The sequence below is a fragment of the Colius striatus genome, chromosome 2, assembly GCF_028858725.1.
Source record: "Colius striatus isolate bColStr4 chromosome 2, bColStr4.1.hap1, whole genome shotgun sequence".
Classification (NCBI taxonomy): domain Eukaryota; kingdom Metazoa; phylum Chordata; class Aves; order Coliiformes; family Coliidae; genus Colius; species Colius striatus.
Window position 1 is genome coordinate 40,963,906 of NC_084760.1, and position 62,408 is coordinate 41,026,313.

General features: G+C 39.1%; 2 protein-coding genes across 4 annotated transcripts in view; both read right to left on the bottom strand.

Moving 5' to 3' along the window:
• Positions 1-3,252: 3,252 nt before the first annotated feature.
• OPN5 (opsin 5) lies at positions 3,253-29,987 on the bottom strand. 3 transcript variants are annotated; one of them, XM_061990242.1, is made up of 8 exons: positions 29,682-29,987; positions 28,913-28,959; positions 20,117-20,269; positions 12,580-12,699; positions 8,984-9,154; positions 7,158-7,492; positions 4,730-4,974; positions 3,253-3,457 (listed from the first exon to the last, which is right to left on the bottom strand). In XM_061990242.1, the coding sequence occupies exons 3-8, from the start codon at positions 20,253-20,255 to the stop codon at positions 3,394-3,396; spliced, it is 1,074 nt and encodes a 357-aa protein (XP_061846226.1). In that variant the 5' UTR covers positions 20,256-20,269; positions 28,913-28,959; positions 29,682-29,987; the 3' UTR covers positions 3,253-3,393. The 3 variants fall into 3 exon arrangements, with proteins under 3 accessions (XP_061846226.1, XP_061846228.1, XP_061846227.1); XM_061990244.1 differs by lacking the exon at positions 28,913-28,959 and having other exon boundaries at positions 29,682-29,760; positions 29,905-29,984; XM_061990243.1 differs by lacking the exon at positions 28,913-28,959.
• Positions 29,988-58,091: 28,104 nt separating this feature from the next.
• Positions 58,092-62,408, bottom strand: part of ADGRF4 (adhesion G protein-coupled receptor F4) — an 8,750-nt gene continuing 4,433 nt past the window's right edge. The window contains 3 exon segments of the mRNA XM_061989591.1: positions 58,092-58,141; positions 61,123-61,183; positions 61,287-61,344. Coding sequence (XP_061845575.1) covers positions 58,092-58,141; positions 61,123-61,183; positions 61,287-61,344 — 169 coding nt within the window.

The window sequence follows — 62,408 nt, forward strand, 5'->3', positions numbered from 1 at the left end:
TATTTTTAATAAACCACTTGTTGAGTTGGGTTTTTTTACGTTATTACTGAAGGCCTAGAAATAAATTCTTCTGCACCTGCGTTCAGCTGCATGAACTAGAGCTCTCTACTCTCTTTCAAAAGCTCAAACCCATGACTTTCATTTTTAGTGTTTTACTTTTTTCAACTTTTTCTGTCACTTAAGTTTGCATAATTCCCCTATTTCAAGTGTCTCTTCAAACATTGCAAATCTTGATAGTTCTACATTGTCAACATATTTCCAAGTGGGTAGAAGAGGGTTTATAGACAGACAATTATTTGTGGATGAAAATGACCAAATTAAAAGTCTCCATATCCCTATGTTTTGCATAATTTCACTCTCTGTAACCTTAAAATACAGAATAGTGGCTTACTCTGGGACATCCTTATTGTTTGGGTTAGCTAATTATCTAAATGGAGTCCTAACCCATGTCAGTTGTTTCCTTTGAGTCAGTGCGAGTGAATTCAGATAGTATTTTGCTTCTTGGCAGCTCAGTCTGAATGTGCACATAAGTTTCATAGAAGAGATTCTCATTTATAGCTATTATTCTTGATGGCACTATTTTCACTGAAAAACATTTGGTTTAATGTTAATACATGGAATTTTCTTAATATAACAAGGAGTCTAAAATATTGAAAATGTAATAATGAAATCTTCCTTCAGAGCTGTATTACTCATCACACTGAATAGGTTTTACTTTCCTGGTGTTTTGACTAAGCTCAGATCATAAAACAACAGGAGTTTGAACCTTGTAAAATATTTTGATTTCTTGAACAAAAAATGAGAGATTCGTTGTCTTTTGATGACTTAAGACAAGGGTCTGAGTTTTATATATCTCTGTTTCAGTGCACCCCAACACACAAAGAGAATAAAACTCTATCCCGAGCACCAATGGCAAAAAATTACCTTTTGAACCACAAGGCTACAGCCTTCAATTCAGTTCAAAGTTCACTTTGAAAATTTGAATCCAGAAGACCCCTTATTCCTCTACCACTGTGATACCAAACAGCATGAATTGTATGATCTGCGTTATACAGATGGACAAAGAAGGTGCTCCGGTTCTCTTTTATCACTTAATCAAATGAGATCTGTGAGCTCTTATGTTCAGATTCTAAATTTAAATCAAAGTATTGCATGCTTGAATGTTTATGCCTTGATTGATTCAGGAAAACATCTTACATTTGAACACATACTCAGTACAAACATGTCTCTAACTCCTGCTAGAATCAGATCCCCAGTGTTTTTTACAGAGCAAGATGTTATTCAGTAGTGATAAAACTATGCCTTCAAACAAATATAACATTGAATTAAAATAAAATATCCTTAAATAAATCATAATTAAATGCATCTATCATCATTCCAGAAGTTTATATGCCACTTGCCACCACAATCAAGACATAAACTTGCCTTGTACTGAAAGGTGTATAGAAACAAAAGAGCTCAGCTTCTTGGGAAAAAAATAATGCAGAACTAGCTAAAATGGCAACTCCTTGTAACTCTATGAGTTCTCTTAGTATTTAGTCAAACTTCTTTTGCTAAAACATTGTAGAGGACAAAATAACACTTTCTTCTACTCAGCTCAAGAAATTAATCAAAATTCAACTTCTGCCACATAATCTCAATATCATTTGAGAAAATAGCAACTGTTTGCTCTGCAGAATGGGGGTGCTGGGACGTGTCAACAAACATTAGATTACTTTAAACTCTTATATCATTGTATAAACCAAGATTAACATCACTACAGATTAGCTCCAAAAGAAGTTCACTTGTATGTCAGGAAACACATGTTAAAATTGTGAAATAACAGTGTGGTAAAATGCACCATTAAATGTTAAGCAGAAAAACAATTGAAACTCTTTCATAAATGCTTCCTTTCCTTAAAGGAACTATTCAGATGAGAACTTCAGCCTTTGTAACTTCCATCTTTTAACAAACAATCAACACAAATCTATGTGGGAGACTCTTTGATACGCAATTAAGTTATTTTTTTCACCATCATATTCCTCTCAAAGAAATGATATACATACATCAAAACCATTCTTTAAACATCAGAAATCTGCTTACATTGCTCTGCTAATTTTTGGAGTCTACTGATCCCTCTACCTTAAAGTAAATTTGAATAAGAAAAGGAAGAAAGTGGAAATAATTATGGCTCAGATCCAATGCAACAATTTTGTTTGCCTAACTCTGCAGGTTTTCTCAAGGCAAATTGTTTTTCTATTGAGTGTATTAGGAACTTACTAGCTTTGTTTTAGTAGAACTGTTGTTCTCCTAAATTAGTACTAATCCTCATCCCTTTAGGGCTTAGTATTTAAAAATTGGATACAACTGCACTTTTTTGTTACCTATCCTGTAACCTTTCTCATCAGTTCTCTAGTTTTGAGTCTGGTTTCAAGCTTAGGATTGAGGAAGGATTTGTTGTTTTATATTAAATAGTATTTTCTCCGAAATGATGGTGAAAAATAGACTGCAAGGTGAAAAAAAAAATCAGTTACCTTTCAAGAAGTCAAACCTGTCTTCTTGTTGCCATCTCATTTTGCTTTAATTTTGGCCAGAGAATGGTAAAAAGATTTGCAAACTATTGGTTTGCTCAGTTTGTCTTGTATGGGAGTGACTTCATTTAGGTTCTACTTTTTCATTACAAAGTTATTCATGATTCCAAATTGTTTAAATGAAACTAGAATTGGAGAAGGTGATCTTATTCCTCTCCTTCACAAATACTGACCATTTATGGTATATGTGTGTGGTACTTCCAATCTTCCCTTGACTAAAGCCAAAATATTTCTTGCTATTTAAGGACTGAAGTCAAAGTAGTTTTAAGACAGCATGTAGCCACATGCATTGGAGAGACATTCACAGGGTATAATCAGCGGACTAATGTTTCTCCAATGGATGATTCAGATCCCTGTTAACTGAAATTCCAAATCAGATTTGTCCTTTAAGGAATATTTTTTCTCATGCTCCAGTACTCTAGTGACTGTAGTAGGAATCTAAGGAGATTATCTTTAGTAAGTAAAACTGGCCTTTGTGAATACTTCTCTTTCCATAAGGGAAAATGTCACGTAAACTATCACTTCTATTACTTCTTTTAAAAAAAAATAAATTTAAAAAAAAATGTTTTTAAGGCTCTGAAGTGAATACAATGTTTTTATAAAAAAATTAACCTTCTCTTTTTGTTCTTCCTCTGAGTACTTAAAATATTTCCTCAACTCTAATCACACAGTTTTTGTCAGAATGGAAAGAACTACATTGTACATAGGACTAGAGAGCAAAATAAAACTGTCATTGTGTTTTAATTTATTTACAGAAAGAAGAACTTGACACAGTATGACAGTTTATCATCAGGTTTTCATTTGCTGTATGTGAAAGGAGCCTTTAGACTTCCAATTGGATTTCGTTCATCACCGTTGAGTCTCTGTGTGTAGATATGGTATATGTCCTATGGGAAGCAGAAAGCACAATAATCATTTTATTCATACCAAGCTGACAATTAACTTCCTAACTCTGGGAAGTAACTTTCCCAGACCATTTTGTTCACTGCACAGTCCTAGGAAAATCAACTTGCATTCACGGTGAGGGACTAAATGAAACCTCTTTCATCCTTTGAAGCAATAACATGGAGGTTAATACAAATCCAGCTGCAAATATTCACGGAAGGCTACTTCAGATTTGTCTCCCATTTGCTTAAAACTGCAGGAGGATTTCTGGCAAACTATAAATTCATCACCTCAAACACAAGTATATAAACTCTATATGTTGTGCAGGTGAGAAAAATTTGAGTGTAAGATTACAGAATAATTGGCTAACGGAAGCTGTGGAAAGAAATAATGACTCACTCTCTGAACAACACAATTTAAAAAATGCTGGAATTGGTAAGGGAATAATATGAATGATGAAATGTGCCTTAATGCCTCTAGTAAGTACATACTGAGGCAGGTTTGTTCTAGTATTTTGAAGTAAATTACTCACCGGAATTCTATGGATTCATAGTCACTTGTATGTGGCAAGGCATTTGTGGCCTTTGTATCAGTCTACACTGTCAGATTAACACCCATCATTATCTCATTGTTTTCCCACAGAAGTAAGACATTTGTCTGGAAGAAGACAGAACTAGAAGAATTTTTCCTCCAAGCACACAATTAGTGTTTCCAGGAACTCCACTGATGGTCAGCACAGACTTTTCCAGCAAGTTGTAAATAAATACAATCCTTTTTATGAGACCTTATTGGACCCTGATTTGTTTCTCTTGAGGTGGGGTCTTTTTAGTGGGAGAGGTACCTAGATTAAGGAACTATTGAGCTGAAAGCCATAGTACTAACAGGTTAATTATGTAAGAAGTTAACATAATTTTCTCCCATTTTCTTCACTGGCAATGGAGGTCCTCAACACTTTCTGGAAGTAACCCATATGATGACAAAAGAAAAGTAAGAGGAGGATAAGACTGATCCAAAAACCGCTAAAACCAATGGGACTTTTTTCTGACTGTATCAATGGACTTGCAGCTGGATCTGAGTAAGGACCATCTTGCTTCTCTTTTTATATTTAGAGTCACTTTACAAATTTTCATTGCAAGAAAGACCCTAAATGGTCAAAAAAAAAAAAAAGAAGAAATGAGCTTCAAAGAGCTGTGACTTTTGGTAGATCTTAATTTGGGGGGCTTTTTTGAACGCTGTGTACTTAAAGATGTCCTACTTCTCAAAGAGGAAATCACCTTGATTTCTTTGAAGAGCTTTTCTTCTGCAGTGTCTTCAGTTCTCCTGACCGGCAACAGGCAAACTTACAGTCAATAACCTGATAAATAATTGGGTTGTACATGGCTGCTGACTTTGCAAGCAAAGTTGGTACCACCGAAAACTGAATGGGAACTGAATCTGGCTGTCCAAAGGCTGACCACACGGAAACCACAGCGTAAGGGATCCAGGCAATGAGGAACCCTGCACAGATCAACATTGCCACCTTGTGAGAGAACAAGATAAAAAAGAGAAAGGGGTTAATCTAGCAGAGTTATACACTGACAGCACAGCACAGAGCTAGGCAGAATGCAAGGGAACATTCCACAGAATGGAAAATAAAAATGATAACTGGCTTCAGATAAATTTACAATATGAACAAAAGGTGTCAGGCATTTCTCATTACTTTATCTAGTGCCTGTTTTTCTTTCACCTGACACAGAGTAGTTAATGAATCTGTTATCACAGACCTGGAACAAAAAATACTATAAGATCTGGCTACACAGGAGAAAACTAAGTGAAATCTCAGAGAATAAACTGACTAAAAAAGTCCTTGTGAAACACACAGACTCTGTGTTTTAGGATAATATGTAACATAGAGCCGTGAAAGTTTTTTTTTAATTTCAGTAAGATATTTTAAATTAATAGAGGTTGAACTGGAAACAATTCCTTTAAGGTTTCTCTTTGGTTGATTATTTTCCTTTTTTTGTTTATTTGTGGAGCCTTTTACTTCTACAGTCTCTTCGATTGTTCCTTAGGTTGTCTAAAAGAAACCCAGTTTCTTGTCTATTTCAATGTAAAACAAGCATGCAATGGGAAAACAAAACCAAAATTTTTTAACCACAATCCCATTCTGGGTCCTTAGAAATCAGATTCCAAAGTTCATAAAAACAAAGTCTTTGAAGAGGTTTCCAGGAATGAATTTGGTCCCGATGGTGTATTGCAGTGAAGGACCCTAAGTGTCTCTATAGCTGAGTTTGATTAGGAGGATATATTCCAGAAAAACTGTTTGGGGACAAAATCTGTGATTTATATGCTTTACCTGAACCAATCTGTCTTCATTCAGTCATGGACTGATATAGTTTCAAATGACATCACATTATAGAACACCTCTAAGAATATATGCCATTATACTGTTGCCATCGATAGCACAAGGTTTTTGGATACTGTGGAGTCTATGGTTCCACATCTTGATAGTAATATTTTCAGGGAAATATTACTCTGCTATGCTTTTTTTTTAGTCACCTGTCATTGAAGAAAAAGTGCACGTGGGTCAAGGATCTGAAACACATCCTATTTGTTACAAGTTATGCTGTGTAGTTAAATGGGCTATGATGGAGACTCATTTCCCACATTTATATATAACCCAACTTTATGTTCTTCACTCTAGATCCAAGACAAGGAACAATTTCTACTCAGATCACATTGAAGTATTATATATTCCCTCCAATATGGCAAAAATGAATCTGCAATCTCAAACCAAAAGTGTTTATTGTTCTTCAAAGGCAAGATGCTGAATAACTACAGAATAGTACCATATTGAAGCATCCCTTTTTAAGGGCAAGTACAGCTTTTTCAGCTCTACTAGCAGCAGTGCCAATACAGGTAGCTAGCTGTGATTCTGCAGTATGTTTAGACATAATGTCAGTTATTGCTGTATATTGTATAACTTTCAGTTCAATTTCCCTCAAATTATAATAAAATCTGATCAGTCAAGCAAAAGATGCTGCCTGTCTCCCTCTTGGCATTGCTTATAGAGGCTGGTGAATCTTCTACAACTAATGAATCTGGTTTTTATTTTGAGAGATTTCCTGGCACAACAAACAGTATCATCAAGGATCATGCCTGTCATCATCATTAAATAGAAAACAGACTCATTCAGGAAAGGAAAATAGGATATGGTCTGAGATGTAAAACTAATTTTGTCACTTGAGTGCATTTTTATCATGGCTGAACCTAAATTATAGATTCTTTGCATTAAAACAATTGCAATGTCACAGGAGTAACTTTGGTTTATATCTTCATTAACAGAGGAACATACTCTGTCTGAAAGTTTTATTTCCCTGCTACAATAATCTACTTTTTATCTGTTTATCTGTTATGATTCCTGTGCACCTCAAATGTTTTAAAATGTTTCTGAAAGCAAAGAGTCCTTTGTGTAGGGTTGTACAGGAAGGCTGTGGCAGAGCTTCAGAATGAATCATGATCTCAACTACCCAAGTGCCCTAATCACAAAATCGTGTCTCAACTCCTGTCTTTTCCCATATTGACAGCAATGGAGGAGAAATCTAGAAGAACCATCTTCAGACTCTCATGCTATTGCTTAGCATGGGGGAATACATGGTTGAAATTCTCCAAGCATGCTTTTACAGCCCATCAAAGCAAACTGAGTTAAATCTTTCTACCTACCTTGGTCAGCTTCATTTCAAGAATGTGACTGTTCTGAATTCTGCTGTCATAGTGAGCAACTTCTTTGGTGGATGATTTGACTTTCAAAATGATTTTGACATAGGAAAACACAATCACCACAGTTGGGAACAGGAGGCAAAAGAAAAGAATACTCAGAATAAAAGCCTGTCCAGCCACTGAAGCCTGTGCCAGCCACCAGTCCAGAGTGCAGGAGGTCCCAAATGGCTCAGGGGCATAGCTCCCCACACCAGCAAAAGGCACTGTAGCCCAGAAAGTAGCATAGGCCCAGATTATTGCCAGGCAGATAAATGCATGATGTCTCTTAAGCCAAGTACCTGGAAAACAATTCAAGAGTTACCACTTCAGCCATATATGTATCTGACACAATTAAACATGTTGTTATACACAAGTAGCAGGAGTTTCCTTGGCTATTTGACAACAATTCTGTAGGGTTCATCTTGTCTCTTTCCAGGTGTTGGCAGTGAACTCTGAGCTAGCTAACCCAGCTCACACAGTACCTCATGAAGAGAAACGCACACTCATATACATCTCATATACGCACACTCATGAACGCCTTCATCTGACTATTTCTGATCCTTAATGATTTACAACCCAGCAGAGTCGATACAAAAGCAATCCAAACTAGCTCTGAGGCCTTATATAGAAAATGGCTGAGTTAACCTCTTAGACTGAACATGCTAAATATGTTTATTCTCTTCATCATTTTGTATGGACAACCATGATCGGATTTTTTTTTTTGAGAAAAAAAAAAGAGGGTGGGTTTTGAAGTGCTCTGCCTCTTAAATGAAGACGTCATCCTAAATAACAGAGTTCACAACGTGAATGCAGATGTCCATGAAATAGTAACTTCAGCTCACCGAGTCTGTGAGAAACTGTCTATGATATGGGTTGCCACCAAATTATTTTGACAAGACTTTTACAGAAAGAACTGAAATTCTGCTTAATGTGAATGGTACATTTAAAACTCAGCTAAGGAGACCTTCCCTGCACTCACATTTAAAGAAAAAGTAAGGAGAAAGACCTATGATAGACTTTAGCACAGCACCACAGCTTTAAATTGGTAATATGCTCAGCTATTGGACAGACCAGCTTGCTGACACCTCCTAGTTACAAACATTTCATATAACTTAGCGTTACAAGGTTGATGTCATATGTTATGATAATGAAATTTGTTTTTCCCCAAGTCACAAGGGCAAGATATTTCTTATATGTAAAATCACTTCCCTGTATTTTGTTAAGGAGTTCCAATGCAAGAAAAACATATTTTCTAAACTGTAACAACATGTTTTAACTGGAAAGAATGAAGTATATATAAAGATATATTTATGGATACAGTGATAATAGCTTTCCTTGCTGAATTCATTTCAACCTCTCAGGTTCCATATCCATATTAGAGAGATGGTGTCACAATATGACATTCAAATCTTTTGGAGGTTTTAAATAGCTCGACACTTATTTTAAAGGAATTTTGGCATCTAATAAGTAATATTTCTGTGTGTTGGTTCATAAGACTTTGCAATATGTTGCAATACCAACATTTAACAGGCCTTGATAGACACAAAAAAATTGCCTATGACATTATTAAAACTCATGTCTTAAGCAGACAGAAGAGAGACAACAGCAAAGGTGATAAGCCCAGCAATATAAGTTTATCTGAACTTACTTGGGTCATGCAATTATGTTTCTCTTATCTGTGTGTCTTATTTAACAAAAGCATTCCAAATAGCTTCAGTACGATTTCAGTCTAGAAAACTACATCACCATATAATTTTTCTATAGTCATTTAATCTAGTTTTCTTTCTCACCGTAAGACAAGTGGCAGATTTTTAGGTATCTATCCAGGCTGACAGCTGTCATGGTAATAAGGCTCCCACAGCCAAAGAAGAAACCAGCCCATCCATACCAGCGACAGCCAATCCATCCGAACACCCAGCGGTGAGAAAAGAAGGAAATGATACTAAAAGGTTTTCCTACAACTTCAAAAGGAGAAAAAAAATGACAGTTGACTGAGAAAATTCATCACTGAGAAAACTATTCTTCTGTAGAAAAGCAAGCCCTCCCTCCTCTTTGCCCAAAGCTAAAACCAGTAAAAATGTTCTGCAACATGGAGGGAAGGCTTCACGCACAATAAGTGTTATGACTTGCATGTCCTCCATCCACAAGACTAAGCCCGAGAGAGCTGTAGTTAGATCCCATAGCATCTATGCTGTAGTAGGATGAGCCAAGCCTGTAGAATGGCTGTAAACAGGTACTCTATTGCAAACCACATGAACTAGAGGTAATCCCACACTCTGGTACTGAGCATGTGTAAGCTCTTCCCATTATGAAAACTTCACAGTATGTGTTAAGTCCATATGAAAACACATGCCAATCTGTAAACAGTACAGGTGATGAGTGAGTCTGGGTTTACAAGAGTCACAGATCTAGTTAAGCTACATCTCTGTAATCAATGGAGTGTCTTCAAATCCAGGATGGCTTCTGTACACTTATCAAGGCCCAACAGTATGATGCATATTGTGGTAAAGTGTTAAGTTAGAAAGGAAGCAGCATGGACTTGAGCTGCAGAAATGGTTTCAGCTCTGTCCATACCACACCCTTCTTTGGTGACTTTTAGCAAGTCACATGGCCATAGATATTGAAAAGTTTTAAGCATCCCCAAACAGAAGGGAAATGCCTGAGTATTTTGGAAACTTTGTCCTGGTGGTACCTTAGCTCATTTCTCCATTTCTAAAAGTGGGTGGTACATTATGGAAGAAGTGAAGTTAGGTCATTTGTAGTTACATTTCACCTTAAAACAGAAAAACCTTATTACTATCAAGAAAATTAGAAAGTTTGGAAATTGTAATTTTCTAATGGGAAATCTCCACTTCCTCATTTCTTCCACTTTTCAAACTGGACAACAAAAAGAAAATATCAACTTAATGGAACCAGAAACTCAAAAATTTACAATCTAGGAATATCAACGTGTTTTCTAAATCCTTCCTTTCTACTCACCAGACTGACTTGAAATGCTCTAAGGCCCAAACAGTTCAACTGCAACATTCAAACAACATTAAATATTCAACTCCACCTTCCTGCGACTGTGTTTCCTCCTGCCTGGGAGTTTCCGGAGCACCTCAAAGAGTTGAAAGCACCTCAGTTGCCCTGGGCTAGTTTCCCTGGTTGATCCCCACTGTCTGTAATGTCACAGCAGCTCAATGAAGTGGTTTATAAAGAAGACACAAGTGGTCTTGCAAACTGTAATTCCCACAAGGTAATCTATTCATAGAAATCAGGACAAAAGTCTCTATTTTGTTGAAATGATCTGCAGAAAAATACTTTGGATGACTCTGTGAAAGATTCTATTTCAGATCAAAGTGATGCAAAATTAAACATTTTGTTTTCATTATTAAATTAAATTAAAACAGTTATTCCAAAACAAAATCTTGCTGAAAATGGCCTTTGCTCCATATCCTATGCCAAAAGCATCATGATTGAAAATCTGTCAAAATTAAATCTATTTTTAAAGGAAAAGTTTAGGAGATTCTTTTCCTTTAGCCTGAGTCTGTAAGGAAAATTCTGCCTGAGCTTAGAGGTTGTGCTCCGATCAATATATTACATGCTTTTCGCTGGACAGAATAAATGTAATTTAATTTTTCAAGAAAAGCTGACCACTGTTATTAAGGCTTCAAGAAAAACATGAATTATGGCAAGGTCTATGATATCTGCTAAGAGTCAGCAACTTTACTCATATAAGTCATTGCTAGCTCTAAAGGCCAACATATCTATTTGACCAAAATCTAATTTGTCTTCAGTGGCAAAAGACTCAGCACAAGGTATTAGAGCAAAATGAGCCTGATGCAGTTTTGAGCAAGTGGATGGTGCCACCTCGTGGAAATCTGCAGGAAGCAGATTAGGGCATGAAAACGAGATGTTTGGAAAAGTCCCATCCTCAATTGATCCAGCAGATAGAATATATTGCATTCCTCAAGTCAACATCTTCCATTAACAACAACAACAAGAGGGAGAAAAGGCACACATGGCTGTGAAAATCATAGTTATTTTTAATTGCAAAACTTAAAACACACTAAAAGATTGCCATCCCCACATAAGGCAAAGTGTCACTTTGGTGACAGACTTTAACAGAGAAACTGGCAACCCTCATGCAGACTCTTACAACACAAAGAGAGATGGGAGCATTACAGAACAAACAAAAACTGGGGATTTCTTCTTTACTTCTAAGTGCAGTGAGATGGAGATAGTGTCTGCACGGCAGATATGTCAAAGAAATAATTGAGATTTCTTTGTGTGGTAGCAGAGCAGAGATATTTGTACTAAAAACTTTCTTCTACTGAATTTGCAAGTGTTCTTCAGAAAACAATGTTTACTGATTTACCAAGAGGCATCAAAATTACTTGACATTGAGGGGTTGATCAGTTTCTTGGCCATGTGCAGTGACAGTACAATGAGCATCTGTCTGGGGAGGCTGAGAATCATCACTTTATGTTTTTCTGGGCTATTTTAGGCATTTGGATGAGGGCAAAAGCATTTGGCAGAGTCAAGGACAGGAAAAGGGTGTAGTGAAGCCAAGGACAGGGGTCCTCGTGTATGCAACACATAGGGAACAGATGACTTTGGGAGCATGGGAACATACTGTCATTTACGTTGCACTGGGAGTTCTCATGGTCACCTGGGTCACAGCAAGCCTTTATACCCATTGCACTGTCTGTCATACAAAATATTTTTTCTAAAGGGCATCCAGTCCTCCCCCTGTATTTGCATGTGGCCATAGGCAGCTGAATGAGGCTCATGTCAAGCTCCAAAAGAGTGACTTCCAAACGCTTTTGACTCTGCAACTTTGTGTAAACTTTTCCAAAGCTCCTTCCTCTCATGCCGGTGAAGCCAGGATTTGAGGTTGAAATAAAAATTCTCCCAGTTGGCTGATGCTACTCTTACTCTGCAGATTGCCACAAATGCTTATTTTCCTGACATGGAAGTAAAAGAGATGGTCAGTAGAGAGCAAATCATTAGGCTGATGGCCACTGGCATATGTATTTTTGAGGGACCTGAATCCCTCCTGTTGCACCCTACAGCAAGAAAATATAATTTTCATCAACTGTAATGCTGAGTCACTTTGTGATTATTGTGCCAGGATGCACATGGGAGCTGTCTTTGAAGGCCTGCCCAGAGCAGGAGTTCTGCCTGATTGATAAATTCAGCCTCTATACTTTTCATTTCTCTTGATCAAGCTGTTAAGGAAAGTTAGTTTCTATCCTTCTTCATTATTTATATGGAAATAATAGAGCAGAAAAATCAGTAGCAAAAGGCAGTTTGGGCACCCATGACTTCCAGAGGATTGTCTCTTGCTGCTGACAGAAAGAATGGTGGGATAGTAAAAATGAGTGAAAAGACATGAAATTACCTGAAATGCCCAGATCACACACCGCTAAATTAACAGTCATTATCTCAGCAGGTCTCAACTTCTTTTTTCGCTTTGAAGACATAAAAATAACATACCCATTTCCCAGAGTTGAAAGAATTCCTACAATAAAGAGGGAAAAGAAGGGGGAAAACCAATCAAATTACATTTCACCTTGAAATCAGAAATAGCCCATCTTCCTTGTGAAATTCTCTGATATTTTCAGCCTGAACCTGTGGTCCCAAGGCTAGACATTTTATTCTAAAATAAGATTATCTCATCCTCATTATGCAGCTCATAGAGACATCTACTGCAGATGTCTCACTCCCACAATAAATGCTATTTTCCTCTCTTCAGTGGGACACTGCCTTCACCACCTGAGTCTGCACAATTATCAACTGAATGCATGTAATAGAAACCTGAGAACTGCTCTGTTCTGATCAACCTCATCTTTCTCACAAACATTTATACAGCCACAAGAATGAAATTCAACTGCATGTAATCACACTGACCCTAGTCTCTGACCAACCTTAATTGTATTAAATACTATAATCAGAGGATACATTTCTAAAGAATATAAATTAAGATGCTACTATCACATCCTAAATTTTACAATAAAAATTAATTTCTGTCACAAGAAAGAAAAATGAGAAAATATAACTGATTTTAACTTCCAGATGGATTTCAGGAAGAGGGATCCTCTTCATGTGGCTGACACATTTTTCTGCCATATCACCACACAGGGATCGGCAGGGACCAACACTGCAAGCAGTTAATCAACCACGGAGCTAATTACACTGCTACCAAAAGTTACAGGCTTTCCAGTTCCCTTGTTTCTTCACTAAATCATGTTTGAAGGAGTTTGAGCCCAGAATGACCACTTTTCAGTAGAAACACAGGACAGACCACAATATCCCGTACAGGAAGAAAGTCACCCCCAAAGGTGAATACTCAGAGGGACCATGGAGGTCTCACAGCAGATCCGAGGAGACAAACAAGGAAGAGGAAGACACAGAAGAGAGTGAAGCACAAAGAGTGGCAAAAATACCAACCTCCTGAGTCGCATCAAAGGGATCTACAATGTTAATGAGGGAGAAGATGTTGCAGTGAAATTTAATGTGGGGAAAGAGAAGAGGTGAGGAAAGGTTTTTTCCTGAGGTATTTTAAGTTTGTTATTTGTTTCTCACTACCCAAATCAATAATTAAATGTTAAATTCCTCACAATGAGTCTGTTTTGCCCACAATGGTAACTGAGATTGATCTCCCTGTATTTATTGCCACTGTATTTTCTCTTCCTATCTCCCTCCAGTCCTGCTGCAGGAGCAGCAGTTCCCCTGAGTGCTTGGCTATCAGGTAAGACCAACTCTCCAAACTACTATAAAAAGTTGTAACTAACTCAACTTTCCTCATCAATGAAGCAGCAAAGTCGGTCTTTGTGATGCCTTCCTACACTTAGTTTTGGGGCTGAAAACTCAGCCCAGTAACACTCCAAATACTGTACCTTTGAAAATCACATAGTTTTCATCAGTCTTCTGAGAGGCCAGACCTCAGGAATAAAGGCTCAGGAATTCAATAGGTATTTAATTATTTTCTCTGGCCCATCAATGGAATGATCCCCTTCCATGTCTTCACAAAATCAAGAAACCTAACCTGGGAATACCTATAAGACAGAGAGAAAATGGTCCCCAGATGCTAAAACCAGACTATTTCTCAAGAGTGACTGTGGAACAGTAAGTTTACCAAACTAAGGAGAAATTTACTTTGAATTTACTTTGAATTTTTCAGTAATAAATGCAACATTCATCTAATTGGAAACATTTCTTTTAAAAGTGGAAACACTTTTATACTGACAGCATTGCTTTCTAAGTTATTTTTTAAAATAAACAAGACAGAAGCTGGCTTGTCATTGAATCTTAGGTTTTCTCAGCAAATTTGATTTATCCTTGGTAAATTAAATTTAAAGAACATCCTATTCTTATGGCTCTGAAAAGTGTATCTGAATTATAAGTAGATACAAGTATTAATATTAATTTTCTTCCTTGCAACTAAGTGAATGAAACTCAAAGTTGCTGAATACTTTTCTCTCTTAATGCAATTTTTCTCTCTAGTGATATTTAAGATATCTAGAGTGCCAGCATCCAGTTCAAAACACCTTTTGAAAATACCCGACAGTTTCTTGAATATTTTTCAACTTTTTCAACTCCGGAGAGATGTCTTCATCAGATAAGCTTCTGAAGCAACTACTAAATACTAAAAATGAAGTTTTCAGAGAGCTCCAGCCCACTGACCTCCTAGTCCTACAGCTGGAAGGGGTCCAGTGATAATTTAAATTGTCTTTTGTCTACACATGCATCTGACAATTTCTTATCCAAATTCAATACTCCCTGGTGGTAGAAACAATCTCCTTAGATAAGCCATCTAATACTTTATTTTTCCTAACTATTAAAAAGCTTTTCCTAACGAGTAGTCCTTTCTGGTGTAGACTCCCAGCTCTGGTAGATGTTGGCAGGCTTTGTGCTTGAGCACAATCTGGACTTAGAAATATGAGGAAAAAAAGTCTCTTCAGATATAAAATATAAAATATAAAATATAAAATATAAAATATAAAATGTAAAATATAAAATATAAAATATAGGGTTTTTTCCAGTGACAACAGTCCAGGGCACAACTGTACCTGGCACTGGAACACTGTTACATATATACACACAAAGAGCCAAGGATGCAACAACTGAAAAGGTGACACCCAGAGAAAGACACACAGTCGGATACACAATCTGCAGTGAAAGATGAAAGCGTATAAAAGTAGCAATCTGAACAAATAAGGCTCCTTCTCTACAGTCTGATAGCAGTGCTTAACTATAAGAGACTAAAAAAAAAAAAAGTTTAGAATTCTGTTTTCAATTAATCTGTTTCATAACAGGCTGAGGAAGTGTGTAACATCAGTTTGCAAATCAATAGCCACTTCCCACAGGCTTTCAAAGGAGCTGACAGCCAGCAGGTCTCTGCTCAGTAGTTAGTCATCCTACCCATCCATACAGTAAATCAATCCAGCCAATCCAGTGATAAAAAAGCTAGCAGGGGTAATGACAAAGTAAAAATAACTGAATTATTATAACCACATGCACTGTTGGATTATTTTTTTCCAGACAAACTAAAAAATACACATGGAAATGAAGTAGTTAGGACAAAAGATTATACATTTGCAGAGGATTTGTCCCACATCGATCAAGATACCTGATTTTCTTCAAAGGCAAAAAAAAATATTTTTCTATTTTCAAGCATCAATGCTGCAGTCCTACAAGCAGCCCGACCCTAAAAGATTTGCCAAGTTTCCTGATAGGATCCCAACCTTCTTCATTTATTGTGTTGCTTCTTCTGCGTTTTAGAATAAATTTTAAACTCCTTACACTCCTCAAACACAAAAGGACACCCAATGGCAATTCCCTTCTTCCTGGCTTCCCACCTTTCCACAGCTCTGTTATCAGGATGTCTATGCAGGACATCCTTACGAGAGGCCATCATTTCTTGGAAGGGATCTGCAAAGGAGTAGGGGATACAGTTCAGAAGGTAACAATGGACATCTTTACTCTGAACCACAAGCTACAAAAAAAACCCACAAGACATACCCTTGCTGCGTACAGAAGCTGAATGCTCCAGCACAGTTTTCCATCTCTTGCATATTCATAGAATCATTAAAATGGTAAGGTTGGAAGGGAACTTTAGAGATCATCTAGTATAATCCCCCTGCAGAAGCAGGTGCACCTAAATTATACAGTTCACAAAGTAAATCCATAATACTGCAGACTTATCCTCAGACACAATTATATTCAAGAAATATTTGAGCACACAGGTTTTGCTTAATCTTATGGATACCTGGGAGCTGCCAATTAAAGCAAATTTACAGCCTTAGCAAACCTGCTGTGTGGAATTTTATATGAGTGAATAGAACAGAGACAGCTTCTTTCTCCACTACCTTAAGATCCACTATTTATCACTGAAAATCTCTGCATGTCAGTGCTTCATATCCTAACAGAAGTGTGGATGCTTTGAATGGTCAGAAATCAGCTTAGTGGAAAAGGAAATTTAGGAAAGTAAAATAAAGACGTTCAGAGATTTACCTGGGAACCATAAAGATTAATTTCTTGCTAAGTTCTCATCTTTTTGTAAGCCCAAAATAGTATTAAAATGTTGCTATCCACCTAAACGTGAATGGGTAATTAAGCACAGATTTGTACATCAACAGGAACTAGTAGTGATACCCAAAGTGATACTAGTAGTTATACCCAAAGCACTAACATGAACCAGTCTTGTAAGATACAATTCAACTGAGAAGCATTAGCCCAAGTAAAGCTTTCTTCAGTTTATTTTTTTGTAAGAAAATGTCTTTAAAGGCCACTTTATATATTCACAAACACAGAAGATGTCCTGACATTGTTCCTTCCACCAATTTTGTTTAAATCCCTCTCTTAGTGAATGAGCTCTGAGGTGCAATTCTGCTTTCCTGGTATAAAAGCATAACACTCTCCTTCTTCACAAAAAACTCTATAAAAGTGTAGGAGGGGATTCTGTACTTTTCTTGGCCTCTGGCAAATTAAAGTCCATCACTATATCGTACAGAGTTTCTCAAACACTGCTGTTCTTCTCTAGAAAATATGAAACCAGATGTCATTGCTGAAACGGCTGAGGACACAGCTGACTCACAGCTAAGCAGTGACTGCTTAACATCATTGCAATGATTGCTAAAAGGAATTTAAATTATCTGTGCAGGCTACCAGTGGTATCTTATACTATAGATGTAATTCCAAAGAAGATGCAAATACAGCATTTACATGCTTCTGTGAAAACATATTTGGCTTTACTGGATGCTGCCACTGGAGCGTGTGATGACCATAAGGCTAAAGTAACTCACCAATTAAAAGTAAATGCAAAACAAACACATATTAAAAATAAGTTAAAGCCAGAGCAAAATGTAGCCTATGATGTCTAGAACTCCACATGCACACAGCAGAGCCAGAAACAGCTCCGTGTCATATCATGACAGCCTTGAACTTTCCTTAGGCCACTGGATGCAATGAGTCCACTATAGGCTGTTTGATGTCCATCCCACAACACCAGGAAGGTGGCAATCTCACTAGTAAGTCCCATATTGAAATGATTACTAGCCCTTTTCAAACTATTAGTTTCAGTCACCTCATACTGCTCGTGTAAGTCTGTGCCTTCATGGTTAGCTTTTGGTTCATCACTGGAAATTTGTGACTTCTGTTCCTTGCCTTGATTTGATTATATCTCCGTTTTTCTACGTCGTAGAATCATAGAATCACAGAATGTTAGGTGTTGTAAGGGACCTCTAAAGATCATCTACTCCAAGCTCCCTGCTCAAGCAGGTCCACCTAGATCAGGTCACACAGGAACGTGTCCAGGTAGGTTTTGAAAGCGTCCAGAGAAGGAGACACCACATCTCCTTGGGCAGCCTGTGCCAGGGCTCCCTCACCTCAACAGTAAAATAGTTTTTTGCCCGTGTATAAGTCAAACTTTTTGTGTTCCACTTTCATCCCATTACCTCTTGTCCTGTCACTGGAAACTACAGTTTTCCCATCTTCTTGACATACACTTTTTAAATACTTGTAAGTATTAATGAGGTCTCCCCTCAGTATCCTCTTTTCCAGGCTGAACAGTCCCAGATCCTCCAGCCTTTCCTCATAAGGAAGATGCTCCAGTCCTCTTATCATCTTGGTGGCACTACACTCCAGCAGTTCCCTGTCCCTCTTGAGCTGAGGAGCCCAAAAATGGACATAGGACTCCAGATGAAGTCTCACCAGGGCAGAGTAGAGGGAGAGCAGAACCTCCCTTGACCTGCTGGCCGCACTCTTCTTGGTGCGTTCCAGAATGCCATTGGTCTTGCTGGCTCATGTTTAGTTTATTTTTAACCAGGACTCCCAGGTCTCTCTCTGCAGAGCTGCTCTTCAGCAGTTTGACCCCCAGCCTGTACTGATGCATGGGGTTGTTCCTTCCCAGATGCAGGACTCTGCACTTGCCCTTGTTCTCTTTGCCCAATTCTCAGGCTGGGCTAGAACTCACTGAATGATTCATATTTGGCTCCAGTTTTTTGGAATTGGATAAATCTACACTAAACATAGACCATATAACAAGACAACAAAGTGTACACTGGAAGGTTTTGTTTCAGCTACTCAGACATATTTCCTGGGATTAAAGGTAAATTTGCTTAATTGAGTGAAAAAAGACTCAATGGGGGGTTGTTTTGGACAGTTCAGTGAAGATATCTGTCTGCACAGTAGCCAAGAAAACATCTGTGTGTGAAAAGACATGACACATGGAGAACTATACTTGAATACTGAGAACAGCAGTGAGACACAGCTTCATCTACTGCCTATGCTGCACTAGATTGCTTTTTTGATACTGACACAAGCAGAAGACAAATGAGAAATAAACATTATTCAAACCTTTGTGAGATCTCCACGGCAGAAAATATTAAATTAGATCAGTCATGGGAAAGACAGTAAGGGAGAGTTGAAAGGAGGAGTGTAAAATGGTGAATGAGAAACAAAGGTAGGACTGAAAGATTTTTGCGTTTTGTACTGAACTGATAGAACAAGAGAATGAGTCAAAACTGAAATAAATGTCAAGGAATAGGCTGCATGCCCTATATTCAGCCCAGTGGTCAGCTGTCTGACATCCAGAGCCCAGATTTGTGTAGCACATTAATACAACCTTGGCTCAGCTTTACTGAGAATATAGCTGTTGAGATGTGAGAAACTGCATGAACTAAAGCCATAAAACAGAAGGAAATCTAATGCATAGAAAAATTGTAAGTGTTGAGGCAAGTATTGACATGAAAAGATATAATCCTGACCATCTCCCTAAAACAGAGGAGGTAAATCAAAAGGAAAAAGGACAAGTTTATCCCTAGAAGCAATGGAGACCAGTATTTCCCAGCTGAAAGACAACTCCTTGGCATATGAATACTCAACACAGAAATCATTCCCAGCTATCATCTGTGTGCATTAACCAAAATATAATTTCATTTATTCTGCTTGCAAAGTCACTTTACAAGCAGTAAAAGACTCCGAAACAGAAGGGAGGGGAAGGTGTTAGGCAGCAAATATTGTTCAACATAATACATAACAGAGGACAGCTGATGCCAGGAACTGAGAAAGCTGCACAGGCACATGAAAGAGGCTTTAAAAACAGGCCATAAGACTCACATAGCATAAGGGCAAAAGCCAGTTCTGGTCAGGAACAATGAAATTACTACCTGTGAGTAGAAAAAAAATATGTCTTCACTTTTTGCTGGAAGGTGTACTGATAGTCATTTTTGGCTGCCTGGAGCAGCACTACCTATTGACACTGTTGACACTGTATTTCTAACACATACTCTCCTCTCTTTCCTAGATTTTGACCTGTAGGATGAAGAAATATGCAATTACACATCTAATGCGCATCAGCTTCTGCCTTCTTTGTGAGTCTCTGAAAAGATGCAGTGACATACTTGTACTTCAAAGATAAATTACAAAACCATTACCAATCACTGACAGATAAAACCCAGCTACAATGTCAGCTTCTTTGGAGAGCTTTGACGCAAAAGGATCTTCCTTCTGGAGATAGTGTGGGAAGTATTCTTCCTGGGAGGAAGTATTGTGATCTGATGCCATCCCATTCATGTCCTGTTCAGTGTCTGAAAAACAAAAGAACAGAGTTTGCAATACCTCATGTCTGCCAACAAAAAATATAAAGATAGTTCTGTTCATATGCAAGATGTACCCTCCTGACTGCATTTCTTCCACCTACCAGGGCATTTCAAGATCCAATTCAAAATTGCACGATTATTTTCCTTACTCTATACAAGATTGTTGGTATTCATGTGACATTCATCATAGGAATCCATCTGAGTGGTATCTAGGCACCACGGTACCGTGGCACTCAAGTCAGGCCTTCTGAAGCACCTTTCATGAGTGTATTAAGGAGCTTCATGTTTCCAGATGGGTGTAAAAGTGACCCAAAACTGAGAATATGGAAAAAACCAAACAGGGCAATTGCTTGTGTCTGAATTGTTTCTTTGCCTAATATATTTAATGCATACGGAATTTGTTGTCTTTATCTATATACACTGGCTTTATAATCCAAAGAATCTAGGAAGTATCAGTAAGACAATCCCAGCAAGTTTTTTCATGTCCTGAGGGACACAGTGTCTACATATGGCAGGTCTGCAAATTTACAGAAGTGAAAACTTACATCCAGAAACTCTCCTTAAAGGTGTTTAAGTGGTGGGTTCTAATGTAAATAACTTTACATTGTATGGGTATAAACAATAATTGGCTAGTACAGTTATGAAGAAGCACCAGGAATGTGAAATAACAGACATCTAGACAACTTACTGAATTTGCTTTCCCTTTTTTTGTGGAAATAGGCTACTGTGGTAGCACAGTAGCCTTCTCCACAGTCATGGAGAAGGAGCACTCCAAATGCACTGCTCCAATGGCAAAGCAATCATTTAGGTTTGAATTAGGTATGGCAGCCTCAACACAGTCAAGACCACCTTGTACAAAAGGATGGAAAAAGCATGAATCTGGGAAACAATTAGAATGATTATCCTCTCCATCCAATCACAGTCATAGATCTTGATTCAAATTCCACTCTGCCTTTAAAAGGATCCTGATGCATTTCTGTGCCCTGTCTTGCATGGTCCCACAACTATTCTCTGCTTTATTTGAACCATCTTGGTGGCTGAAGTTATGTAAATGGAAAAGAACATCTGGGACTTGTCAGCACAACTTGGATTTAATATAAATCACTATCAAAGTGCCAAAGGGCATGTTTCTTTCTTGGGTCACACTAAAATATCCCACTCAATTGGTTCACAAGAACAATATTGTTCAACTTACAAGTATAGAACAAAAAGAAAAGCTTTAAAGAGGAAATTTCAACTTCTATGTACATTAAGCCCAGGCAGAAGCACAGTCATTGGGATTTTTAATCTGCCTTAGAAGCAAAAGAGCAGGTTTCATAAGCAAATCATAGCCATGAGGCAGGAAGATGTTGTTTACCTGCTTGCAAATGTTAATGTTATGAGAGACTAGTCCTATCTGATTAGTGAAAAAGAAGCCCTTTACTTTGGCTTTAAGTGGAGAGAAGACATTTCATGAAAATTTGCCACAAAACAAAACCAGGATATTAACAACTAATTTTCAAAAAGATGTAAAAATTTCCCTCGTTGTTTTAAATCATGCCCATCAAATTAAGGAAAAGCTTCAGATACAAGAAGATAAAGAGCTTTGCTTGATTTACACAGAAAGTGTTAGAGTGACATATAATGCAGGATTTTAATACTGGATTATGACTTTAAAATATTTTCATCATCCTGATTAGATAGGAATCAATTGAGCTTCCTCAAATTAAGCTCTATGTAAGAATCAAATCTCACTTTATAGTGTGAAAAACAGAAAGGGATATAATTTTAAGGAGACAGAGTAATTATTCCTTTTATAATTCCAACCCAAGAGAAGCCATAATCCTGATCAGGAATTGCAGAAACTGAGCTGCAGAGATTCTCTGTGAAAGTTACTGTGAGAATTGAAGGAATGAAATATTACATTCAAAGTCATGGAACACATCTAAGTGTTGTAGTTATTTGTAGAATAAACAAATAACCACCTCATAGAAAAAAATACTAGAGCTCATTCTAAAAGAATAAACGCAGCTACAGTGATAACATTATCAATTCTATTAACTAAGAACACTTTCTGTCCTCTCATGATACATTAAAAACAATAAAACTACGAATAATTTTATCTGAGTCAGTAAAAGACAAAAGCTGGTAGGAAACATTAGTGCCAGAGAATATTATTATCTTTTTAAAAGGGAAAAAAGGGAATGATCTTTTTCTTTCATTTGTCCAATGACATTTATTTCTTAAAGTTTCCAGAGTAAAGTTAGTCAGTCTGTCTGCTGGATTCCAATTCATACTGTCAAGTGTCATTTTTATTCTAAACTTGCCCTTTATGTTTTGAGGAGCTCATCTCACAAGCATGGGCTATGTAAGGCATGGGCAAAGATCCCCAGTGGGCATTGCCTTGTCTTCCTACACCCACCCTGGCTGCTACACTAATAACACAGACTACAAGTCCAACACACAAACAATCCTTCACCCTTTAGATACCTGCTTGTCAGTACTCATTTTTCTCTAGTTTGAGAATGATTGTCAAAACTCATTTCTGTGACACACATCCTTGGCCAAGTATTTCCCAATAGTCCAATAAGCTGCTGTATTTAGAAATGTAAGTAACAGTGGCCAGTAAACTTATCTCAAAACAAACACAGAGCACCCTCCTTTTCATTTTTTTTACCTCCTAATGTAGTAAAAGAGATTTCCCTAAGAAAGAACATCTTGATTTAATCTCAGTTTAGGACTAACATCTGAAGAACGGGAATCTATCTTTTGTCCTTAGTAGACTTACTTAACTAAGGCCTGTTGGTTATTCTAGGGAATATTCTCTCAAACCCATTGAAAGGGAATCATCAATTTGAATTCACTAAGAGCTTAACTAACACTTCCAACATTTCAGGTGCACACTGTGCTTTGTCACATCAGATTGACACTTTTGTGCTAATAAAGACAGAAATCAGTAAAACTGCAATAGCTTGTATTTCTCCTACACAAGAGAGCTTCTAGAACATCAGCTTTTTGGATGTTAATCCTAAGAAAATACATTCTGTCTCCCTATGACAGAAAATCTGCCCAATCAATCTAATGTGAAATCGCACAGCAACACTGGAAGGGCATGGGTGAGAGAAAAGCTGCACTCAGATGTATGTGGCCCCCATCTCAGGAGAAAGACCCTCATGACAGGTGAAATCTAAATTTTTTATTGAAGCCCTGGTTAGCTGCTTCTATTTCCTTTCAGTCTTAAAAGCATACAGTAAGATTTATTACTGAGTTTTGAATTAGTGCAGACCTACAGAGGTGGATCTGCAGAGCAAAACAGGTGCTTTTAAGAACTTTCATTTTTTCCAAGGTTGGACATTTCTTGAGTACTAATAAAAAAAAAAAAAAGAAAGAAAGGAAAAAAAGTAAATATATGAAAATAATTTTAAAAAGTGAGTGATAAGACAGGCTTTTTTTAATTGAGTCTTCAGATTACTAAGCATAGGCTAAACCCGAGCCTCTCAAAAGATGTTTTGCAACACGAGTGCTTCATCTGACATGTTGGGCAGGCTCAGACAAACACTGAAAAATAAACCAGTTGTCAAGGACTTGCTTCTTCTTGCTCTCTTGCAAGACCAAAGGATTCCACTTTGCAGTAGGTCTCCAGTGACCAAAGTGTGGGAACAGAGAGCACTACACTACAGCCTAATAACTATCTCTGTGAAAACAGATTTAAAACCATAAGAAAAGAAACCCATCCACTTCTTCCTATTAGAAATGAACTGATGCTTATTCCTGTGCTGCAGACATTCATATTTAATTAATACAAACAGTTCCACTTTTAAATAATATATTCTTTAAAATGGAACTGTTCCACTATATCCAACCTCAGGAGAGGCAAAATCCTGACTCAGACACTATTAAATGGTGATAGCAAGCCTCAAAATTTCTGAGGCTAAAAAAGAAAAGCAATTTGAGCATTTTGATTTGGGTTAATCAATGCAGTTTTGCCAGTCCTGCATCAGTTTTGCTCTCTACTCTCCCCTCATCTCCTGCTGGGGTGTTTCACTCCATCCTTTGTGGCTTGGCCAGGCTCTTCCTACTCTGGCAAGGCCATCCCCACCTCTTTCAGGAAAGTAGACCACAAAACAGCCACAACCTTCCTGATCTGTTCTCTATAGGGAGGTCACTGAAGGAGTGAGGGAGAAAAGTCTTTGTTATTCGTGCAGAGCACTGACCTCCTGGTATTTTTTTGTTAAAGTCTGAAAAAATCCAGAGAATTTTCACATGGGGCTGATAAAAGCAGGACATGTTGCAGGAAGTGACTAACAGCAACCAGAATGAATCTCTCAGGTGGCCAAGAAGGCCAATGGCATCCTGCCTTATATCAGAAATAGTGTGGCCAGTAGGTCCAAGGAGGTGACTGTCCCCCTGTGCTCAGCACTGGTGAGACCACATCTCAGGTAATGTGTTCAGTTCTGGGCCTCTCACTACGAGAAAGACAGTGAGATGCTAGGGGATGTCTAGAGATGGACAACAAAGCTGGTGAAGAGTCTGGAGAACAAGTCTGATGAGGGAACTGAGGGTGTTCAGCCTGGAGAAGAGGAGGTTGAGGGGAGACGTGATCCATCTCTACAAATCTCTGACAGGAGGTTGTACTGAGGTGGGAGACGATCTCTTCTCCCAAGTAATAAGTGACGGAACAAGAGGAAATGGCTTCAAGTTGCACCAGAGTAGCTTTAAGTTGGAGATTAGAATTAACATTTTCACTTAGAGGATTGTCAGACACTGGCACAGGCTCCCCAGGGAGGTGGTGGAGTCCTCATCCCTGAAGATACTGAAAAACTATGTAGCTGAGTTGCTGAGGGACATGAGTTAGCAGTGGGCTTGGCAATGAGAGGTGAGTGGTTAGACTTGATGATCTTAAACGTCTTTTCCAAGCAAACTATTCTATGGTTCTATGACCCGACCACTATCATTCATTTATTGGGCACTGAGATTTGGTTTCTGGGTTTTGTAGACCCCTCAGCACTGACACACTGCAGACATAGCATAAAACTTTCCATATCCGAAGCAAACTCCTGGCTCTGAGCTTAAGGTCATGGCTGCCTCTACAACATGATAAAACTTCATGATAACTGCCAGCTCAGCAACTGCAAATCACTAATGCAATTTATCCAGGCTGTGGTTTTGTTCATTTACATTTCATCACACACCAGGACTTTGCTACTGTCCATCTTTCCCATCATAGGCCACCTGTTTTGTCATCTTCTGAAGGATATTCTTACAGTCCCCTATCCTTCCAAGGGAGCAGAAAGGTCTGTAGGACCAAAAACAGGGCAAGCTTCTGGGTCCTGCAGAGTCTTCCCCTACTTCTTGAGTGATTTTCAGTAAATTGCTGAGCCTCTTTCGACTGATGGAAAACAGAGTAAATTTGTGTCTACAGCAGAGGTAGGCCAATGGACTAATGTGTGCTGGTATGATGGCTCTCAAGCCAGTGATAAGAGCAAGAATAATGTGTTCTGCTGTTTTGGAAAATTGTTATAAACCACAAGCTGTCCTAAGACATGTAGAGGTATGCAATGCTTTCATGAAATAAGAATGAACTTATTAGTTCCAGTAACAATAGGCTACAATTTTGTAGGTGGTATCATACTTAGAAACCTGAAGCAGTTTTGTTTGGGTTTTTTTTTTACCTCAGGCTAGCATCTTTGGAAGACAACTGATTTATTTACAATAAGATCAAAATTAAAATCTCAAGATTCATCTCAGCAGCCTGTTATGTTTTCAGTTTTCTATGTGAAAAATTCCAGGCATTTTTTTTTTTAAAGTGTTGTCTTTGTAGCTAGTCCTCAGTATCCAAAAGGTGCATAACATCCACAGCCTGAATTCATGTGAATTTTACAATATATTTGTGAGTTTGTTTTCCTATAGTGCAGCAACAACAAAGAAATAAACAAACAAAGGTCTCTGTGGCATAATGCCCACTAATATTTCTGACATCAGTCAGCTATAAGTTTGTGCTCAGGAGCAGAATCTGAAGGTGCTAGGGCATGCAGATGGTGAAAAATTTCCTTCTCTGATGAAAACAGCAGTATAGTTGAGCAAGATGAGAAGCAGTCTTCAAAACAATCACCTCCGATTGGAAAGGTAAATTTCCTAACTGTTCACACTGGCTGTTAATAAAATCCTCTGCATGTGGTTTCCAAGAGACTGGAACCATGATGCTAAATGATAATTTTGGAAGATAGAGGATATTTCCAAGAGAGCAAACTGAGTGATGACTGGGACTTTACACCCTGCCGAAGGTAGAAATTGAGAAATGGAATTGTGGCATAAGATCATTACAACTCTTATGACTGAAAGACAGGCTGGAGAAGACATGAGGCCAACAGGTACTTTTATCTGATTTCATAGCAGGATAAATTCTAGTTATGTTGCTACAGATGATTGTCCAGCCCATTCTTAACATCAGAAATTTCACAGCTTCCTGAGTTTAATTAAAAATCTCGAAGGGAGACACTTAAGACCACTAACTTCTTAAACAACTCACATAGTTAGATCAGAGACTTCTTTTCCCCAAAATTCTTAATATCTGATAGAGGTAGATCTTTTGGGGAGGAATAATATTAGGGATTAATTTCAGTATTTTAGGACAGTAGTGTGTGTTCAATAAACTGCTGTATTCAGCCTTGATAAAAGGACTTGTTAATGCAAAATGCATTATGAGCAGGGTTGTGCACAAGAAAGGACAGTTCAAGTGACTTGAATGGGTAACACATATATATGAAGAAACACACTTGTATGTAGAATAATGTCATTGCTTTGGCAAGAATTGGGCATCCACAGTGTTTTTTAGGGACTTCAAGGAAATTGAAAGTCACCATCTTTCTAGATCACAAAATATAAAGGAATTGGAGGAGATCTAGGTGCAGGAAGACAAGAGGAAAGCAATAATAGAAATTCAAAAGAACATTCAGTTGAAACTGAAGCATTATTTTATCAGCAGAATAGAGAGTGTTTAGAAAACAAAGAAATTCAAGTTGGGAAAAAAGAAGAGTCATGTAAGTGTTTTACAAACAATATGGATTTCCTTCTGCTTTGATTTTAGTTGATAAAATCAACTGGACTGAAGAGCATTGTACACACCACAACACACTATGCAGCACTTTGTGCCTGAGTCACTGCCCACAGCAGTGGACATTTCCAATGCCCTCACCAAGGGGCGTGGGAAAGCAGCAACCGAAATTCATTCAGTTTGCCCAAGAAAGACATGTTATACCAGGGGTCCTGCTTAGATTTAAAAAATTAATGGCCAGATTTTAGCCCTGAATGCAAAGTTCCTCAACCTCGAGAGTCAGCTTACTAGGAAGACAAGATGAGTGTTCCCACTGCAACCCCAGGGAGCCCTTTGGCTTACCAGAATTTCTTCACATGTATGTTTGAGTTGACTCTGCTTATGAATTTCAGGGCATGCACTCCTGCTCTTGCCTGGGGCAGACAGCACTGTATTTTCTTGCAATAGTTTTCCTGGGAGTGCTGGTGGTGAGCAGATCATCAGTTATATGAACCTCCTGCAGAGCAGTAATGCTAATTTACTCAGGTTAATACCTGGCTCTACCCCTCTCCTTATCTTCCAGAGGGAATTTGGATGCCTCTATAAACTTAAGCCCAAACAAGCCAAAAGAAAACAGAGTAGACTTTTCACAGGATCTGAAGAGGTTGGAAAAATATTGAATATTTTTATGGTATCTACTGCACAGCAGTGATAAAGCAGGTTTCACACTCCTGCTTTCCTGAGGTTGCCTTGTGAAAAAAAAGCATGTGTCACCCAAGTACAGGAGCTGCATAACCAGCAGAGGCTGTACAGAAGAAAAGGAAAAGTAGTTGCAGTCAAGGTGTGGTTCAGAGAGAGAAAAATGAGGCTAAACAACCCAGCACATACAATCTTAATCAAGAAAACCATACCCCAACGATAGCATCACAGGAGACTAAGCAGTAAGGAAAAGCAATGCCAACCCACAAGATACAGCACGTACAATTTTGGTTTAGGCTCCTGGAACAATTTTGGGTGGAGGTTTCCTATCTCAGAGGAAATCCTATTCCTCCACTTCCATACAGCTGTCCATTTGTCCTGAAGAGACACAAAAGCTCGATCCTGTCCCAAGGAGAATCAAGTGCCTTCCTGGCAGACCAGCATATGAAGTTTCATCTGTTCCTTTCTGATGTAAAACAATAAGGCCTGGAGTAAATACACATGTAACTATTTTCCAGCTCATAAACTTAATTAGACTTGCTTAGTGATTTACGGATAGTCATATAGAGAGTCAGAGGCTGGGAATGTAACTTGGAAATGCTGACTCCTCTTCTCTCACTCTGCTGAATCTCTCTCTTCCTATTAGGCTGATACTGGTATTGAAATTGTCATTTAGCTGCCTGTTTACTACCAAATCAGTAGTTCAACGCTCCAAACTTTGATGCAGACAGACATACAGAGAAGGAAGCTCAGCAAACAGTCTCCAACTGCATGCAGACACGGAGGATTTGCTGCTGCCTGACTCTCAGATGAGTACTTCAGTTCTAATTTGCAATTAAATGCAGTTTAGAATTCTGCTAAATACAAAGAGTTGTTTTTTCTTTGCTGTAAAATGCTATCAAGTCATTGGGCTGACTTACAGTTTTAGAGATCCAGGCAATTGTCTTCTCTCTATGAACAAGCAAAGCTGTGAGGAAGAGACATGAACATAGTTTCTGCATACTTTTCCTTGTTGTAAGGGTGTCTTTTGGACATCTGTTTCAATTTCTTAAATTAACCAATAATCAGTATCAAATTCTCTTCCTCATTCATTCTGTGATAAAGGTTATGGCAGATTTGTACAGGCCTCCAAAAGGAGGAGATAGTATTTATTTAAAAAAAAAAAAAAGGACAATATTTATCAAAATAACATCACACTACCAGGCAGGTTACATCACGAAATTATCCCTGGTTATATCACACATGCCTACAGACTCTAATGTCATCAGAAGGGGTGAAAGAAAGAAAGAAAGAAAGAAAGAAAGAAAGAAAGAAAGAAAGAAAGAAAGGAAGGAAGGAAGGAAGGAAGGACACTGTGTAAACATTAAATATTAAAACTTTTAGATTTTATTTTTCCTGACTTTCTCAGATACCTTAGAGAAAGCTGCACTCTAAAATCTTTATTCTTGTGTGCAAACCATTTTATATCACAGAAAGAAAAGGAAAAGTAGAATGGCAATCCAGAGGATTCTATGGGAAACCAAGTATTAGTGAAGCATATATGAAGATAGAACTAAATTAAGAATACGGTGAAAATATGACATGTGGACACCTAGAGCTGCACATAGGCATACAATTTTGCACCTACCTTTTTGCATGTACACACCTATGCTTGCATCCTACAAGAATAGGAGGATAAACAGGACGTACCTTATTCATTAACTCTGTATAGAGCATCCCCTCCAAAGCTCCACAGCTGCTTTTATTTCAATGTCTGGACTGGAGAGATCTGTAAAAGCATAAATCCACAGTGCTCTTGGATTTCCAAGTTTTAGAATTCAAGAGGGAGAAGAGAAAATCATAACCTCTTTCCTTTCCCCCTTCTGACTCAGGCTCCAGCCTCTGGATGCTGAGCTGTGCCTCCCTCTCTCACTCTTTGCGGCAGTGCTGCTGTCGATCATCCACTTTATCCCAAGAAAATCACTGGCTGGAACATCCTGTCCCCACGTCTGTGCAGATGAGCTTTCCAAAGAAGTAGCAACACCTCAGAGAGAGACCCTGGGAGCATACCAGTGAGGAGGAAGGGGTGTAAGCCAGACCCAACCAAATTCTGTCCAACCACGTGTCACATGCTGCCAGATGCCTCCTGCCAGCACAGCTGTAATCCCGTTTGTTGCCCACGCCACAAAACGGAGTGCGGTTTTAAACTTGGAGGTTTATGTGGTTTTTCTCATCAAATGATTCTCACTTTCTGGTAAGAGAGGAAAAAAATCTGCAATCATAAAAGGTGCTTTCCCAGAGTTAGTTAAAGCATCCTTTGGCTTATTTCACTCATGTTCACCACCACCATTTATTACTTATAAAACTGGGCTGGACAGTAAGAAGATGTGTGTAAATCATCATCACTACCCTGAACTCGGTAAATATCTACATTAACTGAAGACCTGACTGTCATTCCCCACTGCAGCAAAATAAAATTTAAAGTCTGAAAAAAAGTTTTGAGAGATGCAATACAGGAACTGTTCCTAGTTTTTCCTTCACTAAGACAGATTCCTGAGTCTATATTGCTCCTTCCCACTGAATCAATCTGGTTTCACTACTTGCCTGGTCAAGAAGTACTTTCCTAGATAACACAGTAAAATTAATCCAATCCTAGATGTGGAAAGAATATTGCAGGGAACGTTTTATGTTATGAGGAAAGGCTGCAGGCTATTTAGTCTAGAGAAGAGGACACTGAGAGAGGATCTTATTAATATTTACAAGTTTATAAATGGTGGGTGTCAGGAGGTTTGGGCATCCCTTTTTCTATTCTATCTAACAAGAGGACAAGGAGTAATGGGATAAAGCTGGAACACAAAAAGTCCCATTTAAACATAAGAAAAAACTATTTCACTGTAAGGGTGAGGGAGCCCTGGCACAGGCTGCCCAGAGGGGTTGTGGAGTCTCCTTCCTTGGAGGAGGTCTTCAAGATCTGCCTGGACACATTCCTATGCAACCTGATCTAGCTGAACCTGCTTCTGCAGGGGGGTTGGACTAGATGATCTCTAAAAGTCCTTTCCAACCCCTACCATTCTGTGATTCTATGATTTTTAGTTGCTTTGTTGCCAGATACTAATCTTGTCACCTTTCTGCCAGGGGCTAAGAATTGAGAGGCCACAGAATTCACTGGAAGTTTTTAATAAAGAACACCACACGTTATTTTAATTTCAAAGATTAATACAGACCATGAAACATTTTTGTCTTCATTTTAAAAAAAGATCATCACTTATTTAATATGTGCCTTTCTATACTTACTGGGAGGTGAAAGGATTGTATTCTACAAGTAAAATTTAAAAAAAAGGATTGTATCCTACAATGGTAAAAGAATGTAAGAGGAAGCAAAATGTCTTCAGAAATATGAAGATTCTTCTGTGGCAGGGCAAAGTTTTACTTTAAGACTGGATATCACTCTCTGATTGTTAAATAAAAAAACAGCATATTTTTCTCTTTTCCTAATGAAGGGATTAGGAATACACAATTTTGGGTTACAGACTGACCTCAGTTAGTCCACCTAGACTACAGCCTTCCTTAGTACACACACAAATCCTTCACCCCATAAGCACAGCATATAAAGGAAGGAATCGTGAAATTCCAGAAAGTAACTTTCTACAGTTACTGACCCTGACCCAAAATCCAGGCTACACCATCAAAACCCTTGCGTGGCAAGTGACCTCAGGACAGATCACTACAGAATTAGCAGGAACACAGTGCTTCATGCTCAATTGACTTGAAGCTGCTTTGCAGAAAATGCTCATCTTTAACACCATGTTTTATTTACAGGGTGAAGAATCAGGGCAAAGAAAGATGACAAGCACATGGTTTTCTAAATAGAAAAATCACTCTAGGTAAAATTTTCAGTCTTGCAAACTGTCAGTCTTCCAAACTGTCAGTGTATGCTAAAACAGCTGTAGACAATAGGAAAGCTCTTGAGATGCAAAGCTCCAGAAGCTTCAGCTCCTTCCCCGTCTCAACTACTCCTGAACTGTTCCCCTACAAGTCTCAAGAGGAGACCAAAATAAGCAGCTGCTCTGTAGGTGCTAAATCCCAAAACCAGATGCTACGTGGTGTCCCTCTTTTCCTCACCTCCACTTTTTCGCATCAACATGAAAAACAGTAGTAAACTAGCACTTAGTGAGGGTTAGAGAGGTGTATAACATAAGATGGTTAGGACTTGGAAAGGGCAAAGACTGGGGGAAAAGGAGGAAAAGGGGAAGATGGGTGTAATTCATAGCATCACAGAGAGTCTTTGGCACCGGGAGGCAACAGGAGCATAGTTCTTCAAATCACTAACCAACGAACTGGACTTTCAGAGCTCCCACTGATACTTCTCACCTATAACATCATTTTTTAAGGAAGATTATTACATTGGCTGTGGAGTCAAACACCAGTAGATATAAAGTATATATTGAAGTCCTTCTGGGGCACACCACATCGCCAGGAAAGACTTTCCTTTCCTCAATTGCATTAAGCATAGCAAACAGCTCATGAAAGGCAGCAGTTTATTTCTGGTTATGTTGGTGATATAATGTTGTTATTGTTAGTAACAAACCACTGATATCAAGTTCTCCTCTTAGCCCTCATCTTAACTGGTCTTGACTAGCAGCAAAGTAGCCATGTGGCTAGCCTCCAGCAAAAGAAAATGTTCAGATGGTTGGTTTTTTTTAACTAGCTCTTGTTTAGTAGCTTTAAAATCAGAATTGTTAACATTTAGTAAGGTTTAGTCATATTGTATATGGCAAAAGTCAAGCAAAGAACCAGCAAAAATCCTAGCAGTATAGGATCATAGATTGTTGGGAAAGAAGCTCAGTAATAAACAATATAACAACATCCCCAAGCAAACCACAAAACCGAAGAGTATCAGAAGAAATTATTGCATCAACAATGATGCTGGCAACTTCCAGCACTGAGATCTTGCCATGATAGTCCTTGACCAGCACCCACAGGAATGTCACACATTTATTATAATGAGACAATTTGGATTATCAATACACAGGTGTCATTTTAACAGGGCTAGTAACAGCTCTTGCCTTATTTTAATTGGACTAGCAATCAATTCTTGCATATGGGTACAAGTTCCATAATAAGGTTTTGACTGCACCAGGCCAGGCTCAGGATGTGTTACCAATGTAAATGCTGTGGAACTCTTTGATGAACTAGCATGGCTTAGTGAAGAAGTGAAACTTTTAAGATTCAAGTTGTGGAACATTTTTCAGGAACTCTAGGGGAAAAAAAAGCCACAGTTTGGAAAATGTTCCAGTGGCCAAAGATAACCAAGAGTCTGCTGGTCTTCCCAAGCTTGGATTGTTGAGGGATCCACAATCACGAAGAACTTATCTACACGGCAATGCAGATAAGCAGGCACTTCTTTATTATGCAGTGCTGGGAAAACACGGGCAATAGCTCCTCCATATGTGCTTTGTGGTTAGTTACCATTCTCAGGGTTTTTATACAGCTCAAACAAAAGAATCACATCTGCCAACAAAAGCATGCATAAAATGTCCATCTATCAGTTTTGCCCTTCACCTTAATTGGTTCCCAACCAACACAAAATTTCCAAAATCACAGTGATTGGTCAAAAAAAAGATATCAGTCCCTTTGTTTTAGTAACAGCTAAGGTAACAGCCAAGGTAACCTAACAATACATATACCAGGGTCTTGTAGTTAAGGTAACAGCTAAGGTAATCTAACAAATATATTTACCAGGGTCTCCTAGCTAAGGTAACAGGTCCCTATTTGGTGTGGTGTGTAACTCTTGCAGTTTGATCCTTATGTGATTCAAATGAATACTTACCTAATCAATAGGTGTTTGAGTTATTTGCAAGTGCTTAGCTAATTGATTGAACTATTACTAGGTGATCAACAAGTGATTAACAAGTGCTCGATTACTTATTGTGATGATAAGTTGTTAACTAAAATAATTGTGTATCTGCAACAGGATGAATCCAGGTGGTATATATCTTTGATGTCAAGAGTGTGATAAAGAGGGAAGTGGAAGTCAATAGTGAACATGCCTTCAAGAACATAAAACTGAATATTTGACTGGGACTTTTTTTTTTAGAAAAAAAATGTAGAAGAGAAAAAAGAAGTAGAGGGGGGAAAGTCCTCTAGTCCTTCTAGCCTTTTAACAACTTATTGGTTTGATATAAAAGCAAAAAAAATCCAAAAACCACAACAACTCATCAGAAAGGTAGTACTTCAGTTATTGGTACACCACAGCACTGTAACAGATCGTTTCAAGAAACAACATGAAGCACAATAGAGCAGCATGTTACCTGTATAATTTGCACAACTACAAAGTGTTCTTGGTGCAACAGGTAGCATCAGCCCAAAGTAAACATAGTCATGGGCCAGGTGCAGATTGTCTTAAATGTTCAGCATGTTCATTCACACAGTTATAAAAATAATCATAGCTTGATGCTTAACATCACACTCATCAACTGAGACAAAATGTAAGTAACTTGCTTATGCAGTTTTAGTTTGACTGCACACAACAGCTTGAAAGAGGGAAATCTGAGTATAAGAAACTCATCCATCAGGATGTGTCCACCCAAATTACTCCTATGACACTCATACTCATCAAGAAATAGATGCCAGAAGTCATTAGAAGGCAAAGCTGTGCAAAACTCCAAGTCATACATTATGATATGTGACAGAAAGAATCAATACAATGCCAGTGCAAAGCTTAAGGCATTGAAATGCTCAGTGGCGGTGGATGCCATCCTCTCTTGGGGCCTCACCTTCTAGCTGCCAAAGCATGTTAACTGAGTCATTGACTATATTGTATCTACTAGTAATATTTGGAATGATATTTTAAATACTAATGCTGGCACAGAATTTTTCAAGTGGAGCAACTGTGCACATGACCAGGTCTTCCCTGCTGGCATGGTATGAATTAGTCACCTGCAAGTTCTTGAGAAGTTTCAAGGCAAATGGAAGCATGAAAATTCCAGTGTGTTTTGTTCATCAAGGCACAGCTCTCTCCCTCTACACAGTGTCGGTAGCTGCTTGCAGTGCCAGTCCTTTTGAACATATGAATCAGATGGGAAAGTAAAGTATTTTGCTTTTCTTCTACCTCCTCAAGAAAGAAACTCCTCCTTCTTACCATGTGATCCTCAAGAGAATTGGAATCTTTTCTGTGTGAAAAGAAATCTTTGTATGGATGTATTGGGTTTACATGGCAAAGTTTTCATAGTGGAGGGGCTACAGGGGTGGCCTCTGTGAGAAGCTACTGGAAGCTTCACCTATGTCTGACAGAGCCAATGGCAGCCGGCTTCATGAGGGACCGATCAGTGACAGTGGCAGTGCCTCTGGGATAACAGATTTGAGCAGGGGATAAAAAAACACCATGCAGTAGCAATTACAGCTGGAGAGGTGAGTGAGAATGTGAAAGAAACAACTCTGCAGACCCCAAGGTCAGTGAAGGAGGTGAGGAGGTGCTCCAGGCCTGGAGCAGAGATTCCCCTGCAGCCCATGGAGCAGCTCATGGTGAGGCCCTGCCCTTGTAGCCCATGGAGGCCACAGGGGAGCAGAGATCCACCTGCAGCCTGGGGAGGGGCCCACACCGGAACAGGTGAATGCCCAAAGGAGGCTGTGGCCCTGTGGGAAGCCCACACTGCAGCAGGCACATGGCAGGACCTGTGGGCCCATGGGGGATGCACACTGGAGCAGTTTATTCCTGAAGAGCCACACTAGAGGAATTTGAGAAGAACTGTAGACCATGGGAAGGATTCATGCTGGAGAAGTTCATGAAGGATTATCTCCTGTAGAAAGGACCCCATGCTTTAGCAGGGGAAGAGTGTGAGTAGTACTTCTCATGAGGATGAACGAGTGGCAGAGAAAACATGTGATGAACTGATCAAAATCCTCATTCCCCATACCTCTGTACTACTTGGGAGGAGAGGGTAGATAAAAAGTTGATTCCAGAAGAAGAGAGGAGTGGGGGGGCGTGTTTTAAGATTCAGGTTTTATTTCTCAATATCCTACTATGACTTGACTGGTAATAAAGTAATTTCCACAAGTCAAGTCTGTTTTGTCCATGACACGAATTGCTGAGTGATCTCCTTGTTCTTATCTTGACCCACAAGCCTTTCATATTTTCTCTCCCTTGTCTGATTGAGGTGGGTAAGTGACAGAGCAGCTTTGGAGGACACTTGGCATCCAGTCAGGGTCAACTCACCACAATGGGTATATGAGCTTCTACAGCATAGTGCAAAATGGCCACCTCCACTGCTCCAACAGCAACTGAACCTTCAGAGACCACGTTCTGTATCTAGCTACAGAGAATTTCTCAAAGTCCATCTCTTCTCTTGTTTTCTGCCGTTGTCCTCATCCTGCTACAGATAACCTTTGACCTTTTCTCTTACTCTAAGCCCTACTCAGTTTCTTGACTCTCGGTTCCTTTCTTCCTGGCACGTAGAACAATATTTCTCAGATGTGTTGTCCAAAAATCTCTCAGTCACTTTGAGATGCCTGATGAGATTTGATCCATCTACATCAAGCTCACACCAGTTACTGCAAAGAAACAGATAGCTTGGGTCTCACTATTGCCAAAGACCGTTTCATCTTGCTATAAAATGCATAGCTGAGACTAATCAAGTGATTTGCTCTCTTAAAAATGCCAGGTTTTTCTACGACTGGAGAACTAGGTTTAAAATTAGCCCTAATTCTAACTTGTCTGATTCACATCCCTCCCAAACAGCTTGCACCAACCTCCAGTGCAAATGTAAGCAACGTCTCTTTAAACTTGCATGCATGTAGGAGTATTTTTCTCTTACTAAGGCACACAAAAACTGTGTGATCAATCAAGCCACTAATTCTGTCCTCTGAGTCTGAAGAACTTGCCAAAGACAACCTTTAACTAGGCCACTCACTGACAGTTCAATCAGGCCATCTGTGTATGTCTCACTTCAAAAAAGTCCTGTCTTGGGAAATGAGACTTCTTTCAGTCAGCAGTCCTCAGTCTCCCAAGAAGAGGTACAGTTGTAATAGACAGTCAAGAAAAGTGCAACAGCCCATCGTGTATGACTGAGCAGACTCTTAGACTTAATCCTATGAACTACCAAGATAATTACACACTCAGGCTAATAAGATTCAACTCACCTAACATTAGCTGATAAAATACTAAACATCAAAATTTAAATATCTATAAACCTTTATCTTTAAGCATGAGAAAAATAAACAGAAAATAACACTTTCATCATGGAATCATTCAAAAGAAGAAATAGGTTAAACAAAGAAATATGGAAAGAACGCAATTTTCTTTAAAATTTGAAAATACTTTTTTTTTAGTAAAACTTCCTAAGTACTATTATTTTTATCCTGGAAAATATACATTAATTGGGAAAATTGAATGAAAATTAAGCATTTGACTTGTTTCTTGGTTTCCTAAAGAAATGAAGACTACACTGCCAAAGTTTTCCCAATAACCTTTGAACTTATTAATTCCCTCCAAAACAGAAATGAGTAGAAATCTCTAATTATATCTCTTTCAATGTTTTGAAAAATCAATGAGAACATCAGTAAAAGAGATGCAGAATCACAGCTGGAGGAGGCAGAACCATGACCTGTGCCATTGATGGAGGCTTCTGAGGGCATCAACCTTTCTTTAGTGCTTTAAACAGCTGAAACACTAATATTTCTGTGTACAATATTTCTTTTTCCAAATCTCTGAAGATTAAGAGACATGGAAAGAATACAGCACAATTGTTTTAGAGGGAAAAGGTAATATACACATAAATGAATGAAGGATATAGAAAAATGAAGCTTCATCAATTCCACTGCTCGTGATAAAACTGTTTATTTGTTTGTATTTATTTGCAATTCTGAAAAGCTGACCAATTCAAAAAGCTATATACTCACCTATTTAGGTTGGTAGACTGACAGACTTCATTGGGGTTGGTATCACATATTTTTCTTGGTAGCCTCGTAAGTGTGTGAAGATTCCATGTTTCAAATGAGAAATATATTCACTTAAGAGTCTAGCAAAAAGGTAACAGAATAAGAAGAAATGCAGAAAAAAAAGAGAAAAAAAATCAAATGAAAATATGTGGGGTTTTTTTTAAGTTATTTACTCTGAATTTTGCTTCCTGCCTATGTTAGAAAGAACAAGAAAGGGATGGGGCTAACATTTCAACAAAAGAGGTTCACCCTAGAAAGTAGGAAAAAACCCACCAAGCTTGGATTGGCACCTAGTAGAAATGGTTTCAGAAGAGCTAGGGGAAGAGAAATAAAGTAAATAATTTTTTAGATTCCTCATTCCTCTTTTTTAGGGTCTATATAGTGTAACTATATCCATTTATTAAAAAAAGCCCATGTGCCAAGTAAGTATTGATGTAAACAGTACAGAAAAAAACCACACATACCAAAATCAGGTAATGGATACCAAAAAGGATTAAATAGAAAAATTCCAAAGAATATGAAACAGTAATTGGTTGCTCTCTGTGTGGTTGTGTCATATATTTCTCTACTTCATACTGTCAGTTCAAGAAAGAAATCAAACACATTTGTCAACAGAGATTAGCCTTGGGGTTGTACATTAATGACATTAAACCCAAAGGCAATGATTGCTGGGTTTGAAGAAAGGAACTGTCTGTTTGAATCATGGCTGCTTTAATAGTTCACACTTCATGTGGACTCTCTCTTTTGCAAATAAAAAAATGAAAATAAAATAGCACCTTTAAAAATTTCCTTCGATGGAAGAATTTCTTCTGAATTTGAAAACAAGGATCCTCCAGCCATTAGTAACACTTTTGTCTTTTGATTGCTAGAAAGTGTAGCAACTTCTTGCTGTATTTCATTTCCCTAGATGTAAAACATGGATTCAAATATGTATTTCTTACTATATCTAATTATTAAACACATTGGTAGCAGCCTGAGGAAGGAGAAAATCACAAGTCACTCCACATCCATCATTCCCCTACATAGACTCCTGCTATCTTCATTATAAATGAATAAAAGGAGAAAGGATACCTTTTTTTTTTCCCCTTTTCCAGTACATTAGACAAGATTTTGCTTTTCCATTTTTCTCAAATCAAAGGAGATGATAAAAATAACGTTTAACACTGACTCAAGAATACTCCATATTTATTGTATTATTGAAATAGCTTAGACAATATCGACATAACACTACTTAGTTAAGACAATTAACTGTTAACTCAGGCACTCAATTTTGGAATAGTATTAGAAGAAGTAATACTTGGTTGAGATGGCCAGAGTCTTTCTAAGGGCAATAATATACCTTAACAGGTAGTAGAAATGAGGATGCTTTGGCTTATGTAGAGTTATGGATCAGTTAGGCATTTGCAGAAAAGAAGCAGAACCTCTTCCATGGAGAACTCAAACTAGTATTAAAGACCAAAATAATTTTTTCCCCATAAAGAATGTTTATATTTTGCTACCTTTTTGTAATATATTGCCTCAGTAGGCTTTTTTAATCCATTTTAGAACAGTTCAGCTGACTGAACCCTTATCAGTTCACAATCATATTAAGCACAAAAGGATTCTTCCACTGGCCTTGTTTGCACACGTCTCCCTGCTCTGAGATCCAACATGAATGTGTGACTTAACGTGACTCATAACAGGGCACAAGGTTACTAATTACTATGCTCTAAAAGTTACACAGCCTAATTCATCCACTGTAAAATGATCAACTGCTCGACCGACCTCCATTTGTCAGAGCAGTGCTCTGAAGCAAAGAGAAGCTGGTAGTCAGTGGGTCTTGAAGAAAGTGTTTTAAGTAGAAGGAACATGATTGTTACTTCCTAAGGTCCTTATTCACAGCTCCTAACTTTTTACCAGCTTCAATCACAAAAAATCCTCTCCCTCTCTTCTCTCCAAAACACTCAGTGCCTCCTCAGCAAGGAGAGCCTCCAAATTTCCAGTTTGGAGCAGTTTTGTCCATTCTGTGACAGGAAATAACTTTCCTCTGTGTTTTGAGTTGGAGATACGTACTTTAGTTTGTAACCCACCATTATTTCAGCGACAAACTTCCCTGTTATTTGCATAAGTTTTGTTAAACCATTCTAACTTTGCTTGTTCAGTGTCCACCTCTCCAACACTATTCTTTAGAGATAATAATATTTTAACTTTGTGGTTCTCACTTCAGCTCCTGGGGTTTTTTCAGTTTTTGAACACACTGTCAGCCTGGTTGGAATATGTTTGCCTAGACATCCTTGAAGCAAAACTCTTTTATCCTCACTTATGGATCCAGACTTTCCTTGGTTCTGTGCTCCTGGAAGAAAGAGGAGAAAGAGACAGAGGGAATATTTTTCATCCTCTATCATACACCCCGATGAGCATTTGCATGACAGAGGAGAGAACAGAGCAAGCAAATATTTCTCAAACTTAGTGTTGCTGCCAAAAAAAAGGTATCTGCATCTGTGCTTTTACCTATGTAAAAGCACAGTTTTGTGCAACCACAGAGTAAATAGACTATGTATCCTGCACTCGATTCCCAGGATCTCACACAATTCTTCTCTGAAATTGCTGGTTTATTCACCACAGTGAAAGGATCCTGACTGTACAGCTTGAGCTGACTTCAACAAAGCACAGTGGCCAAGGAACTATAGCGGTCTGATCAGCCAGGTTAATACAAGGATGACCCAGGTGAGTTATCCAGTAGCAACTAAATGTGTAAATTGTATTTTCAAGTCTTTCTTTTCTCTATGTGTTCTTTGGGCACAGAAAACAGGAGAAAATGTGAATTCTGTGAATCTCTTGAAGAGGACAAAAAGAATGCATACAAGAGAGAGGAAAAGGAAAATAAATGAAAAAAAGGCAGAAACAGCAGTAGAAGGTAGGCAAAAAGGAAAGATATTCAAAAGAGTAAAAGCCAGAGTCTCAATGTAAAACAGGTTGGAAGATGAAAGAGGTTCAAATAAAAAAAAATAAGGAGGAAGAGTTTCTTAAAATACATTGTCATTCATTTAAAATGCATCTTCTATGGTTCAACAATCTCCTTTAATGTTTCAGGGTAGGAATAGCCTTTCTTTTCACCCCCCAATGCAATTTTCTCCCTCAGTCTTCCACTCAGCCTTGTTTATCACTTGCTTTTTTTCCCCTTTCTTCCCACTCCTTTCCCAGGCACCGTTTCTTCCCTGTACGTCACACGTTTTAGTCCTTGGACCACAGTCTCCTCAGTCCCAAAGGTGTCAGGCTGAAATCTCTTTTACTATGCTCTCTTTACTTCCAGAGAAAGAAATATAGCCATGAGGTGTTTTGGAGGTTGCCTGGTGCCTGGTCTGGGTTGTGTTCATCTTGCCCTGCCAACATGGACTGTACCAGCTCTGTAAGAACAAGCGTGGTAGCAGGAAAGCAGGAAAGCCTCTACCATGAAATTTACATTTTCATACCTCCAAAAAATCACCCATAAACAGTTTTGCCTTTAATGCAACAGGAGGTGGCAGCAAAGAAAAATAATAAGTTTCTCAAGTAACCCAGACGGTAATAAAACAACAGAATCAGTGCTTGGAGATGTTATTAGCTTGTTGAGCTTTTGTTACTGATTCATTTCCTGTGTATTAATTACAAATGAAAGATATATTTAAAAAGAAAAAAGATAATGTAATCACAGTATAAGATTTGCTTGGACAATTTTTTTTTTTTTTGTGGAACGTAGTACAAAGGAAACAGTAATTTTGGCCATTTGGATGTGTTTGTGATAGATGCAGGTTTAACATCTCATATCTCACGGTATTTTCACAGACTTCAAATGCAGATGGACAAGTCACATTTTATATTTTAAGCAAGTACCCAAAACACTAACCACTGGGGTTTGTTTTTTTTTTTTGTATCAATACACCAGTACTCACAATTCTACATCACTCAAGATATAAACAAAAAAAACACAGAACGTGAAAATTTTTCCAACTGGGAGAAGACACCTGGGAAATATCTCAAGGATCAGGTAGTTATACAGACAATTGGACTTAATAATTGCTAAAGTGATGACCCCAGAAGAAGAGAAAACAGAACAGGACAAACCAGTAACACTTGCAAAAAGCTGAGTGCAAGAGGCAAATAAATTTGTATTTAACACAACTAATTTTTCACTCTCTTCAACTTCTGAGACTTCAAGGCACCTGTCTCTGCATCTGGCACAGTTTTGGAAGATGAGCACAAATCTTCATTTATTTGGGCTACAGTATTTAGTTGTTTTCTTGTATGCTCAAAAACTTTCTTGAGGGTCATTAAATATAAATCCAAAGTACTGTGTGTTTACGCATAGAGATGGATGGTAGAGGTCTCTAGGTGTATGTGATCCAGTCTGGACAACAGGCTGGAAACTGCTTCCTCAAAGCTAAATCCACTTTTACTGTTTTACACCTCTGGAAAACATGTAACATGAAATGGCAACAGTGGCTCACTGAAGTAATAGAATCACAGAATAATAGAATCATTTCAGCTGGAAGAGACTTTTAAGATCATTGAGTCCAGTCTTTGTCCCAGCCCTATCAACTACTAGATCAGTTCCCCAAGTGCAACATCCATCCATCTCTTAAACACTTCCAGGGATGGTGACTTCACCACCTCCCTGGGCAGCTGTTCCAATGCCTGACAACCCTGTCAGTAATGACAATCCTTTCAGTAATCCCACTTCATTCCTATCTCTGTCATGATGCCTGTTTCCAGGGTGTCAAGACTTTCTGACTGGTTCTCCAGCTACAAAAGTGGTGCCAAGAAGTTTATAAAATGGGAACCAGCCCTAAAGACAAGCTCCTGACAGCATCTGTTGTGTCTAGACATGCCACAGAAGGAGAGAAGTTGAAGACATCGTCAACTTTTAGATGACTATCCAAGAGATGCTATCACCAGCAACAAGCACAGAGGTCTATCCTGGAAATGGCATTTTTGCACCTGTGTGTCAACCGCTGCAAAATCTCCAAAGAGAAAACACTAGAAAAAGTCTTTTCAGATAGTTTTTCTGCTTTTTTATCTATACTTACGTTTAGCACAAACCCAGTGCTACTGTCCTAAATCAGCTCAAGAACATAAATTAGTTGTTTTCCCCTGCTAATGTAAGGTTATAATTCCCTAAATCCTAAATTGTTGTCCTTTAAATAATTCATACTGTGGATATGATTTAGTGGTGGGTTTGGCAGTGTGAGGTGAGTGGTTGGACCTAATGATCTGACAATCCTTTTCCAACTGAAATGATTCTGTGATTCTATGATGAATCGTTAAAAGTGTTTAAGAACTTGATATTGGGTAAACTATCATCACTGGCCACAAAGCACTCTGTGATAAACTGCTTTCTGGATCGTAGAAGGTAGGGGGAAAAAAAGGGAAAATCAGCTGTGAAAGGTTTTCGGACTCAGCTATTCACCTGGAATTCAAGTGTCGGCTCACCAAACTGCCTACAGACACACTGGCACTTTCCAAAGGCAATTTGCCTCACTGTGTGTTTGCCAGCCACAGCTGAAACAATATACTCTCTAAATATATGTAAACAGTCTTTGACTAGTCATCACGTTGTTGATGTACTTCTAATAAGAGTCACTCCTCCACTTCTTACTGATCAAAGCAGCATCATGAACTTTTCCAGTCTGAAAAAAAAAAGTGGAAATCTAAGTGTTTTGAATAATCACAAAAGGGATTTTAAGGACTTTTTGATTACAGAATCACAGAACCTTAATGATTGAAAGGGACATCAAAAGATCGTCTACTCCAACCTCCCTGCCAGAGCAGGACCACCTAGAGTAGGTGACACAAGAACTTGTCCAGGTGGGTTTTGAATGTCCTCAGAGAAGGAGACTCAAAAACCCATCTGGGCAGCCCCTTCCAGTGCTCCCTCACCCTCACAGTGAAGAAATTCTTCCTTACATTTCTTTGGAACCTCTTATGTTCCAGCTTGTACCCATTGCCCCTTGTCCTACCACTGAATATCACAACATCCTTCTGACACTCACTCTTTACATATTTGTAAACATTAATGAGGTTACCCCTCAGTCTTCTCCAAGCTTCCAGAGCCCGAGTTCCCTCAGCCTTTCATCATAAAGGAGATGATCCACTCCCTTCATCATGTTTATGGCCCTGCACTGAACTCTCTCTAGCAGCTCCCTGTCCTTCTTGAACTGAGGGATCCAGAACTGGACACAATATTCCAGATGTCCTCTAACGAGGGCGGAGTAAGGAGGAAGGAGAACCTCTCTCAACCTACTGCCCACATCCCTTCTAATACACCCCAGGATGCCATTTGCCTTCTTGGCCACATGGGCACATTGCTGGCTCATGCTCATCCTGCTGTCCACCAGGACCTTCAGGTCCCTTTCCCCTATACTACTCTATAGCAGTTCATTCCCCAGCCTGTACTGGTATATGGGGTTATTCTTTCCCAGATGCAAGACTCTGCAATTGCCTTTGTTGAATAAGTTGGCCCTGATAAAGGTCAGGATTGTGATTCCTCTTCGTATTCTGTTCTTACCACAGAAGATCCTGAAGTCCACCATCTCATGGTCGCTGCAGCCGAAGCTGCTCTCAACTTTCACCACTTCAATCAGACCCTGATTGTTCATGATTACAAGATCCAGTAGTGCTCCTCTCCTAGTTGGCACATAGATTATTTACATCAAGAAGTTGTCATTGATGCACTGGAGGAACCTCATCAGAAAAAAAAATGTACATCTGCTCCTACAGAAGATATGTCCAGAAAACAGTAAAAAGTTGCTTAATTCCTAAAAAAGTCATTGTATTAATAGTATCTTTTCTCCACAAACAAAAGGATTACTTTTTAATCATTAATTCTTTTTCATATCATACCGTGTATTGCAAAGAGGAATGTAATTGTCCTTAAATTATGGGCTATTATTAAATCCAAAAAGCTCTTATATTAATCAAAGTATGGTGTGTGCTTGTAAAAGTCAATAAGGACAGACCTAATTTTCTTTTTGCTAAGTCTTTCTTTTACAATGCTCCCACTGTAGTATAAATCATACTACTAGAGGGATGGAGAAAACTTGTGCGCGAATAAAAGAGCCCTCTACACTCAGTGGATGAATTCTAGTCTTCACACTATGAGAGCCTAATGTCCCACATAGCAACTGGGGAAAATTCCAGTAAAAGTGTGTAACCTGAAGTGCTATCCTCTAAAAACGTTTTCTTCCTAAAGGAATAAAAGATCTGAAAACACTGAAACTGAAGATGGTGGACAAGTCTTCCCCTTAACTATTTGTAGTGTTCAAAAGAGGTCTAATTACTTATTTTAAATCCCCTGCTGTTCACAATCTCTCTCTCTAAACCGTGACATAGTAATGTTGCAATCTCTGCTGGGGTACTGGATGCTCCCAGTCAGAGGGACAGACCTTATAACACAAAGTAGAAGCTGAAAATAAAGACTATCCAAGAGGAAGAAAATGCTTTAACAAATAATTTATTTTTAATTGGAATATAATGTTCTCTGAAAGGCATAGAAAGAAAAAAGATAATTACTGTAACGCTATCTTGATTTTTCACAACTCTAGGCACAATCTCTTGAGTAATAGTAAATGGCTAACATCTCCCTATCAAAGTAAAGAGATTAACAAAAAGGTTGAGGCATATCATGACAGTGAATCACACACTAACCAGCTGACTTGCTTAGATTATCTCAAGGGAATCAACATAAACTATATATACACAAATATGCTGACAGGAGTTGGTGAAGTGCATACTTTCAAGGTCACTGAGCTCTTCTCTGGGAAAAAGGGTTTTGACATTCATATTTGGAGTGAAAAGGAAAGAAACCATGATTAAATTCCCTCCTTTCAAATCAATAAAAAAAGAAATGCAGATCAAACTGGCAGGAATGGCACATTGGTAGTTTCTTTTAGAAACAAGTACAGAAAAGTTTTCCACTTCTATCCAGCAATATATTTTTTTTACAAGTACTTGTAGCAAACTTGAAGTAAGGAACTATTATGAAAAGTAGCTCTGCAAACAGAGGCGCAAGCACAGGTGTAAGTAAATTATTCAGAGAGCAGAGCATTTTCTTTCATTCCTGAGAAGCTGAGATGGAGAACATGAACTCAACTTTGTGATTCAGAGGAGGGATGTGAAGCAATGTGGCCAAGGAGAAAGCTAAGCAGTGTGCATATCCCAAACAAAACATAGTAATAGAATCATGAGTTCATGCCATACTGCTGCAAGGAAGGGGAAAGAGATATTCAGATGTCCTCAGTCTGAGCTGCCAGCTTTGGGTAGCCAACAAAATACCCTGGGGCACTGTCATGCTTGCCTTGTGCAAGAACAATCAGGTATGACTTATGGGGAGGAACATCTGGCACCTTCTCTGTGTACCAGTACACAAACAGGGCAAGGAAATGGGATCTATTTCCCTTGAATGTAAGGCATCCAGTCGAGGGTAGTCTAAAAGACAAAGGTGACAGATAAATACCTCCAGACTAAGGTTTAAGGTACAAGGAGATATCCCATAGAAGGGGTTTTTCCCAAGAACGTTCATGAGTAATATGAATAATGCTGTTACAGAGGGGATTTCTAGACAAACTTGCAAGGAATTCAAACCATTCAAAATATAGGAATATTTTGCTCATCATGGAAATGCTATTTGTGTTTCACAAATCCATTATCTAGGAGGCAGGCACCCATGCAATAATGAACATTTACAGGCACTCCACTGAATTATTCTTATCTGTGCTTTGATGAGGTCCCCAGTCCTATGCCGTGAAAAGAAAATGGATTTACTCTGGCACAAACAGATGTGGTTCAGCCGTTAAACCATCCCTACCAGGGCTGACCATTTTACCCACCACCTGGGTAAAATGTATTTCCATCACTGGAAACACATTCACTTGCCTTCACATGCACAACAGAGAAGACTTCTTGCAATAATTTTATTTTGATCCAATACATTACAGTCCTTTAAAGTATGAGTAGAATGAGGGTTTGCTTAAGCTTGGAAATGGCTTCTGGCTAAAATCCATAGGATATCAAATACATCGGCTTGAGATGTGAAATATTATTTGTTTCTGAGTCACTTATTAAGACACTACAAGACTTTTTTCTTACTTCGAATTGTAAAGCTAAAGGGACTACTCTTGAGGTCTGTGGAGCAGAAAGCTGCAGGTAAGTTTTTCTTTCTTGTTCTTACACAACAGGACTATTTGTTTAAAGGCACACAGACATTGCATGGAAATGTTTTCTTCTTACACTCTAAATTAACTTTTAAATTTCTTAAGCAATAATTTTCTATATTTATGATCCCATCCATTTATTACAGGGTGCCTTCTCTCCCTTCAGTCTCCTTGGGATTTTTCAAGTCCTGAAATATAGTTATAACATTTCTAAGTTCCCAAGATTACTGTTTCCAAGTAATCTCACGGAATATTCATCTATACCTTTGTGACTGGCTTCTCACGGTTTTGCTAAACACAATTAAGGACTGTTTAATGAACAATTTTCCAGCAAAATTAGTGCATGACAAATTTATGCTGAAGTTCAAGACGATCAGTGCATGTGGGTGATTTTTCTGAGAAAAGTTCGCTGTCAGATATACTGCCTCAAGAATGATAATTTAATCAAGTCATGCTGACATTTTCTCCTAAGGAGAAATCAGACAATAACTGGAAAAAGTCACATCACCTCCTGTTCCTAATGAAAACAAATAAGCCATTTCTAATATATCTTAGCACAAGAGACATGGCTGTGCAATACCGACAGCACAAAATGTTTCACTGATGCAGACATTTTACATGTGAAAAGTGAAATCATGCAGCAACTTGCTAAAACAAAAAGATATTTTCATTATCCTCCCTGAAGACTTTCTTTAAACAATTTTTTCCCTAATACATGATTACATCTTATACCATGATAGACAATCCCAAGGGAAGAGGATTTCATAAAATCCCAAACAGTACAGAAAATCTAGGAAAATAATTAAGAGAAGGTGAATTTCTGAGAGTATATTTAGTGCCAGAGGCAGATCAGCAAAATCATATCTTGATACTAAGAAAAAAGAGAAGTATGTGTCAAATGTGGGAACAAGATTATAGATTACTTAGAAAGAGTGTGTTGGTCATTTTTTTAGATTAGAGATGCTAAAAAAATTTGAGTTAAGCTTTCAGTTAAACACTTCCACATGTGGGAAAGGACTGGGACAAACACGAGTGACAAGGAAAAAAACAGAGCAAGAGAGAAATAACTAGCCTTCCATAACATCTGCTCAAAAGTGCCCGTAATGTAGGAAGCAAAACTGGATATATTATTTGTTATTTACGTTACATGTACAATCTGTGGTAAAACTGTGCTGCTAAATTCACTAAATTATCTCTGGGCATTTATCAAGAGCAGCCCAATTGATATCAGTGAGGAGCTTGGCAGAATACGGGTATGAATGTTGAATTTTGGTGTCAAGTAAATTTGAAAAATGTGCATTCTTAGGGACACTGCAGACTTATTGTTTTCATAAAGTGTTTATAACACTCCTTCCAGACAACATCCACACCAAAAACTAACAAATCCATAGGTACTGGCCATATAGCTTCTTCTGCAGATGATCCAGGACTTCTGATTGTTTCCCTATCCCCATCCCTCAGTTGGCTTTCATCCAGGGTACCAGCAGATAAACTCTGTGTGTGTGTGTGTGTCTGAGTGTGTGTGTCTGTGTATGTGTATCGAGGAAAGCACTTGGATGAAAGCACCTCCATTTGCAAAATTTTCCATTTCCTCCAAATTCCCATGTGGTAAAAGGCAATAACCTATATGTGAGAGCCCCAGGGAGAGGGCGGTTCAAGCTGAAGGTTGAAGGCTGAGAGATTTTTTTTCCTGAGCCAGATGTGGCCTGGGGTCTTCACCTCATTACCCTTGCTCTAAACAGGTCAATATTTACTGAAAAATCCAAATCCAATTGCAGATAGCAGAGATTTCAGAAAGTTCCCACTAAATCATAGCTAAATTTAAACCACATTTTATACCAACTGTACCTTGCTATAAACAAAATTAAAAATTATAATCTCTACTGATATTTATGTAAGGTCCACCAATCAGTTTTAAGGTGTCAAGTCTGTAAATCTTGAAAACTCCCCACTTCAGCTGGGCTTCGTTGCATTTTTTGTACAATGCCAGTTCTTTGATAGAAATAGTGAGACCCACTGATTTAAGGTAAGTGACTGTGTTGATATTCAGCGGGATCCTGACTGGCTGAGAGTTGGGCAGAGAGGAACATCATGATATTCAACAAGGACAAGTGCAGAGTCCTGAATCTTGGAAGGAACAACCCCATGCATCAGCACAGGCTGGGGATTGACCTGCTGAAGAGCAGCTCTGCAGAGAGATCTAGGAGTCCTGATTGATAATAAGCTAAAAATGAGTCAGCAATGTGCCCTTGTGACCAAGAAGGCCACTGGCATCCTGGGATGCATCAAGAAGAGTGTGGCCAGCAGGTCAAGGGAGGTTCTGCTCCCCCTCTCCCCTGCCCTGGTGAGGCCTCATCTGGAGTCCTGTGTCCAGATCTGGGCTCCTCAGCTCAAGAGGGACAGGGAAGTGCTGGAGAGAGTCCAATACAAGGCCATCAGGATGATCAGGGGACTGGAACATCTTTCATACAAGGGAAGGCTGCGGGAACTGGGGCTGTTTAGTCTGGAGAAGAGGAGATTGATGGGAGACCTTATTAACATTTACAAATATCTAAAGGCTGGGTGTCAGGAGGTTGGGACATCCCTTTTTTCTATAGTAGCTAGCAACAACACAAGGCGTAATGGGATGAAGCTGGAACACAAAAAGTTCCACTTAAATATAAGGGGGAGCCCTGTTCAGGTGAGGGAGCCCTGGCACAGGCTGCCCAGAGGGGTTGTGGAGTCTCCTTCCCTGGAGGTCTTCAAGACCCACCTGAACATGTTCCTATGCGACCTGATCTAGGTGAACCTGCTTCTGCAGGGGGGTTGGACTAGATGATCTCTGAAGGTCTCTTCCAACCCCTACCATTCTGTGATTCTATGATAATATTGACAGGTTGCATTCTTTTGGGAAAGAGAAAGTTTTTGTGCCCAATGGTAGAGGGAAGAAGAGCTATGGGTGCCACTAAATCACCTCTACAAACACAGAGCAAAGGGATGGTGCTTGTTAGTGCTACTCCTGGTACATTCAGGTAGTGTAGGAGATGCTTAGCATTGAGTATGGATTATACCCACATACAGACAGATGAAAAGGGGACAACGAATTATTGAAAAGGGGCTATATTTAATTATCCCATGCACATTTTCCACTATGCTATCCCTGTGAAGAGTTGGGCTTGGTGAGATGGAGAATTGTTTTACTGGGGAAAATACACATTTCCTGTCTTTTTCTTACAGACTTATGTGGTTACACAACTAATGTGGTCATACAACTAATGTAATCATATGACTAATGTGAATAACCTGAGTAAGATCTGAGACTGTGGCTGCCTCTGGTACCTCTCCAGAATTGTTAATATTTGGAGAGAAGATTTAAGGTTATGCTGTGGTTCCAGGGATGAAAAACCTGTCATTTTGGTTTAGGATCTCATCAATAAAAAGGGCGAGTATGGGTATTTGTGTGTATTATCCCTTCAAATAGCTATTTTTGTGGTTTAAAAATTTACCTACTGGATTTCTTTTGTGCAGATGACTCTGATAAATGAGGTGCTTCACAGGATAGAGAGCTCAGAGCTCATGCTGCCAGTTCCCTGAGGGTCTGTCCTAACACCAATGAAGGAGGGGGAAAATCTATGACATTAAAACGACAGATTCCATTATACTTGCACCTTCAGCGGCTATCTGAGCAGGAAAAAAGAAAGTGTGAATGTGCTGAGCAGAATGACTTTGACTTTTAAAAAAGGCTTTTATCAAGGTCACACAAGCAGCCCAAACTTTTAATTGGGTGTCGCTCTCTCACTAGGGGTATGCTCACCCTGTCCTTGGCTCACCTCTGGCTTCACACGGCATAAGAAAGGTGCTCTCAACACGACGGAGAGTCAAAGCAACCATTTCCAAATGTGCTCAGTTCACAACCCAGCAGAAGAAGATATTTCAGATATGGATGGTAGTGATATATCTAGCACTAAAACCACAACCCATCTGGAAGTATACCCGAAAGCTCCCACGGTGGCAAAAGCAGCAGCAAAAGGCTAAGAAAAGCCACTGTTGGGTTCACTCAACAGACACAGGAAGTATTGGATGAGGATTCAAAAATATTTTCATCTCAAATTCAACGGCGTCAAAGGATACACAAGAATTATTTTCACCAAGTTTTTCATAGTGAAGTTGCTTTCAATTCTTTTTGCAAACCATTTCAGAGGATCCTTCTCCTCCCCCTAGAAAACTACTAGTTTTTAAACAACAACAAAAAGTTAACCCCTAAATCATTCTCGTTTTTAACAAAAAGTTACAACTTCTTTGTAAGCAAAAAAACCTGAAAGGGAGATATAGTGAGGTGGAGGTTGACCTCTTCAATAATGAATAATAAGGACAAGAGGAAATAGGTTCAAGTTGTGCCAGGGGAGGTTTAGATTGGACATTAGGAAGAACTTTTTGACTGAGAGGATTATTAAGCATTGGAATGGGCTGCCCATGGAGGTGGTGGAGTCAACATCCCTGGAGACATTCAAAAGGTAAACAGACGATGTGCCAAGGGATATGGTTTAGGCTAGTGATGAGCTTGGCAGTATGAGGTTAGTGATGGGACTTGATGTTCTTAAAGGTCTTTTCCAACCATAAAGATTCTATGATTCTATGAAAATGTGTTGGGGTTTTTGTTTGTTTGGGGTTTTTTTCCATATTGTTTCCACATTTTCATTCTTCCACATGGTTTCCATTTTTAAAATCCTTCAGTTAGCCTTTAGAAAAAATTCTTGCCTTCACCTCAGCCCCTCCAAGAAGCTACAGTCTGTATCTTTGATGATAAAAAAATGGAGAACAAGAAAATAAATTTACATTTTTCCTCATATTTTCTCTTAGAAAAGAGCAGACAACAAGCAATCGCATTACTCTGCTTCCCCAGCCATGCATGCTCTAACAGATATCACATCTTTGCTGCTGGTCATAACTTGCTAAATTTTAATCCTAGCAGATATACTTTGCTTCACTGGTTTGCTGATTTAATAGCTCTGCATATCAAAAACTCTCTATAGATGTTAAGAAACAAAATATTTTATTCCATGCATGGCATCTATTGATATTGCATGGAGAGATTCATTTTTTCCTGCACATAGAAAGGCTATATAATTTTAATACACGCACATTCATACACACACCTTAAGTCTGGTGATAAAGCCAAAGAAATATCTTTCATCCACAACCAGATCTACCAATTCCTATCCTTAGAGCATCTTAGTAAAAAAAATAAAGTTAATGCACTAAGTGTGTTGCTTGAGAAAATAAAATCATACACTTCATTTGAAAGATTCCACAGAGGTACACAACCTGAAATGGCATTAAGAGCTTTTTATTTAGGGTTACTCTTGGGGTGGGGTGCCTTAAAGCAACACTCAGTGAGGCTCCTGAAAGCAGTATCTCTGAGTCATTCATCAAGTAGCCCTGACACATTGGCTCAGACACAGACGTCCATTGTGCACAGACTGACATTGCCCAGGATACACCACAGGCAAAAGCTTCCTTAGTACCAGTAGAATCAAGGTTCTTCAGTTTTCAGAGAGGCAACACAACCAGAACAACAAAAAACTATCACACTAATTCCACAAGAAAGGCTTTGGATTCACTGAATAGCACAGGAAAAGATCAGAAGAAAGTTAAAATTGAGATGGAACTTACATTGTTCTGCAAGCAAGAGAACTGAGCAAGTTTTACCAAGGGAGAAGTTAAGCAAGGTCAGAGAATACATCTAGCAGCATAGAAATCTTCCAAAAATAAAAACCAATGGCATTTTCTTTGACTCTCTCTAAAAGAGCAGATTGAGTTTTCAGCAGCTCTACCTGAGTATTTCTGCTTCAGGTCTGGTGCCCATGTTCAATACATCCAGTGTTAGATTATGCACTCAGACTCCCCACACATCTCCTCCACAGAGGGTGCCGTCCTTAGAGCTATTTTTGGACACAGTTATCCATACTGATTTTAGAAAAGGAGCATTCAGGCTTATGTTCTGATCACATCTTGAGGTTCCTCAACAGAATTTACACTGGAAGAAACCAGGCTGACAGTAGTTCAGCTACTCTTTGCAGAGACGTCTATTCCATCATCAGATCAATTATGCTTTAGGCATATTTCAGCTGGAAGTCATGTTCATTTGGCTTACACAGCTTTCCTTTACATTTTTCACCTATATTCAAACTAGCATTCATAGAAGAGCTGGAAGTGATGGTACTGTTTCTCAATCAGCATAACTCCTTTCTTCCCTCCAGCTCTGAACTTCCATTTCCATAAAACACCTTTATTTTTAAGAACCTTGTAGTAGCTCAAGTGATCATAGAATCATAGAATGGTGTCAGGGTTGGAAGGGGCCTCTAGAGATCATCCAGTCCAACCCCCTGCTAAAGTAGGTTCCCCTCAATGAGATCACACAGGAACATGTCAAGGCAGGTTTGGAAACCTCCAGAGAAGGAGACTGCACACCCTCCCTGGGCAGCCTGTGCCAGGGCTCCCTCACCTCAACAGTAAATATACTTTTCCTTGTGTTTAAGTGGAAGGTTTTGTGTCCATTACCTCTTGTTATGTCATTGGACACTACAAAAAAACCTGTCACCCCGTGCTCCTGACATACACTCTTCCGGTACTTGTAAGTGTTGATGAGGTCCCCACTTAGTCTTTTCTAGGCTAGATAAGGAACACTTGCCAGCTACATACAGTCCTGTAATTCAAGTAATTCCAGATTGTGACCAGGAAAAAGGGAAGCATTGACAGTGAAGCATCCCACAGGGAGTCTGCCTTCTACTGCCACTAAACAACTGCAGCTACAGATTATCTGGAGAGTCTTTCAGCTTCAGACATCTGCTGTCTCCTTTCATCATACACTGAATGCTCAGACATGTTAAATGATCAAGCCTCCCCATGAAAGGTCTCTTTGGCAATACCAATTAATTTTCCAATTTCATTCCTGTATTTGCAGTTTAAGTCTCAGCAACCAAAAAAATTTCTCTCAACAATCCTTTTGCCTTGAAGGTTTTCACACGTGTTCATTACAGAAAATCCACATTCCTGCTAGTTCAACACAGCTTGTAACCTGAAGGATACATTTTTGTACTAAATTAATTCTTCTGTCTGCTAGGAAAAATGGAAATCAATACAAATTCAGTACTACAACTCCTTTTCTGAAAGGAAAAAAGACAGGTCAATCTATCTAGCTTGCCCAAAAGAAAGTTGAAAAGTGGTTTGATCACATCTGAGAGGAGAATGCTCTGGTTAATCTCAAAGGTTTCTTCTCACCTAAAACCAAAAAGCTTAAAAGAAAATGTATCAGCAAACCTTTTCCCAAAAGCAGACATTTTCAAGACACTTATGGCTTGGCAGTTCATTTTGAAGTCAAGGGGAATTTTCCTGCTAATCAGCACACTTCAAAGTTAGTCTTCAAGTCTTGTCTTCTTTTGGCAGATCTTTTTTTCTTTGATCTTTTGGAAGATCCTGACACATATTATATTCTGGAAGCTTTACAGCTTACCGATAAAAAGGTCAAAACCCTCTGTTCTACTGCCCTATTCTTGCTGTGGCCAGCAGCACCTATACTTGCAGTAGGGGAGATAAGGAGAGGATTTCTGCTGTACATCTCCGGCTAGCTGGATGAATACCTTGGGCTCTCTGCAGCAAGCAGAGACTAAGATAACAATTTGTAATACTGTAGAAGCTAAGCAAGGACTCCAGGTTGCCCCAGAGCTCCCAAGCCAACCATTCCAGCAATGTGCCAGATATTCAGCTACACAACAGGAACAAGGATTGCAGAAGTAACTGCCATTACCCCCAACAACAAATCCTTTACCATGGAAACAGCAATAACTCAGAGCGACACAGCAGTGTGATGGATTGGATGTGATTTAAATGGGCAAGTGCTTCCTCATGTCCAGTTCTGCTCTCCTGTAGCATCACCAGCGAGGATTAACTACTGATGTCAATGGAGAACTTCTGGAAGAAAAACATTCTAAGAGCAATGATGGAGGCCAAAGGTACTACTAATGAATATTGAGGTCTACCAATGCAAGTAAATCAATGCAATTACCACAGAATCACAGAATGGTGGGGAAGAGACGTCTAGAGCTCATCCAGCTCAACCCTATTGCTAAAGCAGATTCCCCTCAATTAGGTCACACAGGAACCCATCCAGGTGGCTTTAGAAAGCCTCCCAAGAAGAAGACTCCATACCTTCCATGGGTAGCCTGTGCCAGAGCTCATGCTTACAGTAAAGTAGTTTTTCATTATGTTTAAGTGGATATTTTGTGTTCCAGCTATTAATTATTAATTTTTCCACCTTCCTTTTCCATACAACTGCCATCAAAGAGTCAGTCAAAGCAGAGAACTCTGCCCAGGGATGGCCACCTGTATTACTACAAATTCACACTTGGCCATTGCAATATTTCAATGGAAAGTGAGGCCTGGGATAGTTGCTAGGTACTAAGGCCAGTCTTGTTTCACAGACTGGAGAACTACTTTCACATCACTGAACAGATCCCAGTAGTTCATGTTTGCTGGGAGAAAAACATCAACATCGGAAAGGAAAATTCACCAGTTCTCAAAACACTTGTTCTGCTGCTAACTTATTCTTCTTAAGGAAGAGTATTTAAAGCTGGACAAATTCAAGCTAAATATAGTTTGATCTCCCAGCAGCCCAGTAACTGTAACAGCCTGCCTGCTGCATGAATAAGAAGTAAATTATAAATCTTGACTCGCACTCCCCAAGGGTCCGAATGATCTTTCTAATCAATCAGTTGTCGAACGTGTAAGTCTTCAAACAGCCTAAACTGGTCTCTGCCTGAAACAAAGGCACCCAAAGGGTACATGTACATATTTCATGTGGGCTGAAAAGCTGTACTTAAACATCGATATTTAAGCAAGCAAAAGAGTACTGGACTTTCCAAGATTAGCACTGCTGAGCACATGAAAGTGCAATTTCGTTTACTGCCTGCAGTCGAGTAAATAAATTGAGTCAAGATGACTTTCTCCTGTTGTGAAAAAGAACAACCTTAGCACATGGCTGCAGTAATTAGTGACAGATGAACTATTTTTGTACAATTAAAAGAGACATGCTCCTTCTCTCAAAGCTGAATCTAGCCTCAAGGTGTCACTAAAATCGGGCTGGGTTTCACATACAATAGGAACCTGAAGGGCCTGAATGGTGTCCAAATAAATTTGTTCTACTGAAATGTGGCTCCTATGTAAACAAGTTTACAAACTTTACCCTATTAAAAAGGTTTCTTTGTTATGCCCAGATGGAAGCTGTTCAAGAAAACACAGGGTAAAACGTTGTGCTGTGTACCAGCCTCTGGAAACAAGCACCACACTTGAAAACCCCTTTGATAAATGGGTTAGGTACTTGTCTCACAGTATAGATGAAATAGATTCCTTTCACAGCACTGTTGCCTGGGAAAGACACCTGCTGAATTTCCTGGGATTGTGGAGGGGATGTGTATACAATGGAAGCCTTATCTGAGCCTGACTATAAATCCACAGTTGTAAGGGATTGGTTTAACACACACATGTGAGAGAAGGGTGAGATGCTGGGTTGAGGAAAGTCTTTGTACATTTAAAAAAAAAATCCAACCTTTCATTAATAAAGTTTCACTCAACAGTAAAACAAGCAAACAAAAAATATCAGGCTAAATGTGGTCCCGAAGAATGGTGGGAAACAGAGGTCGTCTTAAATATATTGCATCAAGTTCAAGTGGCAAAGCAGTTGTTCTCTCCACACTGCAAACTGCACAACATGGTCCCATTCCTTCAGAGGGCACAGAGGTGCCTGTACAAGAATTCACAGCTGCAAAGGAGACACGTGGAACACTGATCAACACCTTTATCTTCCCCTACACATCCTGTGTCAGATTTCAAACTATTATTCTTTAAAATACAGTGAATCATTGATAGATCAGGTGTACAAAACCAGCACAACAAAATAAACCCCTCAAGAGTGAGAGGCATGTGGCTCTGATACTGCATGGAGAAAGGTCACACTGAGACTTGAAAGAGATGTTACTGATGCTGAAAAAGGTTTAACATAGAGAACTCCCAGATATATGCAACTTGCTGGGGAGAAAGGAAAAGGAAGGGGAAAGGGAAAGGGAAAGGGAAAGGGAAAGGGAAAGGGAAAGGGAAAGGGAAAGGGAAAGGGAAAGGGAAAACCCTCTGAGTGCTTCAAGAAGAGAAAGAAGTTGAAATGCAGAAGATGCTGCTTGACACTAAGAAGCAGACTTTGGGGTAATGGTCTTGTTAAATCTATTTTACAGCAGCACAGATGTCCGATTTTATGCTCGTTTGATCAAAGCTCTCCAACATGCAAAAGCACTGTATGAAAGGAGCTGCGACAGTCTCTTATAACAAGACTACAGCTTATGGGGAAAGATGATAGGAGAGGAAGACAAGAAGAAGTAACACAGTCCTGGGGACAAGAACTGTCTTGCAGCCCAGGGCAGAACTCTGCCCTCCAGATGACCCCTTCCAGAGTCTCACCTTCTTCCTGAGACATCCAGTTGTGCTTTTTCCACAGTACATATCATGTCCCACACTCCTCAGCTCATTTGCCAGAGTATTTTTCTCCCTTTTCAGTAAAAGGGTGTTGATGACATTAAATAGTATCATTTCAGTTAAATCTTCTATATTTCAAACATGTGAAGCCACGGGAGGATGAGTGACTTCTGACTTGAGTAATATCAGCTAATATTAAAGCATTTATCTAGGTTTTTTTTTTTTGTTTGGCAGAGGAGAAGGACCAGTTATTAGAAACAATAACAATATTTCTCATTTATTTCCATTAGAAAGCATTGAGTTGTCCTGACAAGAGATAATAACATTTCTATCAAAGCTTTCATTAGAAAGGGTTCCTCAGAGCAAGGACTGTTTTTTCTAATGAAACCAAATACACACGGACAAACTGTTCCCTTGGTTTGCACATTCCATGGGATGTGGGAGATCTTCATCCACTTGATTCAATCCTGAAGCATATTCAAAATCTTGCTTGACCACATCTAAAGAGGGAAACTAATTATTTGCAGAGTGCTCTTTCTTGTTTGCCTCCATCATCATCTTGCAGGACTGGAAAAAGAACGAAAATAGCCCTGAAAAACCACAAAAGGGCTTTGTACAATTTCTCTGACACATGACTACCGAGACTGAGAGAACAGCTGTAATGCAGAAATAGAGTGACATTGTCCATCAGTCTGAGAGAAGAAATGGAAATGCTGAATACAGTGCCACCTAACAGAACGACTTTTGAACAAGGACAGTCAAAATCAGGTAGACAGTGCTCAACGTTTGCACATCAAATTACAAAACAAATAATATTAGAACGTCCCCACCTGCTATACAGCTCCTTATTGCACTGACATTAAAAAAACCAAAAAATTAAGCACTGAAATATCAAATGAGGACAAACTCTCCTCACAGCAGTTTTCACAAAGGTAAGAAACAATCTTTAAGGATCAGCATGTTTCCTCCAAGGGTTGCAACAACACTGGTAGTTTCCTGTTCCTGACAGCAGGTTCACAGCTTTTTCTCTTCTGGTTTTCATAATGCTTCTGGTGGTCATGCTCCAAGACAATGCTGTCCACACTCCAAGCTGGTCAGCCACTTCAGCTAATCTCAAACCGGAATTTCTGGGTAGGAAGTGCTCCTTTTCCTCTCACTGGTCAGATTCACTTAAGACAACTGTCCACTGCTAGGACTAGGAGAAAAGAAATCAGCAGGTCAAGTTAGATACATCATCCATTGAGGTTGAGGCTCCATTTCAAATAGGTGTCTCAGAGCCCTGAGAGAAATGCCACAAGATTGTCATCTAAATATCTGACCCAGAAGAAAGGCTCTTCTGAGTCTGAAGAAACTAGAAGATCTGAAGCAAGAGTCTCCATAACCCTTCTAGATGTTTTGCATATTCACCATTAAACTCCCAGATACACAGTCCCATTCTGAAAGTCTCTGAAACAAGATATATTTCATTTCTTATCTTTAACAATCGTTTCTAGTGTGACAAACTTTTCCAGTTCTAATGAGTCAAACTCCACATTTACGCCCAAGTTTACAGAAGCAAGTGACTAACATTGTCTTTGTTATGCAATGGTAAACACCTACATGCAGTCTCTCCCACCTAGGTGATTGACAACATCGACCTAAGTTCTTAGGCACATGCAGTCATGGTTCTAACATCAAGTTTTGCTCAGTGAGATCACTTAAGAGTTTTTGCAAAAGCTTTTGAGTCATGAAATTAGTGAAATTTCCACCTGTTGTTTCCAGAATATTATACTGGTGGTGACTTGAGAGAATTTAACCTTCAAAATTTCAATCCTGATCTAAAGCCTCATAAGATGTGAAACAGCTTCATTATTTAGATCCTGCATCTGTAAAAGCAGGAATTGCAATCTCAGTTTATGAAATTTGGAGGAGTCTCCAGGACTTCCTTTCTCATTTTCCTGTATTAGGTAGGAAACATCTAATTTTAGCAGAAGATTAGGGGTTGGTCTTTTTGTTTCTTACTGAGTTTTGGGGTTTGTTTTGTTACTTGAGTTTTTTGATTGGCTTTTGTTTTTTAAAGAGAGGACCTTCTGCACTACATTTAAACTTAGTATGTAATGGTAGTGCTGGATGTGGCAGAAGACTAAATAGGAGAGGACTCAGAAGCTGCACAAACATGCAGCTTCTTGTACCAAATGACCCAAAGCACACCAGACAATGCTGACATACAGTTTCTTTTACCACTCCATTTTTCCCCTCATAAACCCAAGTACATTTGGACACACTGTCACTGAAAGACACTCTGTAGCTTTCAATACTAGAATGAGGACTGAATAAATAAGTAGACTGGAGAAAAACAAGGAAATAAACTTATTTTCCAAAGTCCAAACTGAACTGACATGATTCCTTTTGGCAGATAGCTTGACCATTGCAGATGGTTCTTGTGAAACAGCTAGAAGGGAATCCCTTTCATAAATACAGCATGAAACCACTAAAGTCTTGGTAATCTAACAGCAGATAGACACTTCTAGCAGAGGTAGGAAACATGTAACACATGTAAATGATGTGAACACATCAGTTCTGCTGGCATTTTCCTAGGAAGCTGCTGAAACACAGTTGTTTCCTTGAGGTTTAAACATTTTCTTTTAACTAATTGTGGAGGAGTGGTTAAGGGAGAATGGACATGGATCCCAGGGTATAATGTTAGGCCCGATGGGGCAAGGCAATCTGAGTTCTAGTTATATGAATTTAATGCACAATCAAGACCAGAGTCAGAGCCATGGTTAAAGCAGTTGCTGTCACATAGTCAACATAGACAGCAGGCCGCTTTCTGCCCCTCAAGGTCGGGCTGTTTTCAGCTAACGAGCTAACAGCTCAAGGTGGAAAACAACTTTGGAGAAAAACAAGATGGGAAAATGTGAGGGAGCTTGCTTATCGCAGAAACCGCAAGTAGGATGAACATAAGAATGTAATCTATTAGCTGCTGTTGCTGAGCTAGCTTTGAAGCTGCTGTGTATATAAGTTAGAGCCTGCTCTCAATAAAGGAGAAGATTTCTGCTATCACTCACATTGAGTAGGACTGATTTTTTCCCACCCAGCTGAGAATCGAACCCTGGGTTGATCGCCACATGAAGTAGGCTTGGAGCTGGTTGTTCAGGCTTTGAGCCTGGGTTTTTCAGGCTTCGAGTCTGAGTGTTTCAGGCTTTGAGCCTGGGTGTTTCAGACTTAGAGTCTGGTTTCAGACCTAGAGTCTGGTTTCAGGCTTCGAGCCTGGTTTCAGGCTTCGAGCCTGGGTTTTTCAGACTTAGAGTCTGGTTTGCAGACTTCGAGTCTGGTTTTTCAGGCCAAGAGCTGAAAACTTTGCGGCAACTAATTGCCTTGATACTTAAAAAAAAATCAAGCTCTTATGTGTGCACAACATTGACTAGCACCTATCATATGGGATGGGCTCTGAGTAGTTTCCATCCTGAGATGACATTCAGCTAGAAGCTGAAAAATCCTCTGAAAACCTAGACCGGTCCTCCTCTTATACAGAACTGGGTGCTTTGTGAAGGTGGCAAATAGGTTACCAGATTGGGATTTTGGGCTTTGCTTTGATGAAAGGCAGTTCATCCTTAAGGATTCTCTTGTCTGCAGATTAAAAAAAATAAGTGAATAAATTAAAGGCAACAGTTTTTCAAAACGTAGAAAATGTTCATATAATCCAGAAAAAGTGCTGAGGTGATCCAAGTACTTTTCTGTCCAGAAGCGTTTCAAACAACAGGATGAAGAAGCCCTAAAAAATTGCAAAGCCAGTTAACAAAAACAGCAAAACCACATGTTGTTTCTTTTCAATCCTTCTATATGCTATTTCCTTAAGCATAGATGAAACAATGGCTTTGTCAGTGTAACCGATCTCATCACTTAAGAGTCAGGTAATAGCAACATGAACTGTGAGTTTACCCACCCAAGGTACTATGCGATGGCCCAGGAGGACAAAGACCATGGCAGATGGTTGAGAAGCCTGAGATGCACAGAAAAAAGGCAATGAAAATGAAAGCAAAGCCAACCAAAATGAAATCAACAAAAGCAAAGCAAAACAAAGCAAAAGAAAGCAAGGCAAAGCAAAGCAAAGGAAGGCAAAGGAGAAATGTGAAGCCAAGCTGCCAGCAACAGTTATCCAGAGAGGTTTGGCTGGGCAGCCCAAAGTGGTGTCCATCCAAGCAATGGCCCAGAAAGACAAAGACCATGGCAGATGGTTGAGGAGCTGGAGGTGCGCCTTCCCGGTCAAGCATCCCAGGGTGGTAAAAGTCTGGTGATGCAGGAACGGGGTCCAAAAGACCTGAGGATGGTCAGAAGCTGTGATGTAGCCTCTGGGGCAAACAGGCTGAGAAAAAGAGAAAAATATCCACAAACAAGACAATTTGGAAGAAGAAAAAGAAGAAGCAGCAAAGGAAAAAGGAGCAGCTACAATTAAAAAAGAAAAGAGAGTGAAGAAGAAAATGAAGAAGAGGAAGGAGAAGGAGTAGAAAAAGAAGAAGTGAACAAATAAAAAAGAAAAAATACACCGAAAAAAGCAATGAGAAAAAAAAAGCAAAGCTAGCCAAAGTGAAGCCAACAAAAGCAAAGCAAAGCAAAGGAAAGCAAGGCAAAGCAAAGCAAAGCAAAGGAAGGCAAAAAAGCAAGGCAAAACAAAGGAAGTGGTGTCCATCCATGCAATGGCCCAGGAGGACAAAGACCATGGCAGATGGCTGAGGGGCCCGAGATACTCTTCCCCTGTCGAGCACCCCAGGGTGATCAAAGTCCAGGGAGGCAGGAACGGGGTCCAAAAGACCTGAGGAAGTACAAGAGATGTGATGTAATGTCTGGGACAAAC

Excerpts from the sequence above, each read along its gene's own strand:
- OPN5 (XM_061990243.1), bottom strand. The coding sequence starts at position 20,255 with ATGAATGGGATGGCATCAGATCACAATACTTCCTCCCAGGAAGAATAC. Across the intron at positions 7,493-8,983 it reads AATCTGCCACTTGTCTTACG|GTACTTGGCTTAAGAGACAT; the intron begins GTGAGAAAGAAA and ends ATTGTTTTCCAG. Across the intron at positions 3,458-4,729 it reads AGCTCTTCAAAGAAATCAAG|GACATATACCATATCTACAC; the intron begins GTGATTTCCTCT and ends TGCTTCCCATAG.